General features: G+C 32.0%; 6 protein-coding genes across 8 annotated transcripts; 4 read left to right on the top strand and 2 right to left on the bottom strand.

The window, feature by feature from the left end:
• Positions 1-6,196: 6,196 nt before the first annotated feature.
• RCA (rubisco activase) lies at positions 6,197-9,154 on the bottom strand. 2 transcript variants are annotated; one of them, XM_011078498.3, is made up of 7 exons: positions 8,996-9,154; positions 8,121-8,434; positions 7,891-7,996; positions 7,717-7,802; positions 7,164-7,636; positions 6,615-6,921; positions 6,197-6,521 (listed from the first exon to the last, which is right to left on the bottom strand). In XM_011078498.3, exons 1-6 carry the CDS (start codon positions 9,038-9,040, stop codon positions 6,635-6,637), a joined length of 1,311 nt encoding a protein of 436 aa, XP_011076800.1. In that variant the 5' UTR covers positions 9,041-9,154; the 3' UTR covers positions 6,197-6,521; positions 6,615-6,634. The 2 variants fall into 2 exon arrangements, with proteins under 2 accessions (XP_011076800.1, XP_011076799.1); XM_011078497.3 differs by having other exon boundaries at positions 6,640-6,921.
• Positions 9,155-14,239: 5,085 nt separating this feature from the next.
• LOC105160992 (LOB domain-containing protein 25) lies at positions 14,240-15,485 on the top strand. The gene is made up of 2 exons (XM_011078539.3): positions 14,240-14,559; positions 14,845-15,485. The coding sequence occupies exons 1-2, from the start codon at positions 14,281-14,283 to the stop codon at positions 15,229-15,231; spliced, it is 666 nt and encodes a 221-aa protein (XP_011076841.1). The 5' UTR covers positions 14,240-14,280; the 3' UTR covers positions 15,232-15,485.
• A 7,661-nt stretch (positions 15,486-23,146) lies between these two features.
• On the top strand, positions 23,147-30,070 carry LOC105160952 (putative late blight resistance protein homolog R1B-12). Of its 2 annotated transcripts, XM_088879385.1 has the most exons (3): positions 23,147-23,636; positions 27,658-29,009; positions 29,134-29,260. In XM_088879385.1, the coding sequence occupies exons 1-3, from the start codon at positions 23,226-23,228 to the stop codon at positions 29,135-29,137; spliced, it is 1,767 nt and encodes a 588-aa protein (XP_088735511.1). In that variant the 5' UTR covers positions 23,147-23,225; the 3' UTR covers positions 29,138-29,260. The 2 variants fall into 2 exon arrangements, with proteins under 2 accessions (XP_088735511.1, XP_011076796.1); XM_011078494.3 differs by having other exon boundaries at positions 27,658-30,070.
• A 1,014-nt stretch (positions 30,071-31,084) lies between these two features.
• On the top strand, positions 31,085-37,196 carry LOC105160951 (Tetratricopeptide repeat (TPR)-like superfamily protein). Its single transcript, XM_020693152.2, has 8 exons — positions 31,085-31,277; positions 31,377-31,493; positions 31,660-31,755; positions 32,032-32,104; positions 32,909-32,970; positions 34,579-34,660; positions 36,723-36,783; positions 36,857-37,196. The coding sequence occupies exons 1-8, from the start codon at positions 31,134-31,136 to the stop codon at positions 36,906-36,908; spliced, it is 687 nt and encodes a 228-aa protein (XP_020548811.1). The 5' UTR covers positions 31,085-31,133; the 3' UTR covers positions 36,909-37,196.
• A 6,433-nt stretch (positions 37,197-43,629) lies between these two features.
• On the bottom strand, positions 43,630-44,232 carry LOC105160991 (uncharacterized). Its single transcript, XM_020693462.2, has one exon. It carries the CDS (start codon positions 44,230-44,232, stop codon positions 43,630-43,632), a length of 603 nt encoding a protein of 200 aa, XP_020549121.2.
• A 4,228-nt stretch (positions 44,233-48,460) lies between these two features.
• On the top strand, positions 48,461-51,431 carry LOC105160950 (tropinone reductase homolog At5g06060). The gene is made up of 5 exons (XM_011078492.3): positions 48,461-48,618; positions 48,709-48,916; positions 49,822-50,038; positions 50,133-50,239; positions 51,003-51,431. Exons 1-5 carry the CDS (start codon positions 48,542-48,544, stop codon positions 51,192-51,194), a joined length of 801 nt encoding a protein of 266 aa, XP_011076794.1. The 5' UTR covers positions 48,461-48,541; the 3' UTR covers positions 51,195-51,431.
• The last annotated feature ends 5,011 nt before the right edge of the window (positions 51,432-56,442 follow it).

Genomic DNA, 56,442 nt, shown 5'->3' with positions numbered 1-56,442 from the left:
GGCCTTAGTTTTCTTATTACTTTATGTACACTAGGTTTTGATTTTGTTTAATTCTGAGAAAAATAATTAAAAATATCCTAAATTGTGTTATTTTAATTTAAGAAGCCAAGCTTTAATCCCTCGACATTTATCGCTTAAACTTTGTAGGAAGGGTTCAATTTTGAAGGAAAAAATTCGGAGAGAGTACAAACTAATACACTTTCAAAGATCTTTTAAAACAAAAAATATCACATTCTTTAAAATGAGTCTAATTGTAATTAACCTTATATGAATAATAGTCGTAACTATACTTGATGGGGAAAATCCCAATTTTAATATGAAATACTGAAAAGACCCTTAATGAAGGGCATTTTTGTCATTATAAGATCCGCATATAAGACTCAGCGGGTTGGATAACCCATAATTATGACCCGATTACTTACAGAAGACCCTGATACACGGATAGCCATCCGATCGAGGACGCCTGTACCTCAGTTGTTTATACGTGGCCCAAACAACAGTAACCACTTGGCCCTATAATCCGACGCGCTGTTTTAGAGGTAACGGTGTTATTCTTGTTTTCGACCTATATATTCATCTGATTGCACATTTTCACCTAAAACACCACTAACTTGAGCGTCAGAGGGTCGTTGTCGGGAACGCACCCGACGATCTTCATGTTCTAGTTTTGTTCTCAGGAGCCCATCACTCAATCTTGGTAGAGTAAGCATCCAGCTCAGAGGTCAATCCTCGAGTTCGCAAAGCTCGAGCAAGTTCAATACTACTCATGGAAATTAAGACCTAACGCCCAGTCACATCAAATTAGTGACAAAAACAAAAGAATATTTACAGCGACATTAGTACATCCACTTTTGTAATTATCTTAACATTATTATGTGTGTGACGCATGCGCTAATATAATTTAAATACAATACACTCATTTATTTTGTATTAACATGATTATATATGTATTTCATTGATATCGAAATAGTAGACATATATTTTCATACTAATAAGTATAAAAGGTCAGGGTTTTTTTTCAAAAATTTTAATACTTTAGGAGGTAATTGATTTAGAGTGGATACTATAAGGATGATAACTGTATTCAAGTCAGTAAAGTATAATTAGTCAAAATGTTAACAATGATTCTACCTTAGTTCATCCCATAAATCATTCTGAATCAATTAAAGAAAAAATTAGCACAATTTCTTACTGCATCCTCTTCAATCATTAGCACAGCACACTGATCATTGGTGCGAGACTTCGCGTATAGATCTGTTAGCATGTCAGGTTCTTTCTTCAATTTTAATTTCGATGTTGGATTATTATTTTATATGTCTTATTGGTTGATTGATCCACCTACATAAAATGTTCATACTAATAATTAATCCAGTGTCAACGTACCACATGATACAGCTTGCATTAGTCATTTACATACCATATCATGATCTCATTGAAAATATACATTTGCATTCAATGTCGTGATCCGATGGATAAAATCTTTAGTTATACTTTATTGCCATGCCTTACGTGTTGTCATTTCCTAGTTGATAATTATGATCCTCATACAAATTTTGTATCTTTATTTTACAAAATTAGGTAACCACTTAAAAATAGTTTATATTTTTTAACATTTTTTATGTACTCGTCTTCCATTTTTTACCTCTAATATATGCCAATTCAATACTAAGACGCATTTTCTCCGGAGATTCGTCGGTTCATGTGGATCATGTCCGAGTGAGTTTCCAACATCGATAATTTTATTCTAGAAATAATAGTCAAGTAATAACTTAAAAATGGGACATGAAAAATAAGATGAAAATGGATTTATAGAATCAATTCATATTCTTTTAGACGAAGAGACGTACATTTTAATTAAAATATTGGATAAATTTTTTACAGGTTAAATGCAATTATCCTTATGAGATAAGAGAAAAGCAAAGAAGAAGGGCCTTTTTTTATATATATAATTCCATTAATTTGACTCTTGTTCAATTTTAGTCCACTAATTATGATAATTATCATATTTTTTTATACACTATATTGAGAAAATGCTTCAATTAGGTACTCTGATGACTGATTTTTCCAATTTTCACTGGAAATAAGCATGTACAAGGCATATGCGTATAAATTTGAGATTTTTTATCCCACGTAGCACTAAAGACTGACGTGACAGATGAGCTGGACTTATTTTATTGAGAAACTATATTTTTAATCCCCACTAACTTTGGTCATAGTTTAATTTATCCCATGTGGCACTAAAGAATGACTTGACACTTGAAGTGGATATTTTTTATCTCTTCTCTACCACATTAGCACTTACATAAAAGAAAATGTCAAATTGCATAAAAACAAGTTTTGAATTTATATTTTATACTAGCTCATGACACGTCATCCATAACACCAACGGTACTCCACCCAAATGTCATCCCATAGACGGGTAGGTTGTTCACAACCCCCATCAACACCACCCGCATGATGAATGCATTGTCCGTGGCATTATCGTACATTCGAACACTCACATACCACAACTACAGCAGCTCTTTGATCAACGATTTCAAATACACATCGATCAGACGCTTCGGATTAGGAAGGCCAGGGATCACCATTGTTAGAAACATGTACTTAGAACTCATGTACATACTAAGGGGGAGATTGTACGATGTAATGATAACGGACCAACATGAATAAGTATTGACCATGAGGCGCAAAATCATCTGTGCAAAGGCCCAGCCGATCATTATGCAGCTCTTCTGCAAAATCGGGATACGTTCGGTCAAAATGCTTTCATGCCTCGGCATCAAATAGATAACATATTGACCCCTTCTCCATTTAATGTGTGGCATGCCACGTCAGTAGTTACTCTCGAAAAATACAACCTCTGCATATAGGGAGTAAGCGGCAGGTACCTAAGAACGATGTCCGAGGGGTTAGGTAGGGGTAGGGGTTTTATTTTACCAAATTTATTTTTTAAAATAATAATTTTATTTTTATAACTAATAATTATATATATAAATCCAAAAATTTGTTAAATTTAAGTTGTTAATCTTTTATAAATTTGAGATCGATTGGGATGAAATGATTACATTCTATGATTTTAATACATTCTAAAAAGATCAAACGGTCATTAACATAAATAATATATAGTAGGATATAATGGTCAGTTCCTAAAAGTTTAACGACGCTTGTTGCATTTAACGAAAAGCAGCACATGAACTACATTTAACATAACGAAGAGAGTTTAGTTATGCCTATTTTTCGTCAAAAGATGATTTTTTTAGCTGAATTTTTTAAATACAATGAGATTATTGCAATTTGACCTATATTTCCCTCTAAAATAGTTTAGTCTGTAGAGTTTAACGGTCGACTAATGTTGAGAATCAAAAGTGATTATTTTAGAAAAGTTTGGATATCAGAATGATTGATGTTTGAAAATTTAGATATCAAAAAATTGACTTTGTGATATAGTATATGGGTCAGAAGTGAAATTATTCTAGTATATGGGTCAGAAGTGAAATTATTCTAGTATATGGGTCAGAAGTGAAATTATTCTAGTATATGGGTCAGAAGTGAAATTATTCTAGTATATGGGTCAGAAGTGAAATTATTCTAGTATATGGGTCAGAAGTGAAATTATTCTAGTATATGGGTCAGAAGTGAAATTATTCTAGTATATGGGTCAGAAGTGAAATTATTCTAGTATATGGGTCAGAAGTGAAATTATTCCAATATAAAGCAAATGAAATTGAAAACTTTCTGTTGTATGTGATTTTTCATCCCCATCTTTGATGAATTTTTCTTAGTTGCTTTGATGCGTAATCTGAAGTTTAAATTATTGCTCCAAATATACTTGGAGCTCGGTGCGATGGAAGTAATTTCGGTAAATTGCAATCTACTTAACTGTATTATGGAAAATAGGCAAACAATTTCATTATAAAAATTAAAATAGTAATTTATTTCTTTGTATTTTTTAAAATATAATAATTTACCTTTCTATATTTTTAAAATTGAAGCAATTTACCTCCTTAGGCAAGGAGGTAAACTATTTAATTTTTTAAAATACAGGGGGATAAATTGTTATTTATTTTTCATAGAGGATAATTTTGTTCATTTTCAATATTACAGGAGGGTGAATTGCATTAAATCCGAATTAATTGCGATGAGATTGAGTGGGATTGAAATAAAATTAATATGGTGTTTGGTTTGTCGTATTGTGTTATATGACATTCCACGTTACAATCTAATTTTGTATTTAATAAAAGGAATAATAACACTCTCTTCTCATAAGGTTTGGTGTAATTATATTAGATTTCATGTGGGTTTAGAAAATTACATCTAAAACCCTTGAGATTTACTTCTATCTAACGAATAGGTACTTCTGTTAGTTAAAATTCACTAAATTTATTGATATTAAGAAAATTTGAACGAAAATCAATGTTATCCTCAAATTGAGTTATTACTAACTTATTGTAAGTCAATCAAGTTTTTGTTGACTACACTACCATTATAATGGTGAAGATACACCTTATCATATACATTAATGTGTGAAGATGTATAAGGATAATTTGGTATTTCACTTGCAATAAATCAGTAATAAATCAATTTACGGGAAATGAAATTTTATCTATTTTTTCTATTAATGTTATCAAATTCAGTTGATTTTAACAAACAGAGCGACTTATTTGTTAGACAAAAACAAACTTCACATCAGATGTAATTTTTAAAAATGCATGAGATTTGTATATAATTACAAATAATTCAAGGGAGATCAATGTAATTATCCCTTAATTAAGAGTCATAAATAAAACATAGGCTTAAGGTGTATTTACTGCAGCATATATTGGGGAGGTAGCAAAATAAAACCTTTAAATATAGGGGTGACAAAAAGTACCACGAAATTAAAATTTTTTGCAATTATAAAAGTATGGCCACCAAAATTTTTAAGTGGCCGGAATTTGCTTACATGGATAAAAATTAGGGCTTCTTTTTGGAGTTTTTGCTGACCGGCATTAATTTTAAAAATCAACTACCATCTAAACGTTTAAGTGGAAAAAAATCATATCCCATAAGCAATCACATGGAGAAAAAGTAAAACACTTTTTTATTTGAATTTTTCACTAATTGGACATTTTTTTTATTTCATCTTCCAATAAGCGATTACATAAAAGAAAATGTCAAATTGATAAAAATAAATTTTGAATATATATTATATACTAACTATCGTGGCACAGCGTTTTTGAGTGTCTATAAATAATTTTACACACTTTAAAATATATCATAAATTTAAAAATATATAAAAAATATAAATACTTAGAATTATAAAAAAATAGATTATAATATTATCGATAATTTTAAATCATAAAAATTAAATTATTATTTTATACAATACAAATTTAATTAAAAAACTGACACCGTAACTGTTCCTATCCCTGCCACCACGCCCGATCCCTGCCTCAATGTAGCCTCCCTAGAGGGGGCAAGGCACCCCCAGCCTGTCTCATCGCCGTCGCCTAGTGCATCGTTGCCCAAATTATAGATTTGGCACGACCGTCGTTTCTTAATTATACGTTGGGTGATGTCCCCTCCTCTCTCTTGGGGATCGGCGATGCCGTCACCCCTCCTCTGCTAGGCCAGTGGTGCCGTTGCCCCTTTCTGTGAGGGATCCCGATCCCAACAGTGTTAGGGGAGGGAGGGTGGGTGTTTTTAATTTTTATTTTAATTTATATTATATAAAATAATTAAATTAATTTTTATGATTATATACATGATACAAAATTTTAAATTAATTTCACTTTTTATTTATGTAAGTGCTTATGCGGCACATAAAAATGCTTGGTTAGCAAAAGCCCCATAAAAGGTCCTAATTTTTGTTCACGTAAGCAAATTTCAGCCACGTTCAAAATTTCACTTGTCGGAGTCCTACAATTGCTAGAAAAATTTTAAGTTCAAAGTATTGTTTTTCACTCCTATATTTAGGGTCCTTATTTTGCCACCCCTCTAATATACAGAATTGTAAATATAATTAAGCCGCAAAATACATAAAGGCAAAAGGGGTAACCTTTTTATCTTCTTGTGCCCAATAGATAGGCAATTTTGTCCAACCATAATTTTATCCAAACCCGTGACAGTGTTTCCCACCTCCTAGACGGGACGCATTATCCATAAGACCGACCCAACCACTAATACCGAATTTAAAAAATGTAAACCGAACACATAATTACGCGTGATAAATCATCATATCATACATAATTACACGAATCAAACCAGGCTCGTGTACAACAAAGAAAATAAAGCAGCTGAAGCAATCCGTTTTAAATAAATCCCAACTCAAAGAAACCATGGAAAAAAAGTGTATAATAAAGCATAGAGCAGCTCATTTTTCACCCAGACACAACAGAATTGAACAAAAAAGAGAAGAAAAACAGCTTAGAATTTGTATAAGCAGCTTCCATCGTCGCTTCTTGCAGTGGGATCAAAGTTAGTTGCATTCGGATCAGTGCAACCTTCAGGCACAGGAATGTTCACTTGCTGAGCTGCCTGCCCTGCATAATACAAATTTTTGCAACAAGTTAGAAGGATTCCTGTGTCTTGTGTAAACTTTTACTGTATGATATCCTCAAATTGTGGATGCAAACCTCCTATCAAGGCCAAGAATCTAACCGTAGAAAGTTCCTCTATCAATAGCATCCTTGTTAGCATCTCCAAGTGCAGCATCCTTCAAGTACTTGTCGGCCAATTGCACCCTCTTAACGTTCTCCTGCTCGGCCACAAGCATGTTACCGTATTCAAGCAGCTTCGCAAGAGTCATCTTGGGCTGCTCAAATGTCGGTGGGCCTTCCCTCGAGTTCACGAGCTTCTTTCCAATGTTGTCCACTCCCACTCCACCGATCCACTTCCTCACTTCGTCATCATACACTCTTGCCCTCAAAGCACCGAAGAAATCTGCAAGGTGTGAATACTACATGATCATCATAGAACCAACAGTTTGATTTTGTGTTGCAATTTTATGTATCATACTTATAACAACCAGTGTATAACACATCTTACTTTCATATATTAAATAAAATATAAGATGAAGGAGTTCCGGCTAGTTTTTTAGTGACGGATGACACACAGACCACTGTTAACCACGTTACCAGCTTAGGATTTCGTCTAAAGTTCAACTGGGAAGATATGATTCTTACCAATGGATTGGCCGGGGAAGGAGTCGACAAGTTTGACAACATCCTCATCTGGGACATTGTCAGTCCGGAAAATACCCGTGCAAACACCAATACGGTCCTCACGGGTGGGAGCCCAGTAGAACTTCTCCATACGCCCGTCACGGATGAGAGGAGCATACAAGGTGGAGAAGTCGTTACCTGTGACGATAATAGGCACACGGGGGTTGTCCTCCTTGTTGTACATACCTGGGAGCTGCACGTTGGTGGGGTTGTCAGCAATGTTCATGAGGGTGGCATTAACCATCTGGTTGTTCACGGTGTACTGTGTGGTTCCACCAAGACGACCAGCACCGGCATCAAGATCGTTGATGAAGAGGCAGCACATTTTACCCTTCCTGATGATATCTGCAGCCTCACGGTACCGTTGCCTGATCAGTTTCGCAGGCTCTCCAGCGTTTCCACTTTCCAGTTCTCCAGCACTCATCATGATTGGGCTGTTTCACATATTTTATTAGATAGATAGAATCACCTAGACTTTCTCATATAAATGTGAAAAATTCTCGAGATTACTAACTTAATTCCCATCTTGGCGAAGACAAGCTCACACTGGAATGATTTACCCTGTCCTTTGCCTCCCCAGATACCCAAGATAAGAGGAACCTGTGGCACGAAACAGCCATTATATCGTCTTAGACAAACTTGTCTTGATTCAATTATCTATTTGATCCACGAAGGAACTAAAACGAACCTTAATGTTAGGCAAGCTCATGAAGTTCTTGGAGATGTGGACGACGAGCTTGTCCATGAAGGCAGGGGCGATGTAAAATCCACCCATGGTGTTGTCAAAATTGTATCTGTCATCAACACCATCAGCTTAGTTACGATTAAAATACAAAGATCTATACTTGAATTCCGCACATACTAAAACTGGATTATGTGAACAAACTAATCAAAAGAGATAGAGACAAGGATCATTACTGGCGGAGTCCCTGGCTGATGTACTCGTAAGAGCTGAGGACAGCATCATGGGTTCCCATACCGGTGGGAGCTTGGAAGAGACTGTCGACCAAACCCTTGCCTCTGGCGATGTCCTGTTGGTCATCCGAGATATCTTCCACAAGACCCTTCCATCTGTCTGTGCTGGTCTGTTTGCCCTCGTCGACCTCAGCCACCACCTTGAAGTTGCGGGAAGAAACCTTGGGGACGTAGCCGGAGTTCACTTTCTTCAAGCTGCTGCCCAAAAAGGATGAGCTGGGGACTGCAGCTCCAGCACTGGATCCATTCAAGTTGAGCTGCATCAACAGAATTCTCATTACAACAACAAATTTTTTGCTACAAGTTCACCAATAAACCTGACAAAAAGCATAATTAGCACCTACAAAACGAAAAAAAGCTTTTGATACAATTCAACTTAAGCCATTCAACTGTTATAAACAAGTATAGACACTCATATTCTGAAACTAAAATAGTTAAGAAAAACTTTGAGCTGCTTTTCAGAATTCAAATTCATCATTTCAGTAAGTGAACTAAGGCACTTGTCTAAGTTAATTAACTTAGGCTTCTATACACGAAACGTTTATCTACCGGATAACATATACTAGGCTGAAATTTCTGGCTTAACGATATCAAGGCGCTAAACCTGTATATATTCTCCACGCATCATTTCAAGATTTAGAATCATATGAAAATAGATCAGCGTAGTTCGATATTATAGGCAGAAGCACGTAATATATCACAAACACATTCGACGAATTCCAGAAATCCCAGTTAAGACATCCAGTAAACTTATTGAAACGCGCATGTAACGTAAATATAGCACGTAAAACATGTTACTGTAAGACAAGAATTAGTACTGGCACACGGTTAACAGCTCCGACGGTGGAGACGGCGGCTGCCATTGCTGCTAGTGATCCCTGAGGCTGTGACTTAGCTGCAGAGCAAGAGAGTTGTAGTTTGTGGAGTGCAAGAGTGGAAGTGTGCAGTAAGAGGGGACTTATAGTAGGGGGAGTGTGAAGATTGGGGTTTGAAGAACCAGTGGCCACACAATTAAGATATGCCAGCATGCCACGTGGCAAATGAAGGTTGCATGGGAGCTGTTGGGAAATCTTCACAGTTCAATAAGGTTTCTGAGGTCGTTATTTCAGCTTTACTCTTCTCCACTTAATAGTTTTGGTCTGTTTAGTTACCACACACGCCTATTGGACACAGCCTTTGTGTCTATTACAGCCCCAAATTCTGTCCTGGCATAGAAACAAAACTGAAGCGGTAACGTGAGGTTTTCTCCGTTGGTTTTATCATTTTTTTTTTTTATTTTTATAACGTATTTTAAGTGTGTTATTTGATGGAAGAATTTCAAATAATTATAATTTTTTTTTTTTGGAGTAGAGTTATCAAGAGGCAACCGTCGTCATTAAAATTCCAGGGAAAATTTCATATTAGCCTTATATTTTAGGAAAAATTGCTAAATACTTACCTGTGTTAATTAAATAGTTAAAAATTAACCCGTTGCAATTATAAACACTGCAAAAAAACCTTCTCTGTAAAAAGAAAAGTGGAAAGTTGTCTGCAAGCATTGAACATGCGAATAGAATAACTTTTTTTTTTATGCATTTTCAGCGTTATACTCTTTGAATAGATCAAATTGCCCCTGTCAATATTATTTTTAGTTAATTCTTTATTTTTCATAATTTACTGAGAAAAGGTATGATAAATATTTAAAAAATATTATTCATCAATATTCATATATAAAAAATATTAGTACATCAAATTAAATTATTATACATATTTTAATATGAAAATATCAAATTTTTACGATTATTAAATATTATTATAAATTTTAAAATCAAAATACATAATTTTATTTATTAAAAATATTATTATTTTATTTAATATTTGGGTTGGATATATTTTGTAATTATATTATTTATATAAATTAAGCTAAATAAGATTCATTTTTTAATAAAATATATTTAGCCACAAAAAAATACTTACTTAAATTAATTCATTATATTAAAATTTACAAAACAAAAATACAACAAATACATAAAAATTAAAAAAAAAAAAAAGAACAAAATAGAACCTCACCCCACCCCAACCACCCTACCGGCGTTCCAGGCCTCCACCCCCAGCTTCCGCCTGCGCCTCCCAAATTTGGGGCAGCGATGGGCGACGTCGCCCAATTAGAGCTGTGGCGACGTCGTCGTCGTTCTCATCTCGCCGTTGCCCAACCGGGCCAACCCTGTTATATACATACATATTATATATATTATAATTTTTTTATCTTATATATAAATGTGTATGTATATATATAATTGTTTGTGCATATATATCAATACAAAAATATATTTTACAAATTAGTTAAGAACTAAGCCGTTCATTTTTAATTAGGAAAGATCAACGGTTACTAAAATTATAAGGGCATAACGGGCAAATTACTAAAAAAAATTGATTAAGGGTAATGAACGGAGGAGGTGCATGTGCAACATTTCAAAAAATATAAAGGGTTTTTTAATCGAATTTACAAAATATAGGAGGATTTTATGCAATTTTTTCAAAATTTTATTATTTTGACCACCGCAAAAAACTCTTTTGAAATTTTTTTATTTTTTAATTGACTTCAGTTAATTTTTATAGTTTTTTGTAATTGTGGTTTGGACATCATGTTTTACTACATTATTGTTAGGATATTAGTAGGGATGGATAAAAAATTAGCATAATGTTTGGATTCATTTTTTAAGTATTTTGTTATGTTTTGTGGAGATAGAGAGAGAAAAATAAAGATAAATAAGTGTGTGTAGAGATAGTATGTATGTTTGGATTTGTTTTTGGAGACAATTTAAAATAAGTATTATATGTTTAATGTTGTGTTTTGGGAGACAAAAATTATTATTCATTGTCAAATCATGTCTTTTTTATATATATTTATGTATATACGTGTGTATATATATACGTATGTATTTATGCTAAAACAGTTAAAAACACTTAAATAAGGTACTTTTAAATAATGACAAATATTGAATATATTTTGACTTGTCTCAAAAATTATTTAAAAATAAAAACAAACATTGTGTAGATTTGCGGTGCCGGACAAATTTTTATATTTATCTATTGGATTTTGCTCCTCTGGGCTCACATTATAACATTGTTAGGGGGGGGGGGGGCATTAAATTTATTGGACACGAATCTATACTATATAAAACATGAATGTTAAGTATTTGTAAATACTCATATTTTTATTTAAATTATTTTATAATAAATGAGAATTAGTTATAAAAAAATAAAATACTATGAAAAAAAGACTATTTAATAGTCCTAATACTTTAAACTACTTAGATAATGATAATAGAAAAATAATATTTGTATGAGATTATTTTGCTCGAAGAAACATTTAAATATTTTAAGAATTAATTAATTGACTAGGACATGATAAAATTTAAAATGAAATAGCATCTGAATAATATATAAAATACTAATCTAAATTTTCAAAATTTAAAACAAAAATAAATATCATGAAATTTTATGTAAAGCTTATCAATCTTATTAGGGCTTTTTTTGCATTTTTCCATAATTTTATTGATATTTACATCATTGAAACATTACTATATACAATTATATTTTTAAAAGAATTAATAATAATTGTTTAATTGATGAGGAAAGTTTTGTTATTTGTAATTCACTTTAATTAATTGATATTATTAAAAAAATTAATCCTTAAAATTGAAATTTGTATTGTTGCTAATTATTATGTTTAATGATTTTGTATTGAAAAAATTAATGTAAAAGTAAAATATAATATATAAAAATCCAATATTGAAATAAAAATTAATTAGTCAAAGTCCTTTATTTTTGAATTTATATAATAAATTTTAATTTATCTTCTCGCCGTTCATATATGCATGGTGACCATCCTCAAACTTCTGCCTGAACCCCACATTCCCCGATAGGTTTTTTTGCATAAATTCACCTCCTCAACTGTCTTGACGTGATTACCTGAACATATGCCCGTATTAACATAACTAAACAAAGCAAGCTCACATACTCTACTTATCCTAAATATTCTATATAATTAATTGTAGTTATGTTAATATATATATTCCCATAAATTATTTGCCACAAATAATAATTAAATTTTAAATATATAAATTACAAACAATAATTAAAATACACAGAATAAAAGGGTTTCAATCGTTCCCTGGTTAATAACGATCCACCTACAAACTCAGTCCAGACGGAAAGCGATAACTGCAATATATACAAATGTCTCAAAAATCAATATAATTATAATTATAAAAAAATATAATTGATAGTTAATTAGTAATAGAAAGAGAGAATAGGTGTCGACATGTTTCAAGAGTGTAGATAAATTAGAGGAATGTTATAATATATACAAAATTGCGACGGCCAAACATAGCCGTTGGGAAATAGCTGCTACATTGCGATGGGAATTTGTGATGGTTAAACACTTTAAACAATTTTTTATGATTTTTGAGACGGATAAAAAAAACAACCATCGCAAATTGCGATGTGTTATGACAGTTGCAATAAACAGTTTTTTGTAATGGGGAACCAATTCATCTAAGCCTATAAGATGCACATATCCTGTTTGAATTGTATTTTTATATTGGGTTAATTATATTTAAACCCCTTCAAAAAATATAAAATTACACTTTTCTTTAAAGAAGTTTTGAAATTACACTTAAACCCCTTCAAAAATTTACTATTTACGCATGAACCCATTTTAATAGGATTTGGACGAAAAATATTGACATTAGCAAAAAAAAAATTACATAAGTTTCTAATTTTACCCCTTATTAACGTTTTAACGTAATAACTTGTACTTAGAAAGGAAAAAAATTTAATAATTTTAACCTCACTCTCTCTCTCTCTATATATATATTACATTTATGTTTTTATAAGTACAAAAATATATACGAGAACATTAAATAAGGGACAAAATTAAAAATTTACGAAAAACTTTTTGCTTACATCAGCATTTTCCGTCCAAATCCTAATAAAAAGGGATAAGTGTAAAGCGAGAATTCTCAAAAGAGGTGTAAGCATAACTTCAAAAAAAAAATTAAAAAAAATATAATTTTATATTTTCAAAAAGGTTTTAAATATAATTAACCTTTTTTATAATTTCTCATAATCTCTCCACACAAACATACAAAAACGGGTTACTTTACAATGATCCCAAAATTTGAGCACATGGAAGAGTACACAGTACACACCCACTACGTATGCTCAGCTAATTGCCCATGAATATAAAACCACTATCACTAACATGATTTGGTATTGGGACACGACACGGTTGCCAAATGAACAGTTGAAAGATGTGATTGGTGCATACCTTTATAATACTCTCTGAAAAAGCACAATGAACTTAGCAATTATTGCTAAATAAAGAGAAAAGGAGACTATGGTACCTGCCTACTTTGCCTACGCTAAAAAACATTAACATAGACTACTGATCACCAACATTCTCTTGAGTTTTGGAGCCTACCTATTACAACAATGATTGGTCTTCTATCAGTTGCAATTGGATAAAGCGGCACAAATATGGAAAATTTACCCAATTTGTGAATGAAATTGCTGCCCACAAAGGAGACCTAAAAGAATTCACTTTCTATCATAAAGTAGGAATGTCCCTTAGCCCTTACAAAATTAGGGGAAATGATTCTATTAGATATAAAATTCTTATTTTTGATTTTATAGTTTTTAAAAATGAGTATTTTTTGTCCCATGACATATTTTTGTTTTATATTTTAATGAAAAATGTCATGTGCTTAGCATGTCACAATTAGAGTTTTAGGTCTCATATGTTGCAGGATTCTCACTTTTGATCTCATAACTTTAAAAAAGTAGTACTTTTGATTCTAAGCAATTGACAACCACATGGCATTTTTTATTAAACATTTAAAGAAAAGTGTCGTGGGACTAAAAGTGCTACTTCTTTAAAGTTACGAGATCAAAAGTGAAAATTTCATAATAAATGGAATCAAAAGTGAAAAATCCTAAGTTACGGGATGAAAAATGCAACTTCCCCTCAAGATCACGTCTGACCCTTCTAAGACCATGATTATAAAGCTAAGATCTCAAGAACTCAGCTCCTTATACCATAAAGCAAAAGCTTGAGAACATGACAGGACTTAGCTCTTCATGTGGAGCTTGCAAATTCTTGAGAAGAAGGTGCAATGATGAATGCGTTTTTGCACCTTATTTCTGTTATGAGCAAGCAGCAACTCACTTTGCAGCTGTCCATAAGGTTTTTGGGGCCAGCAATGTCTCAAAGCTATTGTTACATCTGCCGGCGCACTGCAGAAGTGACGCTGCCATAACGATATCTTACGAAGCCCTTGCACGTTTGCACGACCCTATTTACGGTTGCGTTGCTCATATATTTGCTCTACAGCAACAGGTTTCTCATTATGACTTATAATCTCAGTTCTTCTCATTAAAATGAAAAGAGTTCTCTCTCATGGATTTTAAAGGGTTGATTGTGTTTTCCCTCCTATGAAAACACTTATACAAACCCCTTAAACAAAAAAAGAAAAATAATAACACGATACGAACCTCTGAACTTTTAATAAAAAAGCTCACTGCCTCCCGTCTCAGGGGACGCCATAGCTGTTTTTTCAAAAGTTCATGGCATTGCCCTATAGGACACGAGTTGCATTTAACCCTAATTAAACTCTCGTTGCAGGTAGCCAGCCTCGAGGACGAAATAGAAATCACCGCAAGCCAATTAATGACCGATCTTGGAGTTGACATTGCAACTTCTACAGCACCTTACGCGACTAGTAATTACCTGTATTTTCCTACGCAATCCAACATCACAAGCAATTGTAGTCAACAAGAGGGTCCGCCCATTCTACACTCAGGAAATGCATCCGAAAGCCAAGATTGGTGCAGCAACATGGAGTTGCAGCCTCCTGGAACTGAGTATGACATCTCTCAAGGTTACTTCAATTCAAGTACGGCTACGGAGACGCTACCTCAACCTCTAGACCAAGACGCTTATCTCCTCGAAGAGCTGATCAACCAGGGCTATGATCTTCACCCACTGTGGATGAAGAATGCAGCACCTTAAACTGAAGATGACCAAAGAGAATTGCTTGCTGTTCTTTGAGTACTCTTTGCATCTCAATTCGCATTACTCCAAGTCTGTATATATTACCCCACACGATGTCGTTAGTCTCAATAACAGGGGACAAGTGCAAGCAGAACAGCAGGATCGCATCGGTTTCCATATGGAAACTAATTAGTTTTACAAGTTCTTAATCATTTCCATCTTTTCCTTTTACCTATGGCTATCGAATTCTCTTCCCGTTGCTTTGTTTCTTATTTTTTGTATGGACTCCCTGCTCCGCTTCTTTCCGAATGGAAAAAATTTATGGAAAAAATGCAAACAAACCTCATGTGTTTTGTCAAATGAGTAAATTACCCTTTATAAGAAAAAGATAGCAATTTAACCCCTATATTTTAAAAAATATAGTAATTTACCCCCTTTATTTTAAAAAGTGAAGCAATTTATTTTCCTATTTAGAGAGGTAAACTGCTTCATTTTAAAAAATACAAGGCGATATGTAATTGAATACTAAACAGAGTTTGTAATCTCCCAAATTTGAACTTCACCTATATGAATGGGTACATTTCTTGGACAAAAGTATGTGTGATCATTACGCACAAATCGTACGTCAACACATTCTCTCCTACAGTTCTGTCTGTATTTTCATTTGGAGCATCATCAATTTGAGGTGGGCATACTAAGTGGGTAAGTCCGAAAGCAGTGTTGGAAACGAGCAGTGGGTACTCGTAGACTCAGGAGATCAAGTGGAATTTTGTAGACGAGCCAAAAGATTCGTGAATTATAGAGAAAAATGCAAGTAGTATCTTTTTATGATATTGTAAATAAATAAATTATTTCTTATTAAAAAAATAATAATTTACGTTTGTCTTTTTAAAAATACAGCAATTTTACCCCTCATGTTTTTTAAAAAGGCAAAACAAATACAATTTGTCTTCTTGAATTTTTATGTAATATTTACCCCCTTAAACTAATAAATGTAACGCTTACCCTTTAAAATAAAATTTTTGGATGATATTGCCCTTATATTATATATATGTTTAGTTCAAAGAATTTCTTTTTTCAACAATAGTGCATCATAAACTTAACTAAAATTTTCTTAATTAAAAAATATCTTTTAATCATAATAAAGTAAAAGATAATCAGTGAATTAAATAGTTTAAATTTTATTATATTTTACAGGTCCAAAGTTAAGTAATAAATGAGTACAATAACTACATAAAAGAAATTCACAATTTTCTTTTGTTAATTTGGTTATAAAATGAAGTTATTAACTATTTATTCTTTTATACATAATAATAAGTAATCACATATCGATTTTTTTGAATATAATTTCTCTTTTTCTAAAAATATTGAACTTTTGATTAAGAATATATATTTGTTAATTTTTTTTAAAAAGCATATATGAATTGTTGGTCATATTATATTCGTTAAATAGATACCATATATTAATTTTATACTAAAATTTTAATTTAAATTATTCATTTATTAAAAAAATTAATTAGAAAATTATTTGATAATAATTTAATACGCAAAATACTAAAATATATTAAAAATAATATAATTGTTAAGGCATGAGAGGCATTTTTGTTCAACTAAGGGAGTAAGTGTACATTTGTTAATTTAGGAGGTAAATGTTACATCAATAATAGTTCAGAAGGGCCCCTTTTCAAAATAAAGCAATTTACAGTAAATTGTTATCGTTTCTTTATAAGGGGATAATTTGCTCATTTACAATATTAAAAGAAGGTAAATTGCATTAAATCCGAAATTATTGAATTAATTCGTAATGAAAACCAATGCATTTAGCAAATCAACTCAAATGTCACTATATTGAATTAATCAGATAAATTGTAAAATCTGCACTAATTAAGTCCAAAACAATTGGCCAATGAGGCCTAATTTAGTTGGCAAAGTTGAGGCCTCATAATCTTAGAGGTCATGGGTTCGAATCTCGCTTAGCGTGGAATGTGTACTGAATAGTAGGTATTTTTTCTACTATAATAATAGGTGTTGATATTATTGATCAAAGTACGATTGTCGTAATAGTATTTATTAGATATTGATATTCGATAAGAATACTTATAATCATTTATTTGTAGTCCTTCCTAAACGTTGGATTTTAAAAGATTTTTGTATGACTTTTGTAGAATTCAAAGTCTGAAGCTTATTTATACCCAACCAACCATCATCCCAAAAGATATGTAAATATACCCAACCAACCATCATCTTACCCTGTACACCTCCTCATAGGTGGGAGTGAAGAAAATTTTACCTTTTCATTACCAGAAACTTAGTTATTTATTCTTGGTGACCATAAAGTAGAAGAAAAAAAAAAGTATGTTTTTGTCGCGGAATTTACAACGGGATTTACGATAGAATAATGTCGTTCTTTAAATGTTTCGCGGAATTTACAATGGGATTTACGACAGATTAATGTCGTTCTTTAAATGTTGAGACGGCTGAGGTGGAGTTAAAAAATGGTTCCGACAGAAAATAAGACCATTGTAAAAATTATGACAGGTTTAGGATGTTTTCGATATTTCTATCATAATTAAATAAAAAAAATACTAACTTAGATTATTTTTAGTATAGGGGAAAATGCAAACAACCTCCTTGTGATATTGCAAATGAGTAAATTATCCCCTTATAAAAAAATAAATAGTGATCTACCTCCCTGTATTTTTTGAAATACATCAATTTACCTCCCTATAATTTTTTAAATGAAGCAATTTACCTCCCTGTATAAGGACGTAAATTGCTTCATTTTAAAAAGTATAGGGGGTTGAATTGCTATATTTTTTTCATAAGGGGGTAATGTGCTCATTTTCAATATCATAGGGAGATAAATTGCTATTTACCCTTTTTAGTATATATTCATATTATACAAGTTCTTTTTAACTATTGAAAAAAAAAAGAGACTATTTATTTTAAGTTAGAAATATATTATTATTATTATTATTATGTTCACAAGAGTTCAAAATTTTCATTATTCACATAAGATAATGATAATATATCAGCATAATAAAAAATATAAAAAATGTTGTTCTTTTTGTTTAAGAAAAGACTAATTTGATAATTTTACAAACTTAAGGGACTAAAGTGATAAAATCAAATTTATTAACTATTCTACCCTCCAAAGAATCAAAATCCAGTCACTTTTTTATCAAAAAATGATTAGAGGGGTCAAACTGAGACAAAAACTAAAATTGAAGAATATTAAAATTAAAAAATGAACTTAAAAAACTAAAATAATTTAAACAAAAAAAACTACCAAATAACTTGTCTGCAGTTGGAGCCATTCCCATCGCTTTGTTCTGCGATATTGATTATAGTGTTAATTTGTCTTTTTGAACAAAAACACTCTGTTATATCGGGATTTAAACACACACACAAAAAAAATAAAATAAAAAATACCCAAAAAAGGCCCTGATAAGTGTGATGCACGCGCACGTGATAGTAAATTTAAGTTAGGATTGGACTCTTTTACCCTTTTCTTCTTCAATTAAGAATCTTTTTTGTCCCCCCATCGGATATTCCTTTCCGTAATTTTACTTCCTCAAGCAATATCCCTCGCCAAATCAAAATACGCCACGTTTTAAGGGATGAAGAAATACAATTTTAACTTGTTTCTATTCAAGAGTTTCCTTGTCTTGGATACATCATTTCAAAGGCTTAAATATGTTTTTAATCCTCTAATTTCAGTTTTTTTTCCTTTTTTTTGTTTTTTGCCGAATGCAAAACAGTCCTGTTATTTTTTTTTTTAATATTTCGTGATTTTAATCTTTTTAATATCGGATATTGTAAGAATTATCGGAATAAATCATACTCCCCTAGCAATTTTTAGGCGTTCGTGTCTGTATCTTTTTAGAGGTTGCAAAAGAGTCTAATAATTTTTTGATATTTGGCAATTTTGTAAAAGAGTCTTTCTGGTATCGGATTTTGTAAAATTTATTAAAATAAATCATGTGTCACGTTATCTTTTGTTTTACTTTTATGTCCAAGTTGAAAAAAGTGAACCAATCAGAACTACTGCCCCAATTTAAATGAACCAATTGAAGCACACATGATTAGTTCCAGCAACTTTTGCAAAATTCTCCAACGAAAGGACCAATATGCAAAATATCAAAAAGTTATAGAACTCTTCAATAATTCTAAAAAGATAAAGAATAAAAACATTTGGCATAATTTTTAACTGTAGTTAATATTTTAGCCTCGAAAACGACTAACAATACAATCGAGGTTAATAATTAGCATTTACCACGAACTTTTTATTTTTGAATCGTAATAATTGACCATCACAAAAAGCCATATTTCTTATGATGTGTGGATCTTCTATCACACTTTTAATATTACACATCAAAATTACACCCATAAGTAATCGACGTGTATTCGCCTTTTGAAATAATTAAATCAAATTATAGATTAAAACTAAAATCACATACAATACATGTTTGAATTTGACGTTGCAATAGAGATTCTTTACCTTGATTTTCATGTCGGGCCACTCTAAGTTTCTTCGCTTGCAAGCGATGTGCAAAGGTGGAGTGTAAAAAGTGACCCAACCGACCACTCAAAAGCAGATCGGAAGTCGGAATAGTGAGCGATGACGCAGAAATTAAAGCTGAGACTCCCAATTTACAAAACTTGTATTGGTTTTCGGGCATCATTTGCAGAGCAAAACACTAACAAAAGCACAACAGCTGGAATATATTCTGTTTAAGAGGGGTTTAATAACACATCAATTCTTTCTCTTTTGTCTCTTCCAAGTTTCTACTGACCTCTTATTTTTTATTTGATAAAGTAATAATGCTATTCTCCCTCCTCACTCATCCTATTTTTCTTTTCTGTAGAGTTTATATTTTCCATCTTTTACTTAATTTTTTATTTGTAATCATATTATTTAATGTGAACAACATCTTTGGGCATTTTGCAAGTTTCTAAACTGAAACTTGGAAAATCGATGTCAGCACTCCAACCACTCATAATAGATTGAAAGCACAAAAGATTACCAAAGCAATGTTTTAAAATCCAGCTCGACCCGAATGGTAGGACCGTCTGAACTGCCACCCCCCGCCCACAAAATGGGCCGGTTGAAACCAGAAAGCCAGCCAAAAAACCACTTTTTTTTGTGGAAATCGTTTGACCTAGTGGTTCAACCGGTGAACTGTGTGACCTTGTACTAGGTTGATTGAACTGGTCGGGTCAATAATCAAGTGTAAATACATGATAAAATCTTTTATTTTTTTTTCTAAAATGTGTATTATTTTTGTTAAGTACCCTAATTTTGTGATATTTTTGAAAGATAATAATTTATTTTTAAAAATGTGCATTATTCTATTAAATTGGGATCATTTCGGTTAAGTTTAACTACTTTATGTTATTTCTAAATATAAAGTCCTTATTTATTTTCTTAGTTCAATTTTGCTGATTTATGTTAGATTATTTCTGATAATTTAGTGCATCTAATTTTCTATTAAATTTGAAAATATATAATATTATTACTAGCTTGCATTTTATTTTTATAAGTTTGTTTTTAAAATTATTTTATTATATTGTATATCTTATCAAAGAATTATTAATATCAAAGAAAAAAAGTTATTTTTTTTTAAAAAAAAGAAAGATTGTTAAGTATATTAATATAATTTATTATTTAACGTTATTTGAAAAATATTAATAATTATTTATGATATAAATATGATGTCATCAGTCCTACCATAAGTAACCTAACGATTGAATCAATAACTCGTAGTTAAAAATTATCGAACGAACGATTTAGATTTCAAAACACTGAACAACGATTTGGGTTTCAACCAGCGACTCGTGCAGATTGATTGGGAGTCGGGGGCGGAAAGCTTTCAAACTCAAGGGGAACAACAAGAGTTCCATTTTGAAAATAATATGGGGAAAGTGATTTTCCTTCGTCATCAAGAATAATATAATGGAAAGCTAGTATATAAATACAAGAGAAAGGAATCTAGCTAACAAACTACTAACCAATCAAATTTGGGAATAACAGAAAAATCCTAACAAACAGATTAATATATAATACAGAAAATGACAAAAGAGCAAAACTGTACAGAAAAGATGTAGCTAGCGACCTGAAGAGCAGCGATGCAACCTCAAGACCAAACTAGCGACCTCGAGGACTTGCACATTTTTCACAAGGAGTTTTGTCAAATAACGAAAAATAGAGATAATCGATTCTTTTGAAAATGCTAATCATCCCCCCTAAAAAAAATACAAATGCTAATCATCCTTTTTAAACTTTTTCTGATTATATTTTTACTTATTCATTAATTCTTTTTTATTTTTGTAATCCAAAAATACTTGAAATTCATAATTTTTAGTTTCACTTATTGATTAAACCAAATTAAAACTAAATGGAAAAAAAATTGGTCCTTAAATTTGTCTTCGACTAATTTTGATCCATTAACTATTACCATTATCATTTTTATACCGTTAATTTGCAAAAATGTATAAATTTGATTTAATTTTTGCTCAATTTTCCGACAGTTTTTGCTGGAATTTGATTTAATTTTCGTTCAATATAAATTGATAATAATATTATAATACATCAAATATTTTTAAACAACTAATATGTTCTAAAAATGTTGAGATTTTAGCAGAAAAAATATATTTATGTACTTGAAAATCAATATATTATTTTTAATGCTTATATTTATATATTATTTTACATTATTATTATCATTGTATAAATTTATTATTGTATATTATATGTTAGAAATATTTATAAACCTGTATTAAATAAATAAATATGTTAACGGACAATACATATTATGTTTTTTAATAAATAATGCATTACTTTTTAATGCTAAATATTTATATATTTTACATAATTATTTTATTCTATAAATTTATTATTATATTGTATGTTTTGAAATATTTATAGACCTTTATGAAATTAATAGATGTGTTAGCAGAAAAAGATATATCTATGTATTTTATAAAATAATGTATTAGTTTTAATGCTAATATTTAGATTATATTAACATAATAATATATTAGTTGTTTAAAAATATTTAATACATTGTAATATATTATCAATCTATATTGAAGTACTTCTAGAAACATATATTATATTCGATAGTTGAGCTCCTAAAACCTAAGTTAATTGTAGCACATCTGGTGAAGGGTTTAAATATTATTTTAGTCGACTAAGATTCAAATCACAGGGGTAATAAAATTTTTCAATCATTCAAGTTCATGCCCCATCATCTATTTTATTGCCTAAGTGGAAATTCCGACAGACAAGTGGTAGATTTCGGCAAATTTTGCCGGAAAATTGAGCAAAAATCCTAAATTGGACCAAATTTACATATTTTTTTATAAATTAATGGTAAAAAATTGATAATGGTAATACTTAATGGACCAATTTTTTTTTTTTTTTTGTCAAACTAAATTTATACATATACAAATATATATTTACATATCTACTAAAAAAAAATATTCAATTAATAAAACTAAAATGACTGATGAACTAATAAAAAAATATACAATTACTACATATTTAAAAATATATATATGATAATTATATAAATGTGGTAATTATATGAATGCATAAATTTATTTTTATTTTTTATTAGATGTACCAGTGACTAGTTGAATTGTATCATGAGCCATACTACCAGTCTTATTAGGTGAGTTAACAGTGACATTTTAAATTTTTGCTATATTTTGCTATATCATGAGCCATACTACCAGTCTTATTAGGTGAGTATTTTGCTATATTTTTTAAAAAATAAATTTTTTACTAGTGTTTTTTTAATAATGAGTATTTTAAATTTTGTAACTAACATAGCGGCTAAATTGCATTATACTCTTATATATATATATATATATATATATATATTGCACACACGTTGCTCCTAGTATAAAATAATTGACTCGACCGATACTAGCTTGCTGTTGTTCCACATAGAGGGGGGACCGAGAGAGAGAGAGAGAGAGAGAGAGAGAGAGAGAAAGCTAAGATCATGGCGGATGCAGCAGTCGATTTCCTCCTTGAAAAGCTCCAGCATCTACTGTTTCACCAATCCCTTCTCATCATCGATGTCAAGAAGCAGGTGGAGAAGCTGGTGGAGGATCTCCACCTCTTCAAACTCTTCCTTGAGGACTCCGCCAAGAATCGGCGGAAGGACGAGAGCCTGCGAGAGCTCGCCCGCCACATTCACGATGTTGTTTACGAGGCAGAGGACATCATCGACGCCTTGGTGACGCAGGCCGCCAACAGCAAGTCCAGGAGTTACTTCAGCAGAGCTTTCGACGCGCCGACGAAGCTCCTCACCATCATCAATGATATCGACACCATTTGCGCTATGGTCGGCAACAAGGCCTGGATTCACTCCGCCGACCTCGCCGGGGATGAAGGGCTTCAAAAATCAGAGGTGACTTTGATCTTGATTTATGCTTAAATTATCCTATTAAATTTGACTTGGTTCTGCGTTTTTCTTTTAATATAGACTTGGTTCTGAGGTGGTAATGAATTTCGCATTCAACTTTAACACACGTTATATAATACTAGTTAGCGTGCCGCATTCTGTATACCAACATAATTTTTATAAAATATTTTTTTGAGCTATATTATTTATTTTTTATAGAATTAAATATTATCTGAAACGCATATAAGATGAGAATAAATGAGGAAAACAAACTATAAAACCATATGAAAAATCATGATGGGTGAGGAGGTTAAAAAAATAACGATTAAAGGCAATTTTAGTTCTTTAACTTCAGGCAATTTTTATTTTAGTCCTGTAATTTATTAGGGTTCTATTTTAGTCCTCTACAACTTAAAAAAGCTCGATTTTGGTACACATTTGGTCGGAAATTTGCCTCAGTCACCAGAAAAAGTCACATGGCCTTCATATCATCGCCACGTGAGCTTTTTAAGCCAATAAAAACGAAACCCCCAATTTAAAAAGTCACGTGAAGGCCATGTGACTTTTTCGATGACTGAGGCAAATTTCTGACCAAATGTGTACTAAAATTGAATTTTTTTAAGTTATAGAGGACTAAAATGAAACCCTAGTAAGTTACGGGACTAAAATGAGAATTGCCTAAAGTTAGGAGACTAAAATTACCTTTAATCCAAAAAATAACATATCAATAAATTGAAAATAGCGATAAGATGCTTTTTTAATTATATATAATACAGATGACAATTAAAAATTTGTTTTTATATACTCATCATCATGTGAATGTTTAGTGATATCTCTGATGCAACGGCACACTGGAAGAAATATTAAAATTATTTCTTAATTATCATGGTTAAAATTAAAAATTCTAGCTATTGCGCAGTCGTTTTTATAGATGAAGTCAAAACATTTGTTACTATTAGAATTGTGGTAATATTTTGGCATATATATGTAAAACCACAGCGAATGTTGCTTAACTGTAGTTAAAATTTAAATTTTTGCATCGATTTTGTCTAACTGTGATAGATAATATTGATTTATTATAATTTTTAAGCCGTAACGAAATATAATATAGGAAATAATCAATTTTTTTTGTAGTGGTAAGAGACATTTATATAAAGTTATAAGCTTTTTAATAAAACGGCATGCTTGAAAGCTTATACAATGGTGAAAATATTTAATATTAGATATTAACTTATAAAATCTAAAAATAAGATATTAACAAAATATATAAAGTCAATAAGAAATTTACAATATCTTAATTTTCAAATTTTAATATTTTTTTAATTTTGATCATATTAATTATAAAATTATTATTAGTACTAACATATCATAAGTTTCGTAATTTAATTTCATTCAGGTACTCTAAAATTTTATTTTTAAAATAATATTTAAACGACACCGTATGCAAGACTTTAGAGTTCACTTTTTTGTATTATTATGTCAGAACCTCTGGTTTCCATCTCTTATCACGCGTTGACATGCAATGGCCCTTTAACTCCGTTTGCTTTGGGGAAATGTTTAACATGAGGAATTTTATTGTTGGAAATTTTATTCTATTCCAAATATTTGATAGGATAAGGTATTTATGTAGAGAAATCAGTCAAAAGTTTTAAAAATATTTGGTATGTTATATACAATAAAAGAATGAAAATACCTATTATATTATTATTATATATACACTTATATACAAATATAAGGAGAAATAATAATTTTTTGTTCCGTAATTTAAGTATCTAATTCAAATTAGATTTAGTTGAATTTGATCAATTAAAATACAAATATAATATACTTATCGCATTTTTGATATACTATTTAGAGAGAGTGATTAATCACAACGATACACGACGTTAGCAGTACTTACTTTTCATTTAGGTGGTAATCTTTTTTAAGAAATTAAATGTGTGAGACTGAACACTGAAAATTAAGCGATATTATTAATTTTATCACTAATTATATATATTTAGTAATAAAAAAATTTTATTTTCTCAAAATAATTAATTCAAAAGTACTAATAGTGATAATTATTTTGTAAAAAGTATAATTGACAAAAAATAATGACAAAATGTTGTACATTAAGTTGTCATTAGAAACAACTAGTGACAAATATATATTAACAACCTAGTGACAATAATTACTTATTGTCAACATATTTGTGTTGTCATAAAGTTGTCAGTATAGATGTGTCGCTTATACTAGTATATAAGAAAAGACGTGGTTTATTTTAATTCACAAACGATGATTTGGGATATCGCAAAACCAATTTCTTGTTATGTCGACTATTCTCCTAAGTTGATTTTATCTTTCTTTGGTTTGTATATTATATTCTTATTTTTAATATATTTTAAAGTGTAAACAAAATTATTTATTATGCCCACAAGTATAGTGTGTCACGATGACTAGTTATCTATAATGACAACTTATAATTTCTTTCATTAATAATTACTAGCTATCACGACGCATTGTCCTTGCATGCATATAATAAATAATATTTTACGCTTTAAATATCATAAATAAGAATAAAATATATTAATTTGACAATTAAGGTAATGTAAAACTTGTAAATTTGAATAAGTTAATTATCTTATAAAATGAAGGGCCTTTTTGCAATCACAAAAAATGGACGTAGCAATGTCAATACCACCACTTCGTGTCTGCACCACCTCTTTTCTTTGTAATAGTATAAAGGGAAAATCGAATTTTTGGTCCTATATAATAAGCTTATTTTCTTATTTAGTCTCATATGTTACACTTTTCTCACATTTCATCCCCTATATTAAGAAAAAGTCTCAATGTTAGTCCCACATGCAACGTCATCATAATTGTAAAATCTTCCACCAGGATTATTGTTTAATCACGAAGTCCACAAAATACGCTCCTCTCCCATAATAACGTGTGGGTTTTTCATTCACCCAACTTCTTTCACTCACTGTTGACATGGGCTCTTTTGCAGCTTTTAAAATTAATTTTTGGGTGAAAAATCACCCTAATAAAGTCGTTTTGAATTACTTGCCAAAACCCAACTTCACGTGCACTTACTGATGGCCACATGATTTTTCCGTTCAATTTTTATTCAAAAAGTCACATGGGACTAACATTGGGAGACTTTTAACTTGTTCTTACTTTTTGTTTCTGAAGGTCCCTTTAATTTTTTTTTAATATTATTTAAACGAATGAGAAACACAAAAATTGAATTGAATCTTAATTATAAGAAATATTCATAATTAAAAGAAATATAGTATAGCTCATAATACTAACAGTGATAGACATAAAATAATTCAAACATAATACTAAGACATCAAATTTATCAAATTATTCTCCTTTAACTATATATTGTTTTAAATTAGTATTTTCATGGAATTAAAGAGAGTCCTCAATTGGAGTATTTGTCACATTCTATTTGTTTTTTACATTTTAAAATAATTAGGATAAATTACAATGATTTTTCTTGAGGTTTGACATAATTACAAATACCTCATCGTTGTTTGAAAAATTACCCATACCTCCTTGATTTTAACGGTTATCTAACAATTAGCCCAATCTGTTAGATTTCCATCGATTTTTTGTGGTGAACTAACCAAAATACTTTTGTGGATTAAAAATTATAATTTTATTTATTTTTTTATGGACTAAGTAGATAAATTTTTTTATAATTTTTTAAAATTTTGCCATCCATCCCGTTCGTTTTTTAATAAGTTTTTAATTTTTTAAAAAAAATACAGTAAAGGCAAAGTTGACAATTTCATACCTCAATCCAAGGATTACATAGTTTCATCAAATATCAGGGAGGTATTTATAATTTTTCAAATAATTAGGAGGTATTTATAATTATGTCAAATATCAGGGGAGACCCATGTAATTTACACAAATAATTATTACATGTTAACTTTGAAACGTGCTTTCTGCATTTGATCTTTTACGCTACAGCAACTTATAGCAATGTACAATGACTTTGGGTTCTGACTGTCGGCAGTTAAAAATTGTCAAATAGGTTCCCCTCCTACGACAGGATAATGTGGTGGGTTTTGAAGATGGCGCCAAAAAACTAATAGGTTTTCTCCTTGAAGAAGCACCGCAGTTGGATGTCATCTCCATCGTTGGCATGCCTGGCCTTGGCAAGACAACCTTGGCAAGAAAGATTTTCAATGATCCAGTTATCCGGTACGAGTTTCCTGTTTGCATTTGGATTTATATCTCTAAAGAGTTCACGAAAAAGGATGTGTTTCTTGCCATTTTGAAAGAGTTCACCAGAATCGATGAGCACATGAATGGCAAAAGCGATCATGAATTAGCTCAACTAGTTGCTGCTTATCTAGAGAGAGGAAAATTCTTAATAGTCATGGATGATATATGGACAGTTGAGGATTGGTATACACTCCAAATTGCTTTGCCAAACAACAACAACAAGGGGAAAGTTTTGATCACCAGTCGTCATGTTCAAGTGGCTCGCCATGCTAATCGCAGTAGATTTCCCCATGACTTGCGTCTCTTGACTAAGGATGAGAGTTGGTTGCTGCTCCAGTATGAGGTATTCGGTAAGCCCGAATGCCCTCCTGAGTTAGAAGTTGTTGGAAAATCAATTGCCGGAAAATGTTGTGGATTGCCACTTGCAATAGTGGTGGTAGGAGGAATTCTTGTCAACGAGTTTTCAGCATCAGATGACATGAGTGCGACAAGAAATGCATGGACAAAAGTGTTTGAAAGCATTGACGACCTTAATGAGGACCCCAAGAGATGCATTGAAAGAATTATAGCATTAAGTTATGATAAATTGCCTTATCACTTAAGAGCGTGTTTTCTCTACTTGGGAATGTTCCCTGAAGACTTTGAGATACCTATTTGGAAATTACTTGGCATGTGGATTGCAGAAGGTTTCATACAGAAAGAATCTAGCATCAACCTGGAGGAAACTGCAGAAAATTACTTAAAGGATCTTATTGGCCGGAACTTGCTAAAAGTTGATAAGAGGAGATCCGATGGAGGAGTCAAAACATGCCGCATCCATAATATGCTACGTGATTTCTGCAAGAATAGAGCGGGAAGTGAAACGGAGAATTTCCTCCAAGAAGTGGAGATGTATAATGATGGATTTGTACCTCCTATTAGCCATGTAGAAAAAGTTCGACGCCTTTGTATCCATGCTAATGTCTTGGAGTTTCTATCTTCTCAACCTTATGGTCCTCGGGTACGTTCTTTTGTTTGTTTCTCCAAGAAAAATGTTAGCTTGGAAGGCGGGAGCATTTCAACCATACCTAAGGCTTTTAAACTGCTTAAAGTTCTCGACGCCAAGCCCATGAAATTTGCAAGAATTCCTAGTGAGCTTTACCATTTATTTCATTTGAGGTACATCATCTTGTCCTTCAATTTGGCAAGTCTTCCTAAATACTTTTCCAAGTTGTGGAGCATACAAACACTTGTAGTTTATACAACTTGTCGAACTCTTGAAATTAAAGCAGATATTTGGCAGATGATTCAGTTAAGGCATTTCAAGACAAATGCATCGGCTACTCTGCCGGAAATAGGGCAAGGTAGTAAAGCAAGTGGACAACTTCAAACACTCAGTAGAATTTCACCACAAAACTGCACAAAAGAAGTACTTGAAAGGGCTCAAAATTTGAAGGAATTGGGCATTCGTGGAGAACTAGCCTTGCTTCTAGACGACGATTATAGATTATTTGATAATTTGGTGAAGTTGGAAGAGCTTGTGAAGCTCAAGTTACAAAATGATGTATTTCCTAGTCCACCTTCCATCCACCAATTGCAAAGCCTTCCTCCATCATTCAAATTCCCACCAAACCTCAAGAGCCTAACGTTATCTCACACTTTCCTAGATTGGAAGCATATCTCTATCCTAGGATTGTTGAAGAACCTCAAGGTGCTCAAGCTAAAAGAAAAGGCATTCGTAGGTGATTGTTGGGAGGTAACGGGAGGAGGTTTTCACCATCTTGAGTTCTTGCACATTGGAAGGACAAATTTAGTTACTTGGGTAGCTTTAGGCTATCAATTTCCTAAACTCAAATGCCTTGAGCTGCATAATTGTGAGCAACTCCGACAAATTCCAGTTGGGCTTGCTGATGTACCATACTTCCATGCCTTGGACTTGTGTCGTTCTAAATATGCAACTGCTTCTGCCAAGAAAATTCGAGAAGCAAAGGAAAGGCAAGCAGACCAAGCCGTGGAAGTTGAAGGATTCAAACTCTCCATTTTTCCTCCCGATGAATGACCACCCTTGCTTATATTATTTTCTCTATGCATATCTATATAGGGTGAATGGAAATTTACCTCTTATGAATTTGAAAATGAGCGCATTATATAGGGAGGTAAATTGCTTCATTTTAAAAATCATAGGGGAGTAAATTGTTGTATTTTAAAAAATACAGGGAGGTAAATTGCTATTTATATTCTCATAAGGGGAAATTTGTTCATTTGCAATATATAAGGGGGTTGTTTGCATTTTTCCATATATAGAAGCTATTATCTTAGCTCTACTGACAGAAATTGAACAATGTTTAGCTATTTTTATTTTGTTGTTTTTTCAAAATTTGATTCTAATTTTCTGGTGCAGTAGTAAAGTGTTTTTGGGCGCGTATATGCAAGATTTATATATTTGGGCTGTATCGGAGAATCCAACCAATTTAATCGAGAACCAATCTTGAATTCAATCCAATTTAAACAAAAAAATTAACCCCACAAAAATTGGTATGAATTGGTCAAACTGAACAAAACATATTAAAATCGGCACTCAGTGAATTGATAAAAAATCGATTTCAACTCAAGTTAACCGAAAAATTAGGAAGAAAATGAGAAAGAGGGATTTCATATTTGAGGGTCTCTGTCGAGCAACCGGCATCGATTCTGAGACCTAAATTTATGTGGGGGATGAGTACAGGTTATTGATGAGAGCAATGTGCTTTGGTATCTATAGAGGAACTTGTCTACAAGAAGAGTGAAGATTTGGTTGGTGAGTTTGTCAAGGTCCATATTGGAGTGATGGATCTGCTGCACATTGGGGGTGTAGTGGTTGTAAGTGTGGCTTCTGCTGTCATTATTAGTGTAGTACTCGTGTAAGGGGTATGCATTGGACTTCAAGAGCACCACAGAAATCGAAGAATCTCCTCAAAAATTTAGAGATCGATTAATTTATAAAATAAGAGTTAGCACTCTAATGTTTGAATGAGTGAAATTATAAAAATAATATTAAAATTAATAATTTGATCAAAAAATTTAAGAAAAAAAATGAATTAAAAGATAAATTCGAGTATTCAACAGTTGATCGATAGAAGGGTGTTGGTATAAATTATCAAATATTTTTAAATAAAATTATAAAATTTTAATTCTTTTCCATACCATTTAATGTCATTAACCATTAATTTGTTTTTCCCCTTAGGAAAGGCATATAAGAATAATTAGATATTTGTACGGATTATCCAAACAAGATCAGCAGTTGTTGTCCATCAGCATTCAGCAATGGCTGTTCTCAACGTCTGCTTTTGCTCCAAACTCCCTCCACCTCCAAACCCCACTAAATCTCTTTCCCTCCAACAAAATTCCTCCTCTCAGTCGCAGCCCATCGCCCCTTCCATTCCCCCAACCAGGTGTCGCACGGCCCAGGTAGACCTCCTCACCCACCCTCAACTGGTATGGCGCTCCATCAAGAGTTCTTGCTAATTTCATTAATTTTTTTAACTTTACGTGCATTTCTTTCGACAGGGTCTTCAAATTCAGAGCCATTTATCTTCTATATGTGAGTCAATCTCTAAAGCAAGTGTTCTTGCAATTTTATCTGCTTCGCTTGTATGTGCTTCTGATCCTGCTCTTGCATTCAAGGTAACTATAGTTTTAGACATTGGTCATGATGTGAATTTTGATTTTAAAAAAAAGAATCTTGTATTATACATGAGCTGAGAGTTCCTTTTATAGAACTGATGTTTAAGCTTCGTCTTTCTATAATGGTAATTGATTTATGTTATGGGGGAAATTTGGAAACAAAAAGGGTGGAGGCCCCTATGGTGCTGAAGTGACCAGAGGACAAGATCTTACTGGAAAAGATTTTAGTGGCCAGACTTTAATCAAGCAAGATTTCAAGACGGTATGCCGTTGTTGGCTATTGTTTTTGTCTATTACCCGATGTGTGGTTTACCACTAATTTTCTTTTGAAGATGTTATGAATATGAGTTAGTATTTCGAATTAGCCTGTTTATATATTATCCCCATTGCAGATTACCATATAGAGTTTTCTGTTTTATATGTTTGGTTTTGCAATATTAGATTGGGATGCTTGACTGCAGATGCAAGTTCTTTTGGTCTATTTTCTGACTTATGCATTTACTAGTTTGTTACGCTAATGGTAGCCTTTTTGTTTCAGTCAATACTAAGGCAAGCCAACTTCAAAGGTGCCAAGTTATTAGGGGCCAGCTTCTTTGATGCTGATTTAACAGGTAGCTCCGTTATGCTGCTTTACTTTAATTCCTTCTTAATGGTGGTGTTTGATATATCAAAACTGATATTATGGTGGGTATAAATCTTTTGTCAACTAGGGATATTGCATTCAGATATTTTTGCAGAAATTGGAAGGAGACTGACCTTTGATAAACCATTAAACATATGAAGATTGTTTATTCCACGAGAAATTGGAAAAAGATTACATGAACTATTTTGTTAATAATGTCACTCCCTTCCTCCCTGGTGATAAAAATACTGAAAGAATATAAGTAACTTCTGATGCTTGTGTGTATCTTCTGATGTTCATTTTGGCCACTTCTTACCTGACAAGAAAAGTACAGGTTTGTTTTTTCTTTCATATTTCTATGGATTACTTTCTCCAACTATGTTGATCATATCACTGTTATGGTAATGAGTTTTGGAGATTACGGTGCACAGATTAGCTACTTGATGTACAGTAAGGTTGCAAATTGCTTATTCAGCCTACTTCTTTATCTTTGAGCAGCCCAGACCAAATTGCCGTTCTTGAACATGAGACTTATGGTTGTGTTTTCACTTTTAAAGTTTTCTGTGAATCATCTTGACATGTCTACTTAAAGAGGCAATCTACATCAGAATATTAATATGCTGAATTTTCATGTGATGGCTTAACTTTAGCTTTCCGGTGAGGCGCTGGGCATTTTTACTAGAGCCGCACATACTAAAAAATATAGCATATCAAGCTTTAGGGGGTCTGAACTTTGCTCTTGGAAATATCATCTTCCAATTTTGCTCACTTTTAGTTCTTTCTCATGCTTCAGGAGCCGATCTTTCTGATGCTGATCTTAGAGTTGCAGATTTCTCCCTGGCTAATGTAACAAAGGTACCAAAATGCTCTTAATGATCTAGTTATACTTGTTATCTCAGAGGTTTTTGTGAATCACATATTGCATATTGTTAACATAAGTATTGAAATTCTACGTATTTCTATATTTGAAAATTGTTGAAGTAATCTTTTTCTCATTTTGTTAGTTATTTGCTAATATTCTAGTAAGTAATCCTTTTCTCATATTGCATAAAGACCTACACTTGTGTATGCTAGCTCATTCTTCTCTGACATGCCTTAGTAACTCGTTTTAGTTAACTTGTTAGTTATGGTATAAACAACGGTTATTTAATTCTTAAGAATATTAATTAATTAAAATTAGTTATTTTTTAATTAAATTGTTTAATTGTTGTTGAGCAATTAATTTGATATCAATTATATGCCTATGCACTCAATTAAGTGCTCAATTTGTTTGGTTTAGAACCATGTATGGTTTGGAAACTTAAGATGTATAATAAAGTTTTAACATGTTGTCGATCTGACCCATCATAATAGTGTTGCTTTGGATTTAACTTTCATAACTACACACTAAGCACAAGTTTTTAGTTGAAAAGATGAAATGTTTGTAATTTTCTTTTTTTAAATTTTAGTGAAGAAAATGGTTTGATAAACCAAATAAATTCCAGTTTTATTGGACATCACACTCGGTTCATGTGCCCAGAGTGTAAAGCAATTAGATAGATCCACATCTTTGACATGGATGGTACTCAACTTCTAATACTAGCTAAAAGAATGAGGAGAAAGGACAATATCTTAAATAAGTGTATTAGATTTCCTCAGGTCTTACTTTCTATGTCCTGGAGAACATAGTTAGTTCTAGAATAGAAGTTTTTTCCAGAAACATTATAGAAATTTTTCCCTCAGAAGTGCTGGAAAGATTCATCAAGTTTTCTATTTCCACTTGGACAAAAATTTGCAGTTTTACCAATTATAGAACAATGACATAGACTAGGTCATGTTCCGAAGGACCAGAATTCGGAGAATAAATTACATTATAGTAGAATTGAGATTTGACTCGTGGATAACCTTATCTTGCAATTGTTTTTTAACCCATGATGTTTAAATGACCAACTTTGGAAGTTCTTCCTCATAATAAAGTGATCTCACCAAAAATGCTGTATATCTAAACAAGGGAGTGTACAAGAGACTGGAATGAACTATTATTGTTCAGAAACATCTTTTGAGCAAAGTAATTCTTTTATTGATGCTAGTACTACTATGGATCTTTCTTGGCCATTTTTCCTCTTAAAATATTTTTTTCTTCTATTAGACGGTCGAATCTGAGAATAAGCTGCTTATGTTGCTGTTGCACTATTTTCCTCTCTAACTTTTCTTGAATAATCATGAAACTCATCACATTTTGGGTCAATTGATTGTAGCAACAGTTAGGAGTTTGCTCATTGATAACTTAAAAGTTCATGTGTTTTGTATTTCAGCTTAAACGCGTTCATATTATTTAGTTGGTTCAGTATTAATTCCTCATTCTTGTGATAGAGAGCCAGTGAGGTGGTCTTTGTGCCCTATATAGAGTTATTATTTTGATTGCATAATCGCAGTGATACATATTTTTCGAGAGTTTCATGCTATGACCCCTTTTCTCCATAGGCAAATTTGAGCAATGCTAACCTCGAAGGAGCACTTGCAACAGGGAATACATCTTTCAAGGGTTCAAACATCACTGGTGCAGGTATATCAAAGCAACATGACATTTATGATTGATGATTATACTCATTATCCTTCATTTGATTGACATTTTTAATTCATTAGTTTACTTATAGTAGATATTCTTTAATTCCACCCTCCCCATCCACACACACAAATGTGAATATTCATATTGCGAATATAGGAAAGAATTTGTAAAGGGGCATGATCAAGAAATGGTACCTCAGTTGTAGTTTTATTGAACCAAAACAGACAAGAAGTTTCATCAACTTGTTATTTTGATTAATAACTTTTATTGCAAAGGCGATATGGTAAAGCTGTGCCTCTAATCGCACATTAGCAAGTTGCTGCGATGACTATATAAGGCACCTTTTCTTTTTCTTTATCTTTTTCGGGAATGGAACTTTGGCGGCGTTCCGGCATTTGAATGGAACTTTGGCGTTGTTCTGGAATTTGCGTATTCCTATATATCTAGTATGCTATTAATTTTGGGATCACCTATGGCTTCAATAGTTGCTACTGCTCTCCTGTGTGCTTGTAGGCCCTGCCACTCCCAGAACACTTACCAACTTAGCTTTTTATAACGTAAAAACTTTAATTTCCTTAGAGCTTGCAGTTAAGTTGGTTAAGTTATAATATGTTTCATATGATGTTATTGAAATGCTTTACAAATATTGCATGCAAGTCATGCAGCGGCATGTAGATGAAACAGTTAAACATTGCCTAAGGGCAGCAGCATTAAATAAATGTGGATATTATACTATTCTCAAGGATCTTAAACTATAGTTTTGGATGTTTTCAATATATGAAATGAATGATGAGGTTAATACTTTTCATCTGCAGGCTATTAATATGAATTTTAAATGTGCTATTAGCTTGATCCTAATGAAGCGTAGTAATCCGACCATAATATGAACTCTGGTGCTAAAGATTCTTGCGGACGGCCTCATGTATTTTTTGGGATTTACAAGATATAAGATTGCTTATAGATCATCTAAACAAAGAATTTAAAACGAAAAAACAGAAAAAGAAAGGGATTCAGACCAAAAGTAAGAAGAAATTGAAGACCTAGCAGTTTGATCAAGTTGTATGCACCTGGCATTTGTGTTAGAATAAATCTTATTGCAACCAGAGGTGCCCTTTGTGGAGTCAATATAGGAGGAAAATTCTGTAGGGAAAAGGTTGCGGTGAAAAAAATAAATTAGGACAAATAAGAAACAGAGTAGCAGACTGTTATGGAGCCGTAAGTAGTTGGAGTGATCACTTGATCTGATATCTGCAATCAATTAAACCAGTTATTATCATGATATTGAAGTACTTCCTAAAGCGGCTTGGTTGATTTTAGAGAAATAGTTCATCAGCTAGTGTTTAGTTCTTTGCTTTTTTGTCATTTTAATTCATGCTTGTTGGAGGGCAAAGAGCAACCAGTACATCATGAGAGTTTTTCCACTCTGGAATATAGCTCTGAGCCATAGCTAGCGGCGATTTGGGTAGCCCATCACCTCAACTTCCCTAGTGTGCGTAGTGGTCCATAACACATTGACGGCTTCTTGCACAGATTTGGATCTTGGAATTTTAATGTCTAGTGACATCTCTTTGCTGTGAAATGGCAACAATGATTTCTGTTAGAACAAAATCCGTTTGGTCCAAATTACCGAAGGTGAAATCATTCTTGGAGGAAATTGAAACCGACTCCTGAGAAAGAGTGGTACTTGGGGTAAGACAGAAATAAGCATCTAAGATAAGATGCATTGTTATATGTCAAGATACCGCCCTTTGAAAATAAGTAATTGAAGAATTCATGATAAGTTTGTTAAATGAAGCAGGCCTGCCTATGTAAACATTATTAAGCAAAAAACCCCTAAAAATAGAAAAAGGCAACGCCACCCCACGTAAGTGGCACTGAGCTTGTTTAAAGTTTAGGGGATCTCATGCCTCTTTTTCTCTTTTTCTCTCAGAGGTTTTTTGCCTGTAAGTATTTTCACGATGGGTAAAACTTAATTAACCCTTGCCAAGCTGAACAACAAACTTCCAAAAGAACTCGCTTTTCTTGAATCTTACTGATATTTGTTTTGTTCGATCACCAGACTTCACAGATGTTCCATTGAGAGATGACCAACGGGAGTACCTCTGTAAAGTTGCTACCGGGTAATGTCTTCACTGCTACATTATTATGCAAACTGCATCTTCATTAGCTCTCTAAAATTTATCTTGTCACCAGGGTGAACCCGGTAACTGGTAATGAAACAAGAGAGACATTGCTTTGCAAGTAACACATCGTTTTGGGAGTATACTGGTGTATAAATTCCTCGGAGAGCTGTCAGTGTCGAGCACCCCACGACATTTTAATCAGATAATCTTGCCGTGTGATTGTGAATAGTTTAAAGTTGTTGTTGAGACCTTTCTGAATGAAGTTTTCAGTATTCTCCGGAGAGATGCCGTTATCCTGCTCAAATGTGGTGGCATAGAATTGAATTCTGAGAGACTACGACGAAACGTGAAATATCTCTTCAAACATTAGCTAGTTTTTCTACTATTAATAAAGTAGGTGTTTACTGTTTTTTCTTTTCTTTTCTTTTTTCGTTTTGTTTTTTTTTTTTTTTTGTATTGTTATTCTAATATGCCTTTCTCAACTTTAAATGGGTTAAATACAGTTTACCTCATCGTAGATTAGCATATTACCCTTTATGAAAAAAAATAGCAATTTATTTTTATATTTGTTTAAAATGAAGCAATTTACCTCTTTAGATAGGGAGATAAATTGCTTTATTTTAAAAAATATAAGGGGGTAAATTACTATTTTTTTTTCATAAAAAATAATCTACTCATTTAAAATATCACAAGGGTACCTGCATTTTTCCCTCACATCTGGAATTGCAAAACCTGGTCATTTCATGATTAAAGTGGTCACATTAAGTTGTTAGGTTTGAACTCATTAATAATTAAACTTGACTTAATTACTCTAATCAACCTATAATAATTAGTTTACATGTAGATGGCACCAACTACCAAGTCATTTTCCAGGAGTAACTTTGAAATGCCATTTGTCAATGAGGCCTAGTTAGTTCTGAACATGAGGCCCCGTCATTTTAAAAATTATGAGTTTGAATCCCGTTAAATATTAATATTCTAAACATTATAATCGATTTATTTTAACTATTTATTGTTCATCGTTCGTATTTCAAAGATCCATCCGGTCGTTAACTAACCTCAAAAATTAATTAGTATGAACATAATAATTATGAATTGTTACAATTTCACAATGTCAATTAGCATCTCCATTTTTCTCCAAAGACTGCTTCTTTCTATATCCAAATCAAATAGAGTTGCTAATGACATTTTCTTTTTAAATAAATGATGAATTATTTAATTAAGGCCTGCGAACATACAACATTTGATTTCGATCCCATTGGTAAGGTCATTAATTAGTTTAATAATATAATTAACAATTGATATATTAATGTTTGACACCGTCGTGGTATAGTTATATAATATTAACGAATTTAAAATTTAATAAAGACAATTTGTAATTGATCATATTCTCCTAATTATAAATGGAAAACAGAATTTCACCAACCCCCAACTTAATGGATTTTGGCTAAATTAAATTTCCTGATTTATTGATTCATTCAATTAAAAACAATATATTATTCGAATAATAATATACAAGAAATATTATATAATTACTTTAATAATCATACAATAGTTGTTAACTCTAATTAGTATTAATGTTTGATACTCCTGGTACTATAATTATATAATATTCATGAATTCGAAATTTAATAAAAGTCCATCGTTCTCCTATAAGAAAAAAATTGAAAAAATAACAGCAATTAACTCCCAATTTCTTGGATTTTAGCTAAACGAAAATTTTGAATAACTTCTTTTTTGCTCAGTGAAAGCGATAAATTATTATTAGAATCGTCAATATCTAAGAAATATCAACAACGATAACAACCATAAACTAGTAATCAATATTAAATAATTATATCTAATCAACGCTTATTATTAAGTAGAAATGTCTCACATATTGGTGGGGTTCGAATACATGATCTTAAAATCATGAGCCTCGACTTCGCAAATTGAGTTGGGCTTTGTTCACAAAATATTGAATAATTTATTGATTACGTGCATGAGCACGAAGCACAAACAACATTTTAGATTAGATTAAATGCCGATATTGTCAAAGAAAGCGAAAGAAGGAAATGCGTAACATTCATGCTATCAAATTTCAACTAAAACAGTCTTGTAAGGAACCCTAATTCATGAGCTCATCGAATTGACCTCCATGCATTTGCAAGATCACTCTTGCAACATAGGATTCAATGTAGTCAAATTTGTAGTTTAATAATTATGTACATTTGTTTTTCTGTATTTCACTCCATAGTTTATTTCCCTTTTAATAACATATAAAAAATTTATAAGATTCAATCGCAATGCATCTCATTTATGTGACCTCTAAATTAATTCCAAATTGTGTATAATATTACCTAGCAACGGAGAATATAAGTTAATTAGTTAACGGGGAAATAACATTTTTTATCCCATAAATTAGGTTCGTTTCATTTTTAATTCCCTTTATTACGGGATTAACACTTTTAGTCTCATAACTTACAAATTATTAATTAGCGCTTTCGATCCTTATTCACTTTTTCGTCTAAAATTTAACAGTATATATATGGGTCACGTGCCTAGCATGTGGTCGTTAAGTATTTTTAGTTGAAAGAAAAATTGGCCCTTCTTCCAACAATAGCATATGAATGCTACATTTGACCTACTTGATTCACTTGTGGAAGACATGATTTTTTATATTATTTCTATTAACTTACAGAAATATGAGAAAGGTGAGATTTTTTGTGAGAGAAGAAATAAATTTCCTTTACTTTGTCCTAATTTTCTTCAAATTTTATTTTTTCCCCCTCAAATATAGTCATATTTCTCTCCAAAAGTGGCCCTAAGCTGGAAAGCACGTCAAATTTTCCTCCACTAAAAAATATTTAATACATGCTAGGGACTTTTATTGTTAACTACAATGACAAGTTGAAAAAAATATAATTTTAGTCCTGTAACTATAGTGTGTGGTACTTTGGTCCTATACAAATTATTTTTCGTAATTTAGTCCTGTAACTTTAAAATTTGGTAATTTCATCCTTTTTCGGTCGATTTCACTGGAAAATTGCACATGACCCAATAAACTAATATGACTTGCAAATCATATGCAATTTTCCAGTCAAACTGATCGAAAATGAACCAAAATTGCCAAAATTATAAAATTCCAAGACCAAATTGTATAAATCAATTCATAAAAAACAAAAAATACCACCCTTTTAAATTACATGATTAAAATCATAACTTTTTCATATAAAGTCATATTTCTTCGTGTTAGATCACCTATATTACCTGGTGAATTCTAATAATTGTTTGATAGCAACATGAAAACAGACAATTGGATCGATGCCCCATGCATGTGAAACTGCTCTTTCTTTATTTATCCTAACTAGACAGCACTGTCCCAACTCTGAACCATGCTTGTTGTCACTAGTTGTTTAGCTGTTCCGGACAAACTCATCAACCCCTTAAACCCTCCCCTCATTGAACATTGTTCTTACAGCCCACAGAACCCTGCCACCAAATCTTACTTTTCATCTACTTCAAAAAGCATATATACCTTAATTGTAATATGGACCATTTCTGTACTTGGATGATCTCTTACAGTTACCTCTGTAGAAATTTGAGAACCCTTTCAAGAATTGCCCCATTTACATGAAAGCTGTTCTCAGTAACGGTCCTATGGTCGAATAAATTCCTTGGTAATATTAATATACATACGTCTGTTTGTTTCTGAATATCTATGCAGAGAAGTGGCCATTATAAGTCAATGGCCATGTTCCATCAAAATCGCATTCGTGGAAATGGCAAACTCGCCGTGAATTCTGCAAGAACCTTCGGTACCAAGCCCTAACTTCGGAAATTTCTATAGATATATGGGCTATTGGTTTCTGCATGCTACATATATAATGAATTAGGTTTGAGTATATTTTAATCATGTAATTTTGGTTTTTTTATTTTTTTAGAGTTGCAAAATACTCTCGTAACTTTCAGATATTTTGTAATTTTTGACCTTTCGGTACCGGATTTTGTGAAAGTTGTTGTTAAATCATGTTTCTCTCGTAATTTTCTATTTTTATCCTTTATCTTTCTAAAAGTTGCAAAAGAATCCTGTAACTTTTTAATATTTTCAATTTTGGTTCTTTCAGTGCCGGATTTTGTAAAAGTTGTCGTTACAAATCATGCACCGAGTCTTTTTTTTAATTTTTCGTCTGTATCGGAAAAAATGAACCAATCAAAACAAAAATTTCCTTAAATAAACCATGTGATGCGCACATATTTTATTCCGACGACTTTAGCAAAATCCGAAATGGGAAGGACCAAAATTATGAAATGTGAAAAATTACAGGACCATTTCAAATCCCTAAATTAGAGGAGCAAAATATACTTAAACCTATATATATATATATATATATATATATGGGCTTTAGATTCTGCATGCTAAAAATATATAATGAAATATGGGCTAGTTAGGGTTTCAAATTAAAATTCAATATGTATTAATTAACGTATAGAGTGGGTAGGCTGTTGACTTAATAGTGAATTTTAGTGTATATGATTGTCTTCACATAAGCTTCTATGTGATATTTTGATAACATACATACGGACAAGAGTAAAACAAATAAAGACAGCATGAATGACAACATATGATAATCAAACCATATATGTGTTTGAATTATTAATACTCCTTGTCTACTTTATGTGTGTATATATATCCATCATTTTAATAATCAAGATCCTGAATTTTAGATGGGAATAATTAAGAAAGAAAAAGAAATTATATTATTACTATTTACTTTTAGACAAAGCAACAATTAATTATAGTTATTAGAAAATAAAATTTGTACAATCTGATCTGATCAAACCTGAAATATTATATTTATCATGAAATTGATATACAATTTTAAAAAAGTGACCAATCACGTAAAAAAAAATTTATATTTATAGATAGACTCCCAAATTGCATGACTATTTATTGCATGGTTAAGAGAGGTGTTGGGAAGTTTCTAAGAGGAAATGAGAGGATGTAGAGCGAGAAAAGGTGCATGCGTCCATGTCATGTGATATTCCTAGTGGGTTTTCGATGCTATCAAATGTCAAATTGCTCAGTTATTTCATCATCATTCATATTTACATATGTCCCACACGGGAATTAATTCATCTCTCGCCCACCTCCTCCAATCCTCTTGCTGTAAATTCTTCGCGTTGACGTTGTAATATGGCAGTTGATGAGGTCTAATTTAATTGGTGAAAATTAAAATTAAAAAGTCTGGTTTCGAATCCCACTTTATAATTTATTTGATATTATTAATTAAAGTATAATTTTTTAATTATTTTAATTTGTTAAATATAAGATATTTTTTTATTTAGTTAAATATATAAAATATTTAACATGAATCATTATAATTGATTATTTCAAATAATAATAACCCATCGCTTTCATTTAAAAAAAAAAGCAAATAAACAATGTAATATTGCAGGCGAATTCTTGAAGATTAAATAAGTTAATTAATAATTCGTTCACACTTGCAAGAAAAGTAAATTCATTTTTTTACTGAAACGTTAATATTAGGTTTTGATTGTTTCAATATTACGACTTCCTCAAAACAGACTATTATTTAAAACAAGTATTTATTGTAGCAGTTGGGAATAAAAGTAAAAGGAAAAACCCTGATATCTCCATAAAAGGACAGTTTTATTAATCTTTGATTGGCTTTTTAACCAATTATCGTTCCCAAAAAAAAAAAGTTGAACTCAATAATTTGATGAAATAACAATGAATCAAGGTTGTGCAATGGCTTTATTAGCCGTTGTTTTAGCATACACGACCAAAATAATAGTAGAAAAAAAATATAAATTTTTAGTCCTGTAATTATGTAGGGTGGCATTTTTTGTCCTGCACAAATTGATTTTTACAATTTAGTTCTGTAATTTTAAAATTCGGCATTAATTTTCGTCCTTTTTAGACCAAATTGCTTGTGACTTGCACATGACTCTATAAAGTTACAGTTTTAGTCATGAAATTTAGGGATGTTGGTACTTTTAGTCCTGTAGCTTAGGGGAGTTGGGATTTTTTGTCCTGCACGAATTGATTTATAGGACCAAGATTGCAATTCAATTAGATCATGTACAAGTCGCATGTGATTTTTCTGCCAAAAAAGGACTAAAATTATAAAAATTAAGGGGCTAAATTACAAAAATTAATAAACTAAGGATCAAAAATACCACCCCTACAGGATTAAAATTATAATTAATTTTTTCATAATTGTAATAGCTAAAAACCATGAGAACTATTCTGGTCATCATTAATTAAGAACTATGTTAATTAAATACTTTAATCATAGCTAAAATCATACCAAATTTTGATTAAACATTATTAAAAAAAAAAAAGAACTCAAGTTTTTAAGTTTGTTAACTTGTTTGACTCGTGTAATTGATAGTTTTTATTACCACAATTTTTAGTCGTAATAATTTATTTATTAATGAATGTCTGAAGTGAATATTATTCCGATGTTATTTACAAAGTTGTAATAAAATGAGTAATATTATTTCATAATTTTTCTCATCATTCCATTAACATGCGAAAAACTCAGAGTGACCAAACCACTTCTAGAAAATGCATTGGTTGACTCTAAGCAGATGATTAACATTCAACAAAATCCAAAGAGTGTATGTCAGATGATGAAAAAGGTTGATCACTATATATATATATATATATACATGTATTCAAGTGATTATTAACTAGATTACTGATAATAAAGAATGAGTAGGAACAATACGTAACACTCTGAACTAATCAAGATTAAGATGAAAATTGGAATAAAGAAAAAAGAAAACACGTAATTCAATAGTTGAATTTGCAACCCCAAAGCAGTAAAACAAGTCCTACTTCACAGCCGGAGGATCCCCCAACCTGAGCTCAAGATCTATGTCCTCCCTGGAACTGTCACTACATCTATCACTTGAACACAGTTTTCTCTGAAGAAAAGGCAACGCCGAGGCCGCACTTTTCTTATGCCTCTTAACAAAGTCTATACCAACTGATAACTTGGTTTCAATAAAATCATCATACCCTGAAGCCGGTTTCCATGGTTGAATACTTGGACTAATTTCTTGATCAAAATTCGACAAGGGCTCTGGCAGTTGCGTCGGATGACGTCGACCCGTTGCGTTTTCTTGAGCATGGGACCTACCTGGGGGTTCTTGACATGAGTTAGAAGTATGGTTTTGCTGGTGATGAAGAGTTCCAGCTTCAGCTTGTTGGGGAGGACTGGATTGCTTGAGTTTCGCTCTGTCCCGCCTGTGGACATTCATGTGGCCGCCGAGAGCTTGGGCTGACCGGAATGCTCTTCTGCAGAAGCTACATGTGTAGGATCTTGGAGGCCACATGAACCCCCCAAGGGGTTCTTGAACCTCTTCCCATGAACAGTTGAATGAATTCATGGAGGATGGAAATTTGCTTGCACTTATGAGGGTTTTGCTCTTCATCCACATTAGATAATTATGTGTTGTGCTATAGGGTTCCATTGGGATTTGCTTGGAATTGAAGGGTTGGTCTGAAATGAGGTAGTGGGATTGTTGTACGAAGAGAAAGGAATGTGAATATGTATCAGATGTATAGAGGAGAAGGGTATTTATGATTTCAAATTTAATACATGAAAGGTACAAAAGAATCTGGGAGAAAGAAAATAACATACGCTGAAAAGGTTTTGTTGGTAGTTTTGCAGTGTGGTACCTTTCATTTGGCTCTTTTCTTGTGTAGTTTCTCTGTTGGACTTTTAGGTTCTCTCATCCTATGTCTAAAAGGATTTGTTAGTCATTCTTGATTTATTGTATTATTAACTTCTTTTTAAAGACTTTCCCGTGCTTGTGACTAATTTGTGACGAGTAATACTGGGAACAAGAAATGTGTCACAAAATTCTTCCAAAAGTGATTATTAAAATTTAGCGACGGCTTCTCAATTGTAGGACTTGTTGCAGAATTTGGTGTAATTTTAGTGGGAGTGTTTTATGTTGCAATCAAGGGCGTGGCCAAGCCTTGTTCGAGCCCTAACCGCTCTTTCTTTATTTATCCTAACTAGACAGCACTGTCCCAACTCTGCACCATGCTTGTTGTCACTAGTTGTTCAGCTGTTCCGGACAAACTCATCAACCCCTTAAACCCTCCCTTCATTGACCATTGTTCTTACAGCCCACAGAACCCTGCCACCAAATCTTACTTTTCATCTACTTCAAAAAGCATATATACCTTAATTGTAATTTGGACCATTTCTATACTTGGATGATCTCTTACAGTTACCTCTGTAGAAATTTGAGAACCCTTTCAAGAATTGCCCCATTTACATTAAAGCTGTTCTCAGTAACGGTCCTATGGTCGAATAAATTCCTTGGTAAATTTAATATACATACGTCTGTTTGTTTCTGAATATCTATGCAGAGAAGTGGCCATTATAAGTCAATGGCCATGTTCCATCAAAATCGCATTCGTGGAAATAGCAAACTCGCCGTGAATTCTGCAAGAACCTTCGGTACCAAGGCCTAACTTCGGAAATTTCTATAGATATATGGGCTATTGGTTTCTGCATGCTACATATATAATGAATTAGGTTTGAGTATATTTTAATCATGTAATTTTGGCATTTTTATCTTTTTATTTTTTTAGAGTTGCAAAATGCTCTCGTAACTTTAAGATATTTTGTTTTCCAATACTGAATTTGCGAAAGTTGTAGTTAAATCATGTGTCTCTCGCAATTTTGTGTTTTTATCCTTTATCTTTCTAAGAGTCGCAAAAGAGTCCTGTAATCTTTTGATATTTTGCAATTTTGGTTCTTTCAATGCAGGATTATCCGTCCGTTACACATTCTCTACTTCCAGGGCTAACTTGAGGCATCCGATGTGGCTGGCTGAGGAGGTGTGGCGCCAGCTGTGCAAGTATTAGGCCTCTGCCATTTCAAAGAGAATTTCATGAAAAATATAGCTAACAAGGTGGCGAACACAGCATCAACCTCAACTGTCTACCGAGGGGGTCATCCTCCTATGGGATGCACAAAAGAAAGTTGGTAAGTAGCTTCCTTACTTAGTGGAATTATTAATAATTATTATTTTTAGTGGCTAATGAATTTTAATTTTTCTTCATGAGTCCCAAATCGGCATGCCGTCAAAACAGCTGGAGCTCCTTTCCAAATGCTATTAAAAAAAAAAAAGACGGACTTCAATTGGAGTGGCCCAAGGTGGAGTAAGTTGTGATAAGTTTGCAACTTTCATATTCCATTAGAAATAATTATAATTAATTGTTTGCTATTTTTTTTATTTTTTTCCCTTATTTCAAGAGATATTCCAAAAGTTGCTCGAGAACCATACTGCAGCGGCTGGGCAGTATGTTGCATCTTCAACATCATTAGTCACCATGATAGAAGAACAATGTGGGTCAGTGCAGCTAGAGCCCCAAACAAGGGCTGAATATTCGATCTAGACTTAGGGCCCAAATCTCCATTACGGCACCATCCAAGAGTAGTGTATCACCACCACCATCACTAGCAGCACCCCTGAAGGGCGCCAGACTCGAGCGATGGATGCAACAGATAGAGAGGATGATGCATCGTATGATAACTCATTTTGGTGTCCCATCATATCCGGAGTAGTCCGGGCATCCATTCGATGACCTTGCCACATCAAATGGCACCGTTCAAGGCCATTAGTTGGATGATGATGAGCAGGAGCAGTAGGAGAAGGACGCCACTTTAGAATAGAATTCTTGTTTTTTTCTTTTTTTCCAAGTTATAATTTCAAAATAAAACTATATTAAATTTTGTTGTATTTTTTTATTAAATAAATTTATTAATTTATTAATTTCAAATTTAATTTAATTGCATCCCATTTCAACTATTAGATTCAATTTTAAAAATATAATTTAACTAAAACCAGTAATAAAATTAATCTTTGTTTTTTTAAAATAAAATAAGATTTGACCATGGACTTTACGATGACAAAGCTATCGCAAAACTAAAAACAATTAAATATCCTAGATGTTGAAAAAACAATATACCCATTATCGTCTCAATTTGCGGCAAGACATGTCTAAAACTTGTCCCAAGTTTTGCGACTGACAACCGCTGCAAAATGAGACTGAAATTTTGAGAGAAGTTGAGACTGTTATCCGTCACAAAGTCCGTCCCATTATATTTACAAATAGTGTATATAATCCATCGCCAATGCAGACGCAAAAATCGACTCAAATTCAATGAAAATATTTCTCGTCCATTGCCATACCTTTTTAGGGGAACAACTAAATCATGCGAAACACATGGTAAAACTTGCGATGGTATCTCATCTCCCATCGGAACCATTTCCCGCCTCCACCTTAACGAACTGGTATTCGCCCATTGCAACACTAAAATACTGATGTCAGTCCGTCCTAAAATTCACTATAATCACCGACACTAAAAGACCTTTATATATATATTTAGTGAAATATATATTGTAACTTACAAATTTCGCCAAGTTTATAAAATAACTTAAAACAAAAAAATAAAATAAAATAACAAAATATAAAAACGGGCAAAATTCATGTGGCAAAATAATTTTTACCCTAATAATTATCGGAAACTTGTCAACATCTCCTCAATTTACCATCTAAAAAATGTATTAATTGTTTAGTGAAGAACAAATCGAAGATTAGTCACTCATAGTGCTTTTGCAGTAGATTCCAAGCTAAGCAAATACATTCACAAGCAACCAACTAATTGTGCTAAATATGGGTGTAGTTTAGACGTTCAATTTAGAAAGCATGAAAGAGATTTTTGTATCAATACTTCAAAAAGTATTCTTTTGTCAATCTAGTGAACGTCTTAGAATCTTTTCAAATAGTCCCACCAAAAATCACGACAAATAATGCAATCAATTCCTCTCTTTTGTGTATATATACGGAAAATACTGTATTTTTCATCCTGTAATTATAGTTGGGTAGTATTTTTAGTCTACTCCGTCGCAATTGTACAATTAATGATAATAATATAAAAAAATTAACATATTCGTTTGATTTATGTTGAAAAATAATAATTTTATTGAGGAAGAAAAGACACATACTTGAAACGCGACAGCGCGTTAGCTCCAATTATTTGAACCATAACTTACTAGTAAACAGCATATGGCACAACCAAATAGTATATAAGACAACGTGATCAGACAAACTATGTAACAAGTTACTGACATACATGAGCTTAAAAAATGTCATTAGCAGTTATTAAGGAAAAGACTAGTCAAAATTAACCAGTTCCGGTTCAAATTCTACTTAGAAATTTGTTTGCTTATATAATTGGTAAATTACAACGACCCCTGATTTTTATGAATAAATTTTCGTTATTTGAGAAATTATCAATAACTCCTCATTATTTGAGAAATTATCAATAAACCCTCATTGTTTGAGAAATTATCGATGCCCTTTATGTTTAGTAAAATTTTGTAATTTTCAGACGGAAGTTTGAAATTGTCTATTTTATCCTTGCTATACTTTTTTTATATAAAAAATGAAAATTATAAAAAATTATGGACGAGGTGGATAAAAGGATTTAAACAATTGTTCACTCGATCCATAAAAAAATTTAAGAAATTTTAAAAATTAAGTAAAATTATAATTAATAGTCCACAAGTACATTTTGTCAATTCACCACGAAAAAATGGAAGAAAATCTAACCGTGACTAACAAATTAAGGGAGTGTTTACTATCCTTTATCTAACACAGAATCCTAAGGCCACACGCCATCACTTTCGAGTGTGTGCGAAAAAGAGAGAAACTTCAATGGCAGGGAGCTCGAATTCAAGATGGTCGCTTTCCGGCATGACCGCTCTTGTCACCGGTGGCACTCGTGGAATCGGGTGGGTTTTTCCTTCTCTCTGCCCTCCTTGCTTGTCCTCTGGGCTTAAAGATCTTTATTGCACGTAAACTGTTTGTGAAAATGGCGTCAGGCAAGCAACTGTGGAAGAGCTGGCTGAAATGGGTGCAACTGTGTACACTTGTTCTAGGAATGAAGAGGAGCTAAATCAGCGGTTGCAGGAATGGAATTCTAAGGGGTTCAAAGTTAGTGGGTCTGTGTGTGATGCGTCATCTAGAGAAGAACGAGTCCAACTCATGGAAAAAGTGTCCTCTGTTTTCAATGCCAAGCTTGACATTCTTGTAAGTGCTCAGGGCTTACATTCGTATGATGCTTTTCGTTAACTTCTAAGCAACAATTTGTTATAGGATTGATTGGTAGACATTCTTCGTTTTGAATTTGACGAGACAATCGAGTTCGTTGTAGGATTGATTGGTAGAAGATTTGCTGGTTTTTGCCTCATGTGAAATGGACATTGTGCACTTGGTATTAACGGGTGTATGTCCTGTTTGCTGTGTTGATCATTCTCTTGATAGTTCATACACGTGCCTGGAAATTTTAAGAGGTGTTGTAGGATCCGATTGCCCTCCAACATGTCACTCATTTATGTGTAATTGGCTTTAGATTCAATTTGCATAATATGAAGTCACTACGTATGATGTCTAGTTGTAGATGCAGAGAAACTATTTGCTATTCGATGTATGACACTTCTTGTTGTACTTGAGACGCCATAACCCAGCAGTTCCTCATAAACTGCTTTACAAAGAAACTGTTAGTTTGCTTAAGAAAGTTAATTGGTCTATGCTTTAATAGTTAATCTTGAGAATTTCAACCATTTCCTTCTACAGTTGCAAAAAAAGACTAGTATTGTCGCCTAATGTCTCCATAGAGTAATTTTTGGGTGATCAACATTACTGACCAATAGAGATTGTTTCTCAATTTTAATCCTACTAGTTAGATGTGCATGAAATACTCTGAACCCATACTACAACAAATTAGGGAAATATGAAGAATGAGTGAGTTTGTTTTACTTGTAACACGAAATACTATGCGTCTATATCTATATTTTCTATGTTTCAAAGTCTGCTACTACTTAGTATGGCAGTTGTATACCTGAATTTGGGCCATCTAAAGGAATAGATACGCTTTACAGTCTCAGGAACAGTTGGGAAATACTTGAAATGACCTCCACGATTCTCTTATGTAGATAAATAATGTTGGGACTAACATCAGGAAACCAACTGTTGATTTTACTGCTGAGGAGTATTCAACTATCATGGCTACAAACTTAGAGTCTTCTTACCATCTATCTCAACTTGCTCATCCTCTTCTTAAAGCCTCTGGAACCAGCAGCATTGTATTTATTTCCTCTGTTGCTGGTCTGGTGCACTTATTTTCTGGATCTATTTATGGAGCAACTAAAGGTATGTTATTATGCTGAAACTACTACCTTCCCAGAATCCCAACTAATGAATTATTTAACAATAGATATGGACTCTTTAACTTCTATATTTACAGGAGCAATCAATCAACTTACAAAAAATTTGGCCTGTGAGTGGGCAAAAGATAACATTCGGGTGAACAGTGTTGCCCCCTGGTACATCAAAACCTCTCTTACAAAATCTGTAAGTTCTCTTTTTCTTTCATTTCTGGAAGATCTGTTTGTACCATTTAGATTTTAGGCAGCCATATAATGGGATGCCCCTATGACACTTACCCAGGGATGAATCTTCTGCAAAATCAAAAACATAGACATGTACAGTACTTATGCTCTTAATTTTTGGGTGAACTTTCTCTGGCGATAAAAAATGTGCTTGTGGCTTGAATTTATATGTATTTATTAGGTTTTTAGTTTGGGTTGAGGTTTACAATTTGAAGCTGGAATTTTCACCTTCCTTTTGGATGGTTTATAAACCAAGAATTTGTAGAAAAAGAAAAATAGCAGCCATAATAACGTGCGCTGATCTATGAAGCGTAGGCTTGCTTTTACTCTCAACCTGGTGTGCGTCATCTCTCTGATTGAGAATGCGTTTTCCCTATTCGATGTTTAATCACATAATGGAAGTTTTAAAAGGATTTTCTCCTGGTTCCTTACAGTGTAATATGTGGTGGCTTCTGCGAATTTACCTTCTTACCAGTGCTAACATAACGAAATCTGAAAATCTGTCCTTTGAGTCAATATTTTGTAGTTTGTTTATCGTTTTACACGCTAACGTCAAAGGTGTCATGTTACACTAAAGACTGTGATACATACCATTTTGAACTTGGATTTTACTCTGCAGAACACTCTGAATTGCTCTTGTGCTCACATATATGTCTAATGCAAACCATGGTGGTGCAGTTTTAAATACAACTTTTTCAGTTGAGGCAAGTTACTTGTGTTTGCAGTTGCTTGAGAACACAAAGTTCTTGGACAATGTAATATCCAGAACTCCTCTGAAGCGTCCTGGAGAACCACAAGAAGTTTCATCCTTGGTAGCTTTCCTTTGTCTTCCTGCTGCTTCTTATATTACTGGTCAGATCATTGCTGTTGATGGAGGAATGACTGTCAATGCGTTTCCTTTGGACAACATTAATTGAGTCTTTGCCCTCTATATGTTCTTTCAGCACCACATCTTAGAATAGGGACCCAGTTGGGAAATCCAAGCTGTATGAGCAACTTCCCCATATCGTTTTCCTGTTCATAATGCTCTCTTTTACTTTCAAATTTATGTTGCTGGCCTTTGATGGCCTAGCATCACCTTGTTTATGAAGTTGTTTTGCAGGCTTATGGGTGTGGGATCTAGTAATATAATACATGGATGTTGGATTTGGATACTTAGAGCTTAACCCCATTTTGTTCGTATGATTAGGCATGATAAGATTGTTATGCATAATCACACGTTTTGTACGCATTATTAGAGTTCGGTTGTATAATATTAACTGATGGGATAATGCATCCAACCTAAGAGTTGGGATACATTATTCCATTGATTAGTCTAAGCTAGGATTAAAACTTTTTTTTCCTTATATGCCCTTACACTTATAGTTGACATAATTTTTGTGATTCATATATTCACTCATTATTAAGTTGGTTGATTATTTCACTTCCTCACGAAAATCACTTTTTTCACTTTGGTTGTTCCCTTGTGAAATATATCTAGAGATGGCAATTGGGTTTGGAAAACTAGGGCCGAACTGGACGGGGCGAGTTTGGTATTGATTTTGGTGGGTTCGGGTCCATCGGGTTGGGACCCCGCTGGGTTCGGGCCGGGTACTGGTTTTGTATTGGACCCACTCGGGCTTATATTTTATATATTTTTTTATTATTTATATTCATATGTAATACATTATTAATAAAAAAGTATAGTATTATACGTAATTCTTTAAGTAATTTGCATATATCCAACTCTATATAAGAAATACAAAAAATAAAAAATTAGTTGATGAGAACACTTTCTTTAATTAATTTACTTTAAGAATTAAAGAAATTAATATTTAATATATTATTTTTTGAGTTTAATGCAATTTACCCTATGAGATTGCAAATGAGCAAATTACTTTCTATGAGAAAAAGTAGTAATTTGTCCTACTGTCCAGGTAGATAAATTGCTTAATTTTAAAAAATTATAAAGATGTAGATTGTTGTATTTTAAAAATACAGACGGGTTTATTGTTACTTTTTTTAATAAATAATAATTTGTACATTTACAATATCATAATGGACTAAATTGTATTTTTTTCCACTATTTTTCATATAGAGTCATTTTATGGGGACAAAATTTCATTTGTCTAAACTCCCACTTTTTTGCCACCTATTTTAACTATAGTGAAAATTGAGATTATTCGAAAGCACGGCCATTGTCAGTAGCCTAGATTGGATTGGATATCTTTGTTAATCTAAATCTCATTTCGCATCATATCTCTTTTTATATTATATCATAACTTTTTTTATATCGTATTATAACTCTTTTCATATCGTATCATAGCTCTTTCACATCGCATCGCATCACAACTCTTTTCACATCATATTTATATTCAATTTCCACAATTTTCTCATTCCATATATCACCATTCTTGTAAGCACTTAGTAACGTAAAATCATATATTTACACATTTTCATTTATCAACACTAACAACACACAGTTCAACAAACTTAATACTTCAATGCCTAAAAAAACCTAGGAAATTGCTAAGAGGATACACAAATATTTTATTATCAAAATTATTATATTTTTATTTCGATACTTTCTACCATCATTATCTATCTGTATATATAGAAAAACCCATTATATAGAAACTTAGATATAGATTCAAAAATTTGAATTATAGGGTATAAATTTTAAAAATTTAGAATACAAATTCAACTTCTCTATTGTTGCAATGCATTTTAAATTTTTATTTTTTAATATAACTAATTACTTAGTAATGTTATGTTATAAATATTGATAAACAAAGTAAGTAGAAAAAATAAATAAATGAAATATTATTATTAAGTATGACACTCAAATGTAGAAAATAAAAAATAAAAAAAATATTGATTAAATTTTATTTATTTATTTTTGTATATTTACTATCTAAGGGTAAAATGGGTATTATATAAAAAGATAAATAAAAAACATCATTTGGGTAATAAAGTGATATTAATAGTGAAACCCAAGTACTGATCAAGTTTTTTGTAATTACTCGTGTAACAAAATGATATTAATATCAAAGTTCGAGTACTAATTGAGTCATTTGTAATTACTCGTATAGCAAAGTCACATTAATGACAAATTCAGATGCGAATTTTACTCATTTAATTTATACATGTTTATTCTGTCTCAGGTGGTAGTATAGCTAAAAGTGAAAAGTGTAAAAAAAAAAATAATAAAATAAAATTTTAAGTGTTCGAATAAATATTTTAATATTTATAGTTTATTAGTAAATAGTTCAAATCATTACAAAATTCGTATATAATGGAAATTAGTTTAATTCAAATAATCTTAAATAAGTTTAATTATATATTTTCAAGAAGAAATTTATAAGTATTAAGTTTTCAGCTGGTGCAGGTACACCGGTAGCAACCGAGTAGTGGGCGGAGGTGAGAGCGAGATACGTGTCCAAGGGAGGGGAGCCAACACAGATATTCTGGGGAGAGTCAATCAATGCTGACATGTGGTCCCATACGTGTCTCAATCTCCCACCGCTTCTCTACACATTCTTTATTTGCCACGCGCGCCTCTCACGCGTCACCCTTACTCTCCTTAATACCTAAATCAATCAAAAAAAATTAAGAAAGTGAACATATATTAAAGTGAGATCTGTAATTATTAAAATTAAATATCTTTAAGAAAAATAAGAAAATAAAATAAATAAATAGATTTATATGAGAAAAAAATGAGTAAATGTCTTTTTATTGGGGAAAAATAAGTAAATAAAAATTATCAAAGGAAAACAATTTTGACAAATGAATACTCTGAATGTGTGTGGAGAAACAAATTATCAGTGAAAATAATAATTGATATTATGATAAACTATTCCGAAACCTTAATTAAATATTTCATGAAATCAAAAAAGAGGAAAAATAACATTGATGGGCATAATTCTAATTTTGTCTGAAAAAATTATTCTGTCCCTAAAATGCCTCAGAATTGCAACTTTACCTGAAAGACCCGCGTCTTCCTAATCGAGTCGGGTCCAACGACCTGTCCCTGACAAACGGGGACATGTGCCAGATATCTATTGGACAACAGAATCCCTTCTTGTAAGCTATAAATACTTCATGCTCAGTATATTTTGTGGTACGCTGTTTTTACTAACCTTTTTACTTTAGATCGTTCAAACTCGCTAGCTCGACAGCGACCTACTTACACGACCTTGATACCAAGCACTGACTTAAGCATCAGAGAGTTTTAGTTGGGGGTCACCCCAGCAAACCTAATGACCTGCTTCTTTTTTCTTATGACCTTATATTAGTTTGGAAGAAGTAGCTAACTTGAATCGATTGGAAGATCAGTTCATCCGATCAGGATAATCGCGCAGATTTTGATCCGAATCAAAACATATAAAAAGGTAAAGCCAAATAATAATAACATATAAATTTCTTCATTAGGGTATTCTAATGTTCATGCAAGTTTGTAGGATTTAATTTGATAATTCAACTTTCTTAACACAAGAAATTAGAAATTCTGCTAAAATTAAACCAATCAATTAGGTTTTATCATGCAAAATTTTAGGGATTTAGTTTGTTATTAATTCATTTTTTAAAACAAATTAATTCTTTCTAAAATTAAATCAACCAATTCGGTTTTTTCTAGATAATTAAATAATTCAAAATTATTAAAATCTAAAATTTTGGTCAAAAATTGAACAATTGGGGTCAAAGACCCGCCCCGGCCCCTTCAAATATATATAAAAATAGATAGTATATATGTGTGTATAATTAAATAAGACATATACCTTACATAATAAAGAGACATTAATAAAGATTTATCAAAAGAATTTGAAACAATAAAAAGAATTAAAAATTCTAAAAATTAGAATTAGGTCAAAATAAAAAAATAAATAAATGATACTGGAATATGATTATAACCAAGAGAAGATTAAATTTTAAAAATGTAAGAAATATTAGATTTTTTTATATTTCAAAAATCAAATTGCTAATTTGGTACCATTATATAAACACCATAAAAATATAATATATATATATATATGTTATTTATTGTCAAAAAATATGTATGGACTAAAATTTAATTATATATACATTAATCAATGCGTTTAAATTATACATTTTGGTCAATTTTAATACATATTTAGCAGCAAGTGAAAGGTGTGAGTTGAGGAAAAAGAAAAAAGTTTGTGAGAAGAAAAAATAGCATTACGGTGTTAGAGGTCATGAGTTTGAACACCGCCTTATACGTGGGATGTTGTTTCTACTGTTGATAGAGGTACTACTCATTTATCAAAAAGGACAAAAGAAAAAAAAATAGCATTACAGTGAGAGAGAAAAAATTGTAATTGTGGGTTTATTAAGTATATGATATTTTGTGTAGAAAAAAGAATATAGAATGAGTGAGAGAAATATGGAGCAGTGGGTTGAAAGAAAAATATGAATTGAGGGAAAAATTACTATTCTAATCAATTTTGTTATAATAGAAAAAAATGTATTAAGAGGTAAATTTGGGTATTCAAAAATTGATACAATATAAATTTTCTTTATAATTGCTTAAATAAATGTTAGGGTAAATTACAATGACCTTCCATGAGGTTTGGTATAACTACGAATACTTCCTTGTTGTTTGAAATATTACCAATACCCATTGATTTTAACGGTCGTCTAATAATTAACCCAATCCGTTAGGTCCCCATTCATTTTTTATGGTGAACTGACCAAAATAACATTGTGGATTAAAATCTATAATTTTATTTATTTTTTAAAAAAATATTTTTTTATGAAATAAGTGGATAAATTCTTTATAATTTTTTCATCTATCTCGTTTGATTTATTTTATAAATTTTTAATTTTAACAAAATAAAAAATAAGGTACGGCCAAAATTAATGATTTTATACTTTGATTTAAAAATTATATAATTTTATTAAACATCTGAAGATATTTATAATTTTTAAATAATAACAATTAATAATTATGAGAAATTTGTGAACAGATCATTAAAATTTACCGTGAATATTATAAAATTTTAAATCTTACACACGCATCGTACGTGCTTAAATCATTGAAATCTTCTAACTCTCATGGAAAACTCCACCCGCGGCTAATGTCACGCGCGCATGGTGCGGGTGACAGAGCATACTAACACACGAATCTCGTACGCCACGATCCTGCCACGTGGTTGATAATCCTCGTAA

The sequence above is a fragment of the Sesamum indicum genome, linkage group LG4 (assembly GCF_026168435.1).
Source record: "Sesamum indicum cultivar Baizhima isolate 11 linkage group LG4, ASM2616843v1, whole genome shotgun sequence".
Taxonomy (NCBI): Eukaryota; Viridiplantae; Streptophyta; class Magnoliopsida; order Lamiales; family Pedaliaceae; genus Sesamum; species Sesamum indicum.
The sequence above is the reverse complement of the archived record's forward strand: the minus strand, read 5'-3'. Positions and strand labels throughout refer to the sequence as shown.

What these genes read in the sequence shown, in the direction of transcription:
- RCA (XM_011078497.3), bottom strand. Translation starts at nt 9,040, where the DNA reads ATGGCAGCCGCCGTCTCCACCGTCGGAGCTGTTAACCGTGTGCCA. An exon ending in TGAGCTTGCCTAACATTAAG is followed by an intron (nt 7,803 to 7,890) that starts GTTCGTTTTAGT and finishes TTCGTGCCACAG; the next exon opens with GTTCCTCTTATCTTGGGTAT. An exon ending in CTTCCCCGGCCAATCCATTG is followed by an intron (nt 6,922 to 7,163) that starts GTAAGAATCATA and finishes CACACCTTGCAG; the next exon opens with ATTTCTTCGGTGCTTTGAGG.
- LOC105160992 (XM_011078539.3), top strand. Translation starts at nt 14,281, where the DNA reads ATGACAGGACTTAGCTCTTCATGTGGAGCTTGCAAATTCTTGAGAAGA. An exon ending in TATTTGCTCTACAGCAACAG is followed by an intron (nt 14,560 to 14,844) that starts GTTTCTCATTAT and finishes CTCTCGTTGCAG; the next exon opens with GTAGCCAGCCTCGAGGACGA.
- LOC105160952 (XM_011078494.3), top strand. Translation starts at nt 23,226, where the DNA reads ATGGCGGATGCAGCAGTCGATTTCCTCCTTGAAAAGCTCCAGCATCTA. An exon ending in AAGGGCTTCAAAAATCAGAG is followed by an intron (nt 23,637 to 27,657) that starts GTGACTTTGATC and finishes ATTGTCAAATAG; the next exon opens with GTTCCCCTCCTACGACAGGA.
- LOC105160951 (XM_020693152.2), top strand. Translation starts at nt 31,134, where the DNA reads ATGGCTGTTCTCAACGTCTGCTTTTGCTCCAAACTCCCTCCACCTCCA. An exon ending in TCAAGCAAGATTTCAAGACG is followed by an intron (nt 31,756 to 32,031) that starts GTATGCCGTTGT and finishes TTTTTGTTTCAG; the next exon opens with TCAATACTAAGGCAAGCCAA. An exon ending in CTCTGTAAAGTTGCTACCGG is followed by an intron (nt 36,784 to 36,856) that starts GTAATGTCTTCA and finishes TCTTGTCACCAG; the next exon opens with GGTGAACCCGGTAACTGGTA.
- LOC105160991 (XM_020693462.2), bottom strand. Translation starts at nt 44,232, where the DNA reads ATGAAGAGCAAAACCCTCATAAGTGCAAGCAAATTTCCATCCTCCATG.
- LOC105160950 (XM_011078492.3), top strand. Translation starts at nt 48,542, where the DNA reads ATGGCAGGGAGCTCGAATTCAAGATGGTCGCTTTCCGGCATGACCGCT. An exon ending in GGTGGCACTCGTGGAATCGG is followed by an intron (nt 48,619 to 48,708) that starts GTGGGTTTTTCC and finishes AAATGGCGTCAG; the next exon opens with GCAAGCAACTGTGGAAGAGC. An exon ending in ATGCCAAGCTTGACATTCTT is followed by an intron (nt 48,917 to 49,821) that starts GTAAGTGCTCAG and finishes TCTCTTATGTAG; the next exon opens with ATAAATAATGTTGGGACTAA.